Genomic DNA, 72,089 nt, shown 5'->3' with positions numbered 1-72,089 from the left:
TCTGAACCCAACACTATTTCTACTTCAGTTTGCTCCAGGTGCTTAGTGCGCGGCATGTTACGGCAGTTCAAGTTTTCGGTGACACTGTATGCGATTTCTAGTCTTATTAACATGCAATAGATTTAGATATGTACAGGTCAACTAGTAACTCGTCCGCCCCCGGTAGCTGACTGGTCAGCGCGAAAGAATGTCAACCCTAAGGGCCTGGGTTCGATTCCCGGCTGAGTCGGAGATTCTCTCCGCTCAGGGACTGGGTGTTGTGTAGTCCTAATCATCATCATTTCATCCCCATCGACGCGCAAATCAGGGAAGTGGCGTCAAATCGAAAGACTTGCAGCCGGCGAACGGTCTAGCCGACGGGATCCCCTAGTTACACGACATTTACATTTAAAAATTAACTCCATCACAGGTGTTCCTGCCTGCTTGCAGACAACTCCACCAACTACAAGTATTACACATCTAAAACAAAAGTGCAAAACAGTTCAAGCGGCTGTAGAGTACATGGTGGAGGCTACATGACACCATTGTTATCCATTACCCTTCTATCCCAATCTCATACTCCGACAGAATAAAATATTGTCTATTTACTTCCATATATACCCTAATCCACCCCAATATTTCTAGATGAAATACGTCGTGTTTCCAAGACAGTTTTTGCCACATACTCGAATGGAGTACACCAACAAATATGATCCTGGTAGCATCCACATGGTGCTTTTGCTTCGCAGATCAGTCGTAAAACACAAACAAATGTGGCCTCACAGGATTGGTAGACAGCAACTATGAGGTGTCGAGCTGTCGAATTGCTGTCACTATTCACCAGTACGTATCATTTAACCATGTGTAAATCTTTGCATGTCAACGTCGGGACAGCAGCTGACAGTGACCTCAAACTCATATTGGAAACTAGGACTGTATAGTGAGGTATGAACGTTGGGCTAGTTTGAATAGAGTGGGAGAAGCTATGCAGCAAACGGACATATATACGGAGGGGCAGTTGATAGATAAGTATGATGTGTTACAACGCAGATAGTCTTTCTTGGCACGTAGTGCTTCGTAAGTATGTCTTAATCATTTTTAACTCAGAGTAACTTCTCTCAGAAGAAGCTGTACTGATCGGAACTGTGAGTCTTATTCTGATTGTTACCTACAGATTTGGATATACTACTTCCAAATTACTTTCTAATATATACTGAATAAGTTGTTTTGCGTCTTTGATTGAGTCCTGTTGGTTGGATTTTAAAAGTTTGAGGTTTCTCATGACCTTCTCTGTTTTCGCCTTCTCGAAGTATTGTACCTAAATTATTAGAATGGTAGCGAAGGTCGTCCTTGCATAACGATTCCAAATAATTCATATCGTAAATAAAACCAAGTCGTTCAAAATATTCGTTGAGCGCTTTCAGTCGACATTCATTGTCGACTATTATAGTATCTACCATTGTGTTAAAAAAGCTAATTCTTCGCTGCATTTCAGCAGATTGTATAGGTTCATCAATTCGTTCATAACCGAACATTAGTTTTGTTATGCTATTCTTTTTTTAAACTGAGATTCAGTTTCGTAACTACTTTTTTCTACATACAATCGAGCGTCTGCAACGCTTGTTTCAAATCATATGTCACGGAATTCTTGAATCCAGTTACGAAATGAACGTAAAGAATCTATATTGACTTTGAAGTTCACTTGAACCGATTGCCATAGTTTACTTATATTGCTGACACGTAGTAAAATCTCATACCACAGGCGTATTGCAACAATAAACTCAAAAGTTAACGTTTGCTTCAAGTCTGTTTCATAGTCGCGAGTTGCGAAATCATCAGTTCTGTATTTCATGTCAGTCACACTTTCGATCACATCATCAAATTGTAAAAATATCGCTTTTGCAGCTCTGATTCTGCTTTCCGATCGTATTTCAGACAGAGATTTCAATGTCTATTTCAGTTTATTTTTTTATAAGATCCCAACGCTCGCTTCATTTTGTAAAAAATCACATAAAACTTTATTGATGAAGCCGAAAACCTTTTAGCTGTTGTAGAAGTGTTAGCGGCATCTAGCAAACGCAAATTCCAACAGTGGCATCCGCACGACTTCAACAAAGCTCATGGATTAATATAGAATATCCTTGTTCTAACATCTTTATCAGTGCCAAGCATACTTGCACCGTGATCATACCCTGTCATCGACAATTTTGGATGTCTAGGCCATTATTTTCTAGTTCCTCTAAAACGACTTATTTTAAATTTTCTCCCCTTGTTTCTGTGACAGCAATAAATCCAACGAAGTGTTCCTCTATCTCTCTAGTTGAAGAATCTTAGTATTATTGACATTTGTTCCACACAGCTCGAATTCCTGGTACAATCGAGCATGAAGGAATAATATTTTGCTTTTTTGACTCTGTTTATAATTTCGTTGATAAAAGATTTGGACATTAATGTAATTCATTCGTTTCGTATGTCGTGTCTTAGATAATGCTGACGATAAAATTTCCACTGTTTCCACTATCGTTCATATTGAGAGATTCTTGATGCCCTGTAAGTGCCGGAATGTGTGAAGCTAAGAATCTTTCAAACAAGTTATACCAATACTTTTGTGATTATCTAATCAGTCTCTCGTTTTCCTTGTCTATTGTTTTTCCGTATTCGATTCCTTTACAGAATTCCACCCATTTAATCAAGCAGTCGATGTGTCCTTGACTTTGTTCGTGCCTTTGCATTATCTTGCTCAGATCTTTCCACGTCACAACATCTTTGTTTTATCATCTGTGTCTCAAAATGTGAAAAAGACATGGAAAGCAATAAATTTTGTCTTGAGATATGGAGTATTCTTACGAGTTGCGATGTTGCTTTTCACCGTTACTCAGTTTCTTAGTAAAATTAAATTTAGAAAATTGTCTTTCATTTGCATCTTTAGGGTAACATTCATCCGGTTTTTTGGGGACCATTTCGAATTAAATCAAGATACTGCGAATCTGCTTCTGGAAATACGGACCTTCCCGGATCTAATTCTATAAATGACTGTCTTATATGAACGGCCTGCTCTTGATTATAGCTTTTGAAGTCTTTATTCGGCCCACAATCTCGGATCACAGCAGTTTCACCCAACTCTGATACTGCATCAGAAAGGATGATAGATTCATTCGACCCTTAAGATGGTTCTGTTTCAGAAACTAAAGACACTTGGGTAAGAGCTTCATCGGGCGCCTCTGGAGCAGTTACACCTGAAGTTGTCTTAAGAATTTTCATGATACTCGAACTCACTTGGTTGGAAATAACGTTCTCAGCCTTTCTTTTTCGTTTTGATGCACCGGATTCCCATTTTCTCTCTATGTCAAATGTCTCTATCTCTTGAGGGTCCTCCAGACATGATGTTCTAAAAAACATTATGTGCTAAGTGCGTTGATAAGTACAGTAGGGTATTTAAAGTACTCAACGTCATTGCATAGAGCGAATAGGCTGTGCGATTATTATGCATGGTAGAATATTGTCATGTATGAAGGCACCCAAATAAATACGCCAAGAAATGTATTTGTATACTAACTTCCCATAGTATGGGGTTCCTTTAGTACATATGGCTGAAACTGGTACAACCACACTTTGAGAGATAAAAGACTTGTCCACTTATACCAACTCAATGACTTGAAAAAAGAGTGACGTGTCACTTGATAGAAATGGTTTCAGAGAGCTGGCGTTACTGGCCAAGACAATACTCCTGCTTGTATTGTCTCTTCCACAGAGCATTGTGGCATTTGCTTGTTGCTGGATCGAAGGGTCAATTCGGAAAAACTGTGCGTAACGAGTGGGCTGTGAATTTGGTATAACTAAAAGTAAGTGTATTTTCCGTTTAACATGCATCTTTCTTTAATATGGCGATCAGCTTCCGCTCTGAGTATATAGTTTAAAATCTTGTTTTACCAAATTTTTTTAGTCTGTTTGAACGATTTTACAACAAAACAGTCTCCATCGATTTCCATTCAGTACTGCCATCTCGTGCGCATGCGCTGATTCGCTACAGGTATATCCCGCGCGAATCGTGTAATGTAATAGGCCTACCAGAAACAGTCTGCGCCCCCAGACTTGTACGCTTGGTTTAGATGCATTTTGTAATGGGGCTTAACTGTCATAATGTTGCCAAACGACCCTAGATAAATACTACTACAATCGTACGGAAATAGAGACGGGCAACTAAGTACCTAAAATTTAAACAGCTTCAACAACTTTTTTGCGACGCCCCACACATGCACGAGACCGTCAGCAGTCGACGCGGTCGCCGACGCTTAACGCCGCCACTGGTGGCAAGTCGCGGCAGCGGCATTCGATGCGCGCTTTGGGTGACTGAACAGCTAACAGCCTTCGCGCTGGTGTGTGCTGTGTGTATTCTCCAATTTTTAACTGGAAATTTGAGAAGATTGAACGTGGTGTCTGTTTGTGTTGGGCGATTATTGCCGCGAAGTCAATTGATCGTTTGATGACTGGGGGGTCACGACGATGGTGTCTCTGGCCTCTGAGCATCTTGTACGGCTGGAGAAGGTCGCGAAACTGCCAGCATGGTCGGCGCGGCCGTTGCTACCTGGCATAACTGGAGCCAGCGGACGGTGTGCGCTTCGCGATTGCGAGTGTGTGCGATCGGAAAGTATTTTCGCGATATTTGTACGATGTTATTACAGTGTGCCGTCTTCCTGTAGAACTAACTCTGCGATGAAGTCGTAGTGAAACATACTTGTAGCTATTGGTTTTTTTTTTTTTTTTTTTTTTTTTTTTAAAGAGTTGCTCCCTTATAAGAGGATTATGTCTCTGTGCTCCTCGTAAGGCACAATGGTGCTACCACAACAAAAACACATTTATCTATCCTGGAATGTTCTTTCTGTATTGGTTATCATATTATTATTTGGTCACTACATTAGTTCTGAAGTCTTCTACTCCAAACAGTCCGTGGAACTTGCTAGCTGAATGATGTTAAGTGCTTATTTTGTAGTTTATCCAACGCAAGTTTCAATGTTCTCGGGTGAATATTCATTGTAGAAAACGTAAGCTCATACGACGAGTGTGAGTTTACGCTTACACTATGTGATCAAAAGTATCCGAACAAACGTTTTTCATATTAGGTGCATTGCGCTGCCACCTACTGCCACGTACTCCACATCAGCGACCTCAGTGTCATTAGACATAGTGAGAGGGCAGAATGGGGAGCTCCGCGGAACTCAAGACTTCGAACGTGGTCAGGTGATTGGGTGTCACTTATGTCAATCGTCTGCAAGCGAGATTTCCACACTCCTAAACATCCCTAGGTACACTGTTTCTGATATGAGTGACGTGGAAACGTGAAGGGGCACGTACAGCACAAAAACGTACAGGCCGACGTCGTCTGTTGACTGACAGAGACCGCCGACATTTCAAGAATGTCGTAATGTGTAGCAGGCAGACATCTATCCAGACCATCACACAGGAATTCCAGACGGCATCAGAACCCACTGCAAGTACTATGACAACTAGGCGGGAGGTTAGAAATCTTGGGTTTCATGGTCGAGCGGCTGCTTATAAGCAACACATCACGTCGTTAAATGCCAAACGACGCCTCGCTTGGTGTAAGGGGTGTAAACATTGGACGACTGAGCAGTGGAAAAACGTTGCGTGGAGTCACGAATCACGATACACAATTTGGCGGTCCGATGGCAGGGTGTGGGTATGGCGAATACCCCGTGAACATCATCTACCAGCGTGTGTAGTGCCAAAGTAAAATTCGGAGGCGGTGGTGTTATGGTGTGGTCTTGTTTTTCATGGAGGGGGCTTGCACCCCTTGTTGTTTTGCGTAGCATTATCACAGCACAGGCCTACACTGATGTTTTAAGCACCTTCGTGCTTCCCACTGTGGAAGAGCAATTCTGTGATGGCGAATGCATCTTACAACACTATCGAGCACCTATTCACAACGCACGGCCTGTGGTGGAGTGGTTACGCAACAATAACATCCCTGTAATGGACTGGTCTGCACGGAGTCCTGACATAAATCCTATAGAACACCTTTGGGATGTTTTGGAACGCCGACTTCGTGCCAGGCCTCACCGACTGACAGCGATACCTCTCCTCAGTGCAGTACTCCGTGAAGAATGGGCTGCCATTCCCCTTGAAACCTTCCAGTACCTGATTAAACGTATGCCTGCGAGCGTGGAAGCAGTCATTAAGGTTACAGGTGGGCCAACACCACATTACAACATGGTGGGCATTACATATGATGGGCACCACGAACTTGTAAGTCATTTTCAGCCTTCGGATACTTTTGATGAGGTAGTGTATGTAGTTGGCGATTTCATTGATTTTAGTGCTACATCAGCTATCTGTACTGTTTACGTCACAGTAATCATTTTAAAAACGTACTACTGCACCCTTTACTTGATGTGACATGAGGTCTGTCCATACAATATTCGTTATACCATGCATAAGAACCACATCTGGAGAATGCATGATGGTAGTAATTCATGCAGAAAAAGATTGTTCGTGTTTATTCAGTGACATTTTTTTAAAATAAATGAACTGACATTGCAGCAATTGTGCTACTAAGAATGGCAATATTTTACGCAGACACGCAGTGCGTTACTCCTTGATGAGCAACAGATCTGTGTAAACATTCTTCCGCTGTCTGTACAGCCTGAATCTCATCCTTTCACATTATATGAGAACACGCACACACATGCACACACACACACACAAAAGTGTTATTTGGCAAAGTTGAGCATCTGAAACCTCTAAGAGACAGCTTTCCGACAGTTTATCTGAAGAAGTAGAATAAATGTGAATGATGGTGGATTATAACCACATGCAATGGCAGAAGCTAATGAGTGTGCGGAGTACTCTCCCCTCTCTCCACCTGTTGGGGAAGATTGGTGCACAGAGAGGTGAGTAATATAAAGGTCTGTATGCATCTCATTCGTGTGGAACGTATTATTTCAATGTTTTTCCTACAGGAGCCTGATTTTACTTAGCCGACAACCACGTTAAGAAGGACCTGGCACGTCCAGAACATCTGAAAACATGCCACTGTTGACCATTCAGTTCTTCATGTGTGACGGACAGGCAGGTATTTCGCCCTTGTTCCAGGGAGTCAGTCCTTCCGAGAAATACGTTTAACATCTAGCAGGAGTGGTTTTTGCCCATCTACAACTGATTTCTGCAGATTGGGAACAGTCACATTATGCCAGCAGATACATCTCTTTGCGTCCATCAGCCACAGGCTAGAACAGAGCTGGAAATCAGTATCCATACCTATGCTAGTAGGAGAGGGAAGGAGGAGGGAACGTACCAGTGGTTACAAAATTTGTTCTAAGATGGATAGTCTATATTCTCACATTAAGGTCAACGCACGTGAAGCAGCTGCCACTCTCTCCTAATGAGATATGTTGGGGTCTGTTTTTGGGTTGTTGAGTTATTAGAATGATTTTTCTGAATTCCCAATACCTATGTTGCGTTATGACCCATTCTTTACGAATGGTGTTTTTTTTTCACAACAGTTTCAATGCGTGATTAGAGAACTAAAACATTTTACATCAGTTGTGATAGCATGTATTGGTCACTTCAATGATAGTTTGCTGTCCTACACCTTCTTACATGCATGTACATGTGTTCCTCAGCAGCTATACTCTTGTAGATATGTAGGAGGCAATTCTTCTAGCATTAGCTATTGGACCTGTTTCAGGCGTCCTCAGTCCACAGCTCGTGGTCGTGCGGTAGCGTTCTCGCTTCCCACCCCCAGGTTCCTGGGTTCGATTCCCGGCGGGGTCAGGGATTTTCTCTGTCTCATGATGACTGGATGTTGTGTGATGTCCTTAGGTTAGTTAGGTTTAAGTAGTTCTAAGTTCTAGGGGACTGATGACCATAGATGTTAAGTCCCATAGTGCTCAGAGCCATTTGAACCAATCACACGTCCTCAGTTGAGCCACATACACCAAGGTGAGTACCACTGGTTCATTCAGTGTGTGACAGTGATAGTGGAAGTAATTTCAAAGGACACAAACACTTTCAGCACAGGAAGCAGTCTCTATAAGTTGTTATATGCATCCTCAGTCCATCCTGCAACATCATTGTTTGCTGGAAAGTATTCCTCCTACACTCACCCATTGTCGCCTCCTTCCATTCCTAATGAAGGACACTTTGGACTCAGTCCTCAGCTGTATGCTTACAGTAAACTCCTCTCTGTCCAATACCAACACCTTGTCTATTGAAAACATTTTCCGCCAAAAATGAAGATGGTACTTTCCACTCCAGCCTTTTTCCTTGCAGTTAACAAGTGGGGACAGGGGACAGCAGAAAGGTAGGGGAGGTTTCCGGACAGTTTGGATGTGGTATTGTGGACTGGAGCAGTCGTTCTTCAAACTTCAAGGTGAGCCTACATACGCACAATCAGAGAAAGTGGGAGCGGGGGCTGCTAGAAAGAAGGGTTGGGATGTGGTTGAGTGTGGAGGCAGAAAATAAAGGAAGAAATAAATACCGTGTGTCCTTCCTCTACAGCAGCTCGGCACAGTCTTTTCCCTGTCAATTTCCAGACAGGGGTGGGGAGGAAGGAAGTGGGAGAGCAGAAGGGAGGGCTGGGGGATTTCCCATAAGGTGTAAAAGTGGCTCAGAACTAAACTGGGGAGGAGGGGACAGAAAAAAGTTTCCCTTTCCTCACAGAGGTGAGGGACGGTGCAGTAGAGGCATGTCATTATTGTCACTGGATAGAATTTCTTTGTCCCATGGGAAACGGAATGTTCACAGTTCTTCATAATGTGATCACTCATGCTACGCTACCTTTCGCCACGGAAGATCCAGATAAGTTAAGCTAATTTTATGAACCACTTCTTTGCGTTTCCGCAAGGAAATGACAAAAAAAGGGGCATTAGGGCATTCCACTTGATCCCATTTACATTGTATGCAGCAGGACGGTTCATGGGAATACATCTACATCTACATCTACATTTATACTCCGCAAGCCACCCAACGGTGTGTGGCGGAGGGCACTTTATGTGCCACTGTCATTACCTCCCTTTCCTGTTCCAGTCGCGTATGGTTCGCGGGAAGAACGACTGCCTGAAAGCCTCCGTGCGCACTCTAATCTCTCTAATTTTACATTCGTGATCTCCTCGGGAGGTATAAGCAGGGGGAAACAATATATTCGATACCTCATCCAGAAACGCACCCTCTCGAAATCTGGACAGCAAGCTACACCGCGATGCAGAGCGCCTCTCTTGCAGAGTCTGCCACTTGAGTTTATTAAACATCTCCGTAACGCTATCACGGTTACCAAATAACCCTGTGACGAAACGCGCCGCTCTTCTTTGGATCTTCTCTATCTCCTCCATCAGACCGATCTGGTACAGATCCCACACTGATGAGCAATACTCAAGTATAGGTCGAACGAGTGTTTTGTAAGCCACCTCCTTTGTTGATGGACTACATTTTCTAAGCACTCTCCCAATGAATCTCAACCTGGTACCCGCCTTACCAACAATTAATTTTATATGATCATTCGACTTCAAATCGTTCTGCACGCATACTCCCAGATATTTTACAGAAGTAACTGCTACCAGATCATTCGACTTCAAATCGTTCTGCACGCATACTCCCAGATATTTTACAGAAGTAACTGCTACCAGTGTTTGTTCCACTATCATATAATCATACAATAAAGGGTCCTTCTTTCTATGTATTCACAGTACATTACATTTGTCTATGTTAAGGGTCAGTTGCCACTCCCTGCACCAAGTGCCTATCCGCTGCAGATCTTCCTGCACTTCGGTACAATTTTCTAATGCTGCAACTTCTCTGTATACTACAGCATCATCCGCGAAAAGCCGCATGGAACTTCCGACACTATCTACTAGGTCATTTATATATATTATGAAAAGCAATGGTCCCATAACACTCCCCTGTGGCACGCCAGAGGTTACTTTAACGTCTGTAGACGTCTCTCCATTGATAACAACATGCTGTGTTCTGTTTGCTAAAAACTCTTCAATCCAGCCACACAGCTGGTCTGATATTCCGTAGGCTCTTACTTTGTTTATCAGGCGACAGTGCGGAACTGTATCGAACGCCTTCCGGAAGTCAAGAAAAATAGCATCTACCTGGGAGGCTGTATCTAATATTTTCTGGGTCTCATGAACAAATAAAGCGAGTTGGGTCTCACACGATCGCTGTTTCCGGAATCCATGTTGATTCCTACATAGTAGATTCTGGGTTTCCAAAAACGACATGATAATCGAGCAAAAAACATGTTCTAAAATTCTACAACAGATCGACGTCAGAGATATAGGTCTATAGTTTTGCGCATCTGCTCGACGACCCTTCTTGAAGACTGGGACTATCTGTGCTCTTTTCCAATCATTTGGAACCCTCCGTTCCTCTAGAGACTAGCGGTACACGGCTGTTAGAAGGGGGGCAAGTTCTTTCGCGTACTCTGTGTAGAATCGAATTGGTATCCCGTCAGGTCCAGTGGACTTTCCTCTATTGAGTGATTCCAGTTGCTTTTCTATTCCTTGGACACTTATTTCGATGTCAGCCATTTTTTCGTTTGTGCGAGGATTTAGAGAAGGAACTGCAGTGCGGTCTTCCTCTGTGAAACAGCTTTGGAAAAAGGTGTTTAGTATTTCAGATTTACGCGTGTCATCCTCTGTTTCAATGCCATCATCATCCCGTAGTGTCTGGATATGCTGTTTCGAGCCACTTACTGATTTAACGTAAGACCAGAACTTCCTAGGATTTTCTGTCAAGTCGGTACATAGAATTTTACTTTCGAATTCACTGAACGTTTCACGCGTAGCCCTCCTTACGCTAACTTTGACATCGTTTAGCTTCTGTTTGTCTGAGAGGTTTTGGCTGCGTTTAAACTTGGAGTGGAGCTCTCTTTGCTTTCGCAGTAGTTTCCTAACTTTGTTGTTGTACCATGGTGGGTTTTTCCGTCCCTCACAGTTTTACTCGGCACGTACCTGTCTAAAACGCATTTTACGATTGCCTTGAACTTTTTCCATGAACACTCAACATTGTCAGTGTCGGAACAGAAATTTTCGTTTTGATCTGTTAGGCAGTCTGAAATCTGCCTTCTATAACTCTTGCTAAACAGATAAACCTTCCTCCCTTTTTTTATATTCCTATTGACTTCCATATTGAGGGATGCTGCAACGGCCTTATGATCACTGATTCCCTGTTCTGTACATACAGAGTCGAAAAGTTCGGGTCTGTTTGTTATCAGTAGGTCCACGAGTCGGTTCTCTGTTTAATTGCTCGAGGTAATTTTCGGATAGTGCACTCAGTATAATGTCACTCGATGCTCTGTCCCTACCACCCGTCCTAAACATCTGAGTGTCCCAGTCTATATCTGGTAAATTGAAATCTCCACCTAAGACTATAACATGCTGAGAAAATTTATGTGAAATGTATTCCAAATTTTCTCTCAGTTGTTCTGCCACTAATGCTGCTGAGTCGGGAGGTCGGTAAAAGGAGTCAATTATTAACCTAGTTCGGTTGTTGAGTGTAACCTCCACCCATAATAATTCACAGGAACTATCCACTTCTACTTCACTACAGGATAAACTACTACTAACAGCAACGAACACTCCACCACCGGTTGCATGCAATCTATCCTTTCTAAACACCGTCTGTACCTTTGTAAAAATTTCGGCAGAATTTATCTCTGGCTTAAGCCAGCTTTCTGTACCTATAACGATTTCAGCTTCGGTGCTTTCTATCAGCGCTTGAAGTTCTGGTACTTTACCAACGCAGCTTCGACAGTTGACAATTACAATACCGATTGCTGCTTGGTCCCCGCATATCCTGACTTTGCCCCGCATCCGTTGAGGCTGTTGCCCTACCTGTACTTGCCCAAGGCCATCTAACCTAAAAAACCGCCCAGCCCACGCCACACAACCCCTGCTACCCGTGTAGCCGCTTGTTGCGTGTAGTGGACTCCTGACCTATCCAGCGGAACCCGAAACCCCACCACCCTATGGCGCAAGTCGAGGAATCTGCAGCCCACACGGTCGCAGAACCGTCTCAGCCTCTGATTCAGACCCTCCACTCGGCTCTTTACCAAAGGTCCGCAGTCAGTCCTGTCGACGATGCTGCAGATGGTGAGCTCTGCTTTCATCCTGCTAACGAGACTGGCAGTCTTCACCAAATCAGATAGCCGCCGGAAGCCAGAGAGGATTCCCTCCGATCCATAGTGACACACATCATTGGTGCCGACATGAGCGACCACCTGCAGATGGGTGCACCCTGTACCCTTCATGGCATCCGGAAGGACCCTTTCCACATCTGGAATGACTCCCCCCGGTATGCACACGGAGTGCACATTGGTTTTCTTCCCCTCTCTTGCTGCCATTTCCCTAAGGGGCCCCATTACGCGCCTGACGTTGGAGCTCCCAACTACCAGTAAGCCCACCCTCTGCGACTGCCCGGATCTTGCAGACTGAGGAGCAACCTCTGGAACAGGACAAGCAGCCATGTCAGGTCGAAGATCAGTATCAGCCTGAGACAGAGCCTGAAACCGGTTCGTCAGACAAACTGGAGAGGCTTTCCGTTCAGCCCTCCGGAATGTCTTTCGCCGCCTGCCACACCTTGAGACGACCTCCCACTCTACCACAGGTGAGGGATCAGCCTCAATACGGGCAATATCCCGGGCAACCACAGTCGTAGTCTGATCAGGGGATGCGTGGGACGAGCTGGCCGTCCCCGACAAACCCCCATCCGGACCCCCACAGTGATGCCAATTGGCAACAGCCTCAAGCTGTGTGACCGAAGCCAACACTGCCTGAAGCTGGGAGCGAAGGGATGCCAACTCAGCCTGCATCCGAACACAGCAGTTGCAGTCCCTATCCATGCTAAAAACTGTTTTGCAAAGAAGGTCTGAACTAATCTACAGAGAGCGCAAACAAATCAACAAAATTTAAACGGTTATTAAAATACAAGATTGCCTAGTAAATGCAGTAATGCTGCTACTTGCGCACTGCTGACACTGCTCGGCGGCGGAAGGAGACTACGCGAATTTACACTATTCAGGTACTAAAACGCGATGCTACAACTCTCAAATACTATAATACGTCCGAGATTTATGAATTAAACAATGCAAGTACCAAAAACACGCAAAGAAATTAAGAATTAAACTATGTAACAAATGAGTGAGCTAGGAGTATAGAGACTTGCTGCTGCAGCTGCTTATCCAACGGCGGCAGGGAGCACACTGACTGTGACCAACCGACACTGGCCGTTCAAAACAAAAACAGAAGACAAACGACTACGCGAATTTACACTATTCAGGTACTAAAACGCGATGCTACAACTCTCAAATACTATAATACGCCCGAAATTTATGTATTAAACAATGCAAGTACCAAAAACACGCAAAGAAATTAAGAATTAAACTATGCAACAAATGAGTGAGCTAGGAGTATACGACTTGCTGCTGCAGCTGCTTATCCAACGGCGGCAGGGAGCACACTGACTGACCAACCGACACTGGCCGTTCAAAACAAAAACAGAAGACAAACGACTACGCGAATTTACACTATTCAGGTAGTAAAACGCGATGCTACAACTCTCAAATACTATAATACGCCCGAAATTTATGTATTAAACAATGCAAGTACCAAAAACACGCAAAGAAATTAAGAATTAAACTATGCAACAAATGAGTGAGCTAGGAGTATACGACTTGCTGCTGCAGCTGCTTATCCAACGGCGGCAGGGATTATTTCCGGTATTTGAAAAAGGATTAAAGGAGAGAGTTTCTGGGTTCCTTCTCCAACGTAATGTTACTAAATTGTTGCACTCTGCAGATTACTAAGGCAACCGGAGTTCTGTTTACAGTTTTGTATGAGGGGCATTTGAAAAGTCTGTGCAAAAATAAAAACTACTTACGTGTTTGGGGTGAGCCTTTTTTATTTTTCGACATAGTCTCCTTTTAGGTACACTTCATCCAACGCTGTTCTAATTTGTTGATCCCTTCTGAATAATAGGAATTGTCCTAGTCTGTAAAATAGCTATTAGTTGCTACAATCACCTCCTCATTTGAATAAAATCTTAGTCCTGCCAGGCCATTTCTTCAAATTGGGGAACAAACAGTAGTCTGAGGGAGCGAAGTCTGGAGAATAGGGAGGATCTGAAATGAGTTTGAATCCTATTTCCATTAATTTTGCGGCCACAACTGCTGAGGTGTGTGCTGGTGCATTGTCGTCACGGAAAAAGACTTTTTTGCAGTCCAATCACAAGCGTTTTCCCAGCAGCTCGAACGGTCCAATAACAATGAATAATATTCACCTGTTATAGTTTTACCCTTTTCCAGATAGTCGATGACAATTATCCCTATCGAATCCTAAAAGACAGTCACCATAACCTTTCTGGGTGAAGGAATGGTCTTCGCCTTTTTTTGGTGCAGATTCTCCCTTGGTGAGCCATTTTTTAGATTGTTGTTTGGTCTCAGGAGTATATAGGGTGACCATACGTCCCGATTAATCGGGATTGTCCCGTTTTTTGAGCCCAAAATTTGTCCCGACATTTTTTTAAAAAAAACAAGAAATTTGTCCCGATTTTCAGGGATTATTTTCAGATATTTACAAAATGGTTAAAATATTTTCTGAGTGTCGATTTTATAAACTATCAATTGAAACTGATATTCCGTACGTTGGTACCCCCCAATAATGCACAGCTTAAGCACTATAATTGTTGCGTACTCTTATTTTCTTTGCTTTTGCTTGCAATTGTTGTCAGCACTCAGTATCAGTTTCGTGAAGTGCTAGCACGTCGTGGCGATGCCGAAACGAAAATCAAAGTTTTCGGAAGAGCTTCAGAAGAAATTTCCGTGCTTCACTGCTACAGACAATGACTGTTCAGCAAACTGTTACGTATGTAACTGTGATGTATCCATGTCTCATGGTGGTGCTACAGATCTCAAGCATCATATGGAATCAGAGAAACATAGGAAGAATCTTCGATCGGCAGGTTCCTCGCAAAAAATGACGAGATATTTTGCAACTTCAAATACTCAGCAACAGAAAAAAGTAGCGGCAGCAGAAGCAACCCTGTCATTCCATGTTGTTAAACACCACCAAAGCTATCGTTCTAATGACTGCAGTGTTCAACAAAACAAAAAAATTTTTCCTGATTGTAAGACTTCAGAAAACGTTTCGTGTGGAAGAACAAAGTGTGAAGCAATTATAAACAATGTTATAGCTCCGCATTCCCAGAAACAAGTAACAGCTGCTGTAAACAGTGGAAAATACTTTTCAATATCTACTGATGCTAGCAACCATGGGCATCAGAAAATTTTTTCTGTGATAGTTCAATATTTTTCTGTAAGTGAGGGTAGACTGCAGACGAAATTGCTTGATCTTGATGAATTGCAGAACGAGAAGTCCGAAACAATTTCTAATTATATTTCTCATGTTATACAGTCATTCAGTATCATCTCAAAGTGTGTTGCATTTGGTGCAGACAATACTAACTGTAATTTTGGAGGGTTAATGAAGAAAGAGGGTAATAATGTTTTCACACATCTGAAAGAAAAATTAAGAAACTCTAACATTGTTGGCATAGCTTGTCCACCACATGTTGTTCATAACACACTTCAAAGTGCTTATGATGTTTTACCTGTTGACATTGATTGCATTGTCATGAAGTTGTACAACCATTTTCATATTTTTTCTATTCGTGTTGCAGAACTCACTGAATTCTGTGAATTTGTTGGTGACACTTACAAAAATTTACTTTTCCAAAACAAGGTGGCTTTAATTGTTTCCAGCCATAGAAAGGATTTTGAAAATGTATGACCCTTTGAAATCTTACTTTTTGTCACAGTTTAACTCAAAGTGCCCTGCGATCTTAAAGAGTTTTTTCAGTGATCCTATAATTGAATGTTATTTACTTTTTGTACATTCACAAAGGAGTGTTTTCCAACAATCCATTCTGAGCATTGAGAAACAGAATAATTCCATATGTGAAGTATTAGCAGTCTTAAACAAAGCTTTGACAAGTCTAAATTCAAGGAAACATGAACATTTTGTACCACTAAGTGTAAAAAAACTGTTGAATGATTGTGATGACCAGTCTGTTAAGAAATTTGACATAGCAGTTTCAACGTTTTATGATGCTTCAGTTGACTATTTATCCTCATGGTTACAGGGAATAGCTCAGTTTTCTGTATTCTCATGGATGATGCCCACAGAACCATCAGAATGGTCAGTAGTAGAAACTAATTTAATGTGGCTAAATGAAAAGGGCATTCTAGTAAATGACAGCCTCTTATTTGATGAAATAGTTCATATACAGTCATTTGTAAAACAACAAGTGGAAACAGACAGTGAACAATGGAACCAGTTGATGGCACATGAAAAATAGTGTAGGTTTATCGTATCTTCCCAGTGTAATGAACAGTTCAGAGAATCGCTTAATATAGCGCAGTACTTCTTTTCACACCCTGCCCACAATGCAAATGTTGAAAGAGTTTTCAGCTTACTATCGTCACAGAGGACAGATGAGAGGAATAGATTTACGGTGAGGAACGTTAAGTATATTTTACTGACCTGTTTAAACTTCAGTAAATACAGTTGCACTGACTTCTATTCATACCTATTAGGCAAGCATAAGTTGCTGAATGAAATTTCATCTTCGAATAAGTGTAATTGCAGTGTGGAATCTACAAAACCATAAATTCCTTGTGTTCACTAAGAACTTTTTTTTCTAGTGATTGTTACTGTATGTCTTTCTACATTCTGTGCTATAAATGTTACATTTCTTAATAAGTAAATTTCTGAAAACTTGAAATGTACTTCTTTCCAGTCTTTCCATTCTTTGTTTGGTTTTATACACACACACACACACACACACACACACACACACACACACACACACACACTCACACAAACACAAATATAAGTGAAGGCTATATTTGCAGAGGAAGAAGAAATGTTAGCATTAAAAGTGATATTTAACGAGAAATAAAAATTGTCCCACTTTTTGGCCAAGAAAATATATGAAAGTCCCACTTTTGTCCGAAGAAAATATGGTCACCCTAGGAGTATAGTCATGTATCCAAGTTTCATTCGCAGTGATGAAACTACACTTAAAGTCCTGCGGATTCTTCCTGAACAGCTGGAACATCCTTGCAACACTTCACGCTATTCCGATCCTGGCCAAGCGTGAGCAATCGCGGAACCCATCTTGCGAGTAGCTTTCTTACGTCCAAATGTTTATGCAAAATATTATGTACCCCTTCATTCGAGACGCCCACAGCACTAGCAATGTCACGCACCTTAGCTCTTCTGTCATCCATCACCATTTCATGGATTTTATCAATGATTTCTGGAGTCGTAACCTCCACAGGGCGTCCAGAACGTTCAGCATCACTTGTGCCCATATGGCCAGTCCGAAAATTTTGAAATCCCATATAAACTGTTCTAATCGAGGGTGCAAAGTCAGCGTAATGTTTATCAAGCTTCTCTTTAGTCTCCTGAGGCGGTTTTACTTTTATAAAGTAATGTTTAATCACCACACGAAATTGTTTTTCGTCTATTTTTTGACAGTCACTCGACTTCTTTGATTCACACAAATGCCAAACACAAAGAAATAGACCAACATTGCTGAAATTTGGTGTGCGTTCTTTTCAGAGATGCTACTAACTAAACGTGGCCTCTATACGCGCCGGTGGTGCCATCTCTCGGACTTCGCGCGGACTTTTCAAACGCCCCTCGTGGCTCCAGTCTTCTTGTGACAGGAGTGTTGATGATTTGTCTCACAAAGCTGCGCCGATTGCGACCTTTGAATTGAGCTGTAGGCAGCTGTGGTAATCTGCTATCTGCGTCAGACCCTTGGGGGCCTGGATCACTGCAGGAGGTAACCTGTAATCTGCCACGAGCCTGTCGCTACCTGCTGCGATGCGAGGGGAGGCCCTGCTGAGAGTACACGTTTCGCCAGCTGCGGCCTGCTTTTCGACGTCATCCTTCCTCTGTGTGCCGATTACCAGACAGGAGATTTGTTTGTGTCTCTCGTTTGTCTGCTCGCTCGTGCTCAGCATCTCTGTACAGGTCGACAAGAACTCTCTTACTAATCTGTAATACAACGTAACACACAAAGAGAAATACCCTGTGATATTCCTAGATAATAACGTTTTTTTTGTTTTTAGTTTTTTTTAACAGAGAAATATAAAACAAAAATCTGACAAGAAAAATTCAGAAACTTGTAATATACGGTACTTGATTACAACTCAAATAAATCTGAACAGAATCACATTACATAATATAAAGATGCAGGCTAAGTTATTTGTTTACTTTCAGTGAACATCCAGTGCCTGAATGTCATATTTAATTTAATATTTAGAGTCTGTAAAACATTTCGGTAAATTTTGTACTCACCGTTTGCATGTTCGTTGGGCTCTTTATCAGCTGGATATCCAACGATTCAGGATGCGTGCATATTTAAACTATACTACCGTCTACATGCTGCTGCACTAACCCATGCAACTGTCTACTTCCTCCATCAGTGTTATGACAGATACTTGAAATTTTTACCACCTCTGTTGGTTCATGCGGATGCAGATACCACCTGAATTTCGCCCCTTTCTCTTTCTTTACCTGAAAAACACATTTTCCGTGTCATTCAATCAGTTGCATCACCTCTTTTATTGTGTACCTTGGCACAAATACTTCTTTTCTACAACCATTCTTCTGCAACATATAAAACAAGCAAGAAATACAGCTTTGACTATACAAAACACATATCTTTCTCGAAGTTAAGATGGTAATGGAAATGATCATGAAAATCTAACATTCAGTCACTAGTTTGTTGTGACATACTCACAGACTGGAGCTACTTACAGCGTGGTTCAAAAATGGCTATGAGCACTATGGGACTTAACTTCTGTGGTCATCAGTCCCCTAGAACTTAGAACTACTTAAACCTAACTAACGTAAGGACATCACACACATCCATGCCCGAGGCAGGATTCGAACCTGCGACCGTAGCGGTCGCGCGGTTCCAGACTGAAGCGCCTAGAACCGCTCGGCCACGCTGGTCGGCTTACAGCGTGGTGAGCTAAACTTCACATTCATTTTTGTTACATACGTTTTTATGCTCAGCCCTCCTTGTGTATGGTGCCCTGTATTACTTGATAACTCTCAAAAAAAAAAAAAAAAGAAAAAAAAAAAAAAACACCTTTCTGTTTCTATGACAGTTCAAAGAGAAACATAGAAGTTTCATTGCCATATCTGCTTCGCGTAGTAGCTTGCCTGAAACATTGTTGATTGATGACATCCTAACATTATCCAGACTATGATCCCCTTTACGTCGAGTGATTTCCCAGCACTCCATATCTACCCACACATAACCGCTCTCCTATACACCAAGTGTCCTTCTTTTGCGCCTCATACAGCCTATCCATCAAGACTACTCCATGACCACATACACGTCGCACTGTCGGCGACTAAAATCATAAAATCCTCAAAACATCAGTACTGCACTCTCGTCGATCAAAGAATAAAAGTCCTCATACATTACTCCGTGTTCATAGTCCACATCAACTGGTGTGCGACCACAGATACAAAATATGTCCATCAGCGCATGTGTACACGGGCTCATCAAACGCGCATTCTCCACTTCCCACTATGGTTTCTCACTGACACAAACCGAACTAACTGCCCGAATCCTCTTTTTACGCGAACTTTCTGGCAAGATGTTTTGGCTCCGTACATATAACTGGCTCACCTCATCAGTTAACATAACTTCTTCATTAGGGTATGCTTAGATGCAAAAAATACCCTTCAATCAATACAACAGACCGTACGACTAGCTTTGTACTCTCAATATGAAACTTCGACTTCCTTCTTCTCGTACAGGCTGCTTGCCACGCGAAAGAAAACACAACACAAAAAAACACATTTGCATACGATCAGATGCTGTTCCTTCTGCTTTTTATTACCTGCAGGCAAAAGATAAAGTTCATAGACACACACAAAAGGATAGAAAATACCACAAGAGACCACCTCTTACATATTACCCACCTGAACACAACTTCTTCGTTGCATTTCCAGTCACTCATCTTTCGTCAGTCTCCATTATTCCAGAAAAGATTTAATGTGGGTAATGTGTTGTACCCCAACTGATTTTCAGTTTTTCAAAGTCTCGAGTTCAAAATCAATGGCGTGGGCCAATCTTTGAATCCTGAACGGACTATTATAGGTGTAAAATAATTTGTGGCAGAGAGAATTCTGCTTGTTAGAGAGGGGGAGTGATTTAACAAGCATTTTCTTGCTGACGTGGAAATGTCTCGGTTTGACTTTTCGATCTGCCCAAAGTTTCCTCTTTTCTACAGCTGCTTTAATGTTGGTCAAGGCCAAATTAACTATTGTTTCACGTTACATTCTACAGTGGGGCGGAAAGTCCACTAGTTCCTTAATCTTCTCCTTTGGCTGACGATTTCTCAACAGAGTAATTGGTGGAAACTTAGACGTGGCACATGGTAACTCGTTCAACAGTTCCTGGAAGCGTGACAGGAAGACATTCCAATTAGCGTGCTGTTTAGAACAAGAGACTCCGCATAGATTCTCCAGATGTTTTATGACATGTGCGACAGAACTCGAAGTAGGATAAAAGGGCTATGTAAAGACAGTTCTGATTCTTTTTTTGTGGTTAGAACCCATATTCGAGAATGCGATTGTGGATCATTGTTCGTGGTTAATTTATCCACGCTTTCTCCTTTTGCTAGTAAGTTCTTGCAGAATGTCTTGAAAACGGTTCCGGCTGTCACTATTCCACAATGAAGTTAGGGTTACAAATTTCGAAGTTAACTCATAACAGTAACCTATTCTTGTCCTAGGAATGGATGCCAGGAGATCCGCTGCGCCTGACTTTTCATTCGATGTGAAAAATCGAGACACAGTATGTTGCTTTACACTCTGGCAAGTTTTACAAGTGGACAAGACTGCCCTTTTGGTTTGAGAAAGCATTTTCGTAGACCGAAATGGGCATAGCTCTGATAAATGTACTCAATGATCTTATTAATCAGTTCCTCTGGGATACAGAGTACCCACAAAGAATTATCAGTATTTCTTCTGTAAAATGAGATTTTCTTTCTCACAAGTCGTACTGCCAGATCATATCTAGTTGCTTATCTTCCCACTTTTCTTTGACTCTTCGTAAGTCAGGATCTCTGCCCTGTTCTCCTGCAATATCGCGCATGGAGGCAGTGATGTGATTTTCGAAAGCAACCTTTCGTCAATAAAAGACACTAAGTGACTCTCCTGTAGGTCTGTGCAAAGCACAGGTTATTACTATAAGGAATCTGGACAACGCGTCTGCAGCGATGTATTTTGATCTTCAAGTTCTACTATAGTAGGTACAACAGCCATCTCCCTAGATTTCCTGGGGTAACGTTGACGCCAGGAGAAACTGAAGAGCTATATCGTCCGTATACACACCTTGCGTCCAAGAAAGAAATATCTAAATTTTTTGGAATGTCCAAAGTACCACGAGTGCCTCCACTTCCGTTACGGAGCAGGACCTCACAAATTTGCACAGAATCCGACTCCAGAATCCAATCGCCTTACGTTCCATGACATTCTCGGTTTCAAATTCCTGAAAAAGCACAACGCCTAGCCCCGTTTTTGCCGAGTGTGAGGCTATACAAAAGTATTTGCCCAGTTCGGGATGTGAAGGAACTGTCGCAAACACCAATGCTCTTTCCAATGCCTCAAACTCTCTCTCAGCGACCTCGGCGAATACCCACGGCGTTTCCTTGCCGGTAAGCGCAAAAAATGCTTCAAATGGCTCTGAGCACTATGGGACTTAACTTCTGAGGTCATCAGTCCCCTAAAACTTAGAACTACTTAAACCTAACTAACCTAAGGACATCGCACACACCCATGCCCGAGGCAGGATTCGAACCTGCGACCGTAGCAGTCGCGCGGTTCCAGACTTTAGCGCCTACAACCGCTCGGCTACCCCGGAAGGCCGGTAAGCGCACATAGACGTGGGGAGGCAAGACCGTCCATGTAAATAAAATGTTAGAAAAATTAATTAGACCTAGAGAAATCCTCTTAATTGCTTTCGTGTGGTTGGCGAAGCAAAATGTTTAATTAATCTAATAATTCCGGGTTAGGTGAGATTCCTTCTCTCCAGATTACATGCCACAGAAAATTCAAAAAGCGTATATTTGTAAAATTATCCAGTACTCCTTGAACGGACGTAATAAACCACTGAATACACTATTGTGCTCTTCCCCACTACCATCTGCGATTAAAGTGTCACCGGCATACGTCGTAACCCGTTTACGTAGATTTTTATCTGAAATGGCATCCAGACAGCAAATAAACGCTGCTATCGAGATATTTCACCCAAACGTAACCTATTATATTAATAACACTGGGCAAAGGCCAAGAATCCTGTGTAATGCCGACAGGAAGGCTGGAGTTCCACTTTCCAAAAAAACTACAGCGTTGATCTACTGAAAACTGACGCCCTAAGAAATTTCTGCAGGAGCTGTTCACGTTTTTCGGGTTGATCAGTTTCTGGCACAGTTATTGTATTGATTTGACATGAATCAAGAACAATCCTAATTGAACTGTTCTCTTTCGCTAGCAAATGGAGTGGATTGCTGTAAGATGACGAGGCATGTTCCCTTATGTCATAATGGCGCAAGAGGATACCTTGAATTTCCGATGTTCCTTCCCTTTAAATTCGTTCAGAATCATTCCGCAAAATTTTGGCTACGTCTTCCCTCTCTTGTCCTTATAAACACTACTGGCCATTAAAATTGCTTCACCAACAAGAAATGCAGATGATAAATGGGTATTCATTGGACAAATATATTGTACTAGAACTGACATGTGATTACATTTTCACACAAATTGGGTGCATAGATTCTGAGAAATCAGTACCCACAACAACCACCTCTGGCCGTAATAACGGCCTTGATACGCCTGGGCATTGAGTCAAACAGAGCTTGGATGGCGTGTACAGATACAGCTGCCCAAGCAGCTTCAACACCACAGTTCATCAAGAGTAGTGACTGGCGTATTGGGACGAGCCAGTTGCTCGGCCACCACTGACCAGACGTTTTCAATTGGTAAGAGATCTGGAGAATGTGCTGCCCAGGGCAGCAGTTGAACATTTCCTATATCCACAAAGGCCCGTATAGGACGTGCAACATGCGATCGTGCAATATCCTGCTGAAATGTAGGGTTTCGCAGGGATCGAATGAAGGGTAGAGCTACGGGTCGTAACACATCTGAAATGTAACGTCCACTGTTCAATGTGCCGTCAATGCGAACAAGAGGTGACCGAGACGTGTAACCAATGGCACCCCGTACCATCACGCCGGGTGATACGCTAGTATGGCGATGACGATTACACGCTTTCAATGTGCGTTTGCCGCGATGTCGCCAAACAAGGATGCGACCATCATGATGCTGTAAACAGAACCTGGATCCATCCGAAAAAATGACGTTTTGTCATTCGTGCACCCAGGTTCGTCGTTGAGTACACCATCGCCGGCGCTCCTGTTTGTGATGCAGCGTCAAGGATAACCGCAGCTATGGTCTCCGAGCTGATAGTTCATGCTGCTGCAAACGTCGTCGAACTGTTAGTACAGATGGTTGTTGTCTTGCAAACGTCCCCATCTGTTGACTCAGGGATAGAGACGTGGTTGCACAATCCGTTACAACGGTGCGGATAAGATGCCTGTCATCTCGACTGGCTAGTGATACGAGGCCGTTGGGATCCAGCACGGCGTTCCGTATTACCCTCCTGAACCCACCGATTCCATATTCTGCTAACAGTCATTGGATCTCGACCAACGCGAGCAGCAATGTTGCGATACGATAAACCGCAATTGTGATAGGCTACAATCTGACCTTCATCAAAGTCTGAAACGTGATGGTACGCATTTCTGCTCCTTACACGAGGCATCACAACAACGTTTCACCAGGCAACGCCGGTCAACTGGTGTTTGTGTATGAGAAATCGGTTGGAAACTTACCTCATGTCAGCACGTTGTAGGTGTCGCCACTGGCGCCAACCTTGTCTGAATGCTCTGAAAAGCTAATCATGTGCATATCACAGCATCTTCATCCTGTCGGTTGAATTTCGCGCCTGTAGCACGTCATCTTCATAGTGTAGCAATTTTAATGGCCAGTAGTGTATTTATACATGTCTTTACCTTTCTTCGAATTTCCTGTTCAGTTTCCATTCTTGCTGTCTATTCCTTATGTCTCCACCGATGTACTCTGTCTCTGTACTCATTTTCTTGAGGGGCTCTGCTTCCTTGTTCCTGTACCCACAGTTTCAAACAGTTTCTCGGAAGTTGGGCGGAGATCACTTCTTCCTCAAATCCTGTATGTGTCACGTGCCGCTTGTGTACGCGACATGACACCTCGGCCCATGTGCACGATTGGCTTATTCTCGTTTAGAATGTTCATTCCGATAACGATCTCGATTCCTAGATTGAGAGTATGTAAGAAGTTGCCTTAATCTGCGTTACATTGACAGACAAAATCTAAATGGGTTTGTTGCGACAGCTTCGCTCATTTGCCTCGAATGGCTACTCTTATTTTCAATTTTTTTCACCTTCAAAATGGGCTAGGTGTGATAATTTGTACATTTTGCATACAGTTCTTCGGCTGTAGCCAACAGCTTGCTGCCACTATGCACAATTCCTTTCAAAGTGACTTCCTCGACCGATACTTTAATAATTGATTGGATATCCTCAGTGGGCTTCTCTTCCTTTTTGTAAAGCAGGTCCTGTGTGACGCCGTCATAATTTGACAAGTTAATTTGGCTAGATCAGAATATTTGTGCTTGTATCTGAGGAGCTGTTCCGGCTCCAGTTTTCCGTCAATGATGAGAAGGACCGAACTTTAAGTATTGCAATCGCGGTTGTGGTGGCCGTAATTCGATCACTTGTGTTGGCTAGGCATCCGTTCCCCCATCTCGCCAAGAATTCTGTTCTTAATTTTGATAACGGGGATGGTTCTACTGTCTTTGGACTGGTGGACCCCAGTTACGCCTGATACCGTTATAACAGTTTTCACGATGTCTGCTGTACGGATGTGGTCTGTGATTTCCTATTCCCGGAGTCCTATTTTTGCACATGCCATTACCATTGTTATTACTATGACGTGACCGTCCCTGAAACTGATTATTATTGTTATTACACTGTCCTTCTCCTGCCTATGTTCCCTCGCATTGTATTCTTCAAACGCAAATGCTAATTCTCGTAATAAGGTTTTGAAGTCCTCCTTGTCACTACCGCACTTACCTATTAAGGATTGGATGCCGTAATGGTAACTTCGTATAACACAAGCGGATAATTTTAATAATTTTACTAGTGCTGAAAGGTGTATCCGGGAACTGATTTTCCTTAATCATCGCATCAAAAAGTTGGAAAACGGTCTTGTGACTGGATGATTCGAAATCTCTACACGTCATAATTTCTTGTTTTACCACATCCTGCGTAACCGTGTACCAGCAGGTATTCAAAAACTCATCTTTGAACTGTTTGTATGACTTACATTTGACAGGAATGCGACGCATCTTCTTGTGATACATTTCCTTAGAAGTACCCGTAAATGAAGAATAATTTAAATTGCAGAGGCCAATTTGTTAACAAAATTACTCCGAAATAAGAGATCCAAGTCTTGGAACGTAAGGAATTTCCAATGTCTTGATAGATCTGAAAATTCTTTGCTGAAATCAAGTGTTTGAAATGGAAACCTGCAGCCCCTTGCGTTGCTGTCTAACCACTCCGAACACTCGCGTCAGTTTGTGCTACGAGTTCGAAACTTCCTGCTACATTATATCCGCACCCGTGTCCATTCCGGTAACAGTTCTTCGCAGAGGTATCCAGCTGTTTGCCGAGGATTTACTAACATCGGTAACTCTCGTTTGTGTGGTTTTATCCCCTGCAAACCATCACTGTGCTTTTCCAAGCTCTTCATGTACTCTTCCTGCCACATACTGTACACTGCTGCCGCTTTCTGAAAGCTGGCGGCTCATGAATTTTTACTTCTAATGTTCCGTTTTCCACCTCTTCCACCTCTCTGTACAGGACAAGATTTGTCACTTTTACTGGCGATGGAGTTGTATGGTAGGGCATGCCCCAGTGCCATTTCTCCATCGTCGGCTCTCATATTGTCCATAATTTTTGCAGATGAGTCCTCTGTTGATTATACCGAACTCATGTCCAAGGAACAACTATTGCCGATGTTCCCTACTTCCCAGCAATTGGGACAGCATGGTTTCTGCTCTGATCAGTTGTATGTTCAGGATTTTAAAGTGTCTTCAGCACGTGTCATTTGTCAAATTTTGGTATGCCTCAACGCTACATGACACAGTGCAAACGAAGCTTTTATTTCCTGATATTGCAGGGCTAAACTCACAGATTTACGTAAAGAAGTCGGTGAGGCTTCTTTAAGCTCAATATCTTTTTCTGGGTTTATACCTCTTATAAAACACATAAATTACATGAATATCCGCTTCTTTTATCAACACATCATTGTCACATCTGTCCCTAACATATATATGCTATACGACACCATCATTACAAAAGAGAAGACTGAAACGATTGGCTGTTTTGAAAATTGGTGATGTGAAAAAATTCATTGCAACGGTGTGAAGGGAATATAAAATACTTTGTTTCAGCTGATGAACTTTATGATGTCATTGACGCAGCTCATGTAGCTGCGGGACATGGTGGTCGCGATAGGATGTTAGCCGAGACATCAAAAAAATTTGCCAATATCAAAAAGGAAATGATATGCCTCTATTTATCAATGTGTGACGTGTGTCAACAAATCAAGACAAAAAAGAAAAGAGGGCTAGTTTCAAAGCCAATTCTCCATTCGTAAATGAATAGCAGATGCCAAGTCGATTTTATTGATTTCCAAACACAATCAGACGCGAATTTAAAATTCATTCTAGTGTACCAAGACCGTCTCACAAAATTTGTTCTCTTTCGTGCGTTCAAAGAGGGATGACGAAGTGGCTTATCATTTGAATGACATATTCCTTCCTGTAGGGGCGCCGTGCATTCTTCAATCTGATAATGGCAGAGAATTCGTCTATAACGTTATAAATCAACTCGCAAATCTTTGGTCAGAACTGAAAATAGTGCATGGAAAACCAAGGCACAGCCAAAGTCAGGGTTCTGTTGAACGTGCCAACCAATACATTGAAAATATGATAAGTTCTTGGTTAAAGGACAACAATTAGACGACATGGTCGGAAGGATTAAGGTATGTCCCATTCATGAAAAATTGAGCTTACCACTCTGGTATAAAACAATCACTTTACAAAGCATTATCCGGAATCAAACCTAGAGTAGGACTCTCCACTTCCTCGTTGCCTCAAGACATCATAAATGGCATTCGGGATGAAGATGACCTAAAGAAGGCAATCGAAGATGTCAACAATACTAAACAGTATGAAGACAGTGATGATGATAACATTGTGAAAATTGACTCAAACAACATTAGAAAAATTGAGACAGAAAATTAAAAAAAAAGAAAACAAGATAAAAGAATGAAAGCTTCCTCTGACAAATCCTATCTACCAGCTGACGTTGGAGACAACGTAACCATACATATTCCAGATGTAGATGAAGGCAGAGGTGACCATCGAAACATAATTGTAGTAATACTTCAAAAGACTGATGAGGGCCTCTACAAGGATGGCACCAAACATGGCGTACTTCAAAAACATTATTGCAGGTATAATTTTGTTAAAATTTTCCATAATTTTTGTAATAAAATATTAAAAAATATTTGTTTTAACTTCCTTTTTATTTTTTTTAGATCTGATTTCGACGTTTCCATTCAGAAGTTTTAAATGTAGGAGATATTAATCAGGACATTGAAATATCTTTGACTGCAGCCACAAAACATTCTGTTGGATCAGGGCAAGGCATCGTGAAATGCAGTTACATAAAAAACTGTACAACAAACAAATGCAACTGTAAGAAAAACAAAGCTCTCTGCAATTCTAAGTGCCAACGAAGTAAACCTTGCAAAAATACGTAAATAAGCAAACTGCAGGTAAGGTGATTTTTGTGGATGGATGTATGTGAGTTGATCTAGTGACAGATATAAAATTACTGATTAGTTAATAAATAACTTTAATTATTCATATTGACTGTTTTATTTCTATTCCTTTATTCAGTTTACTTTGAAAAGCTTAGAGAAGGACAAACTATGTGAAATTAGTTCAGACTAGGACATACCAGCGACAGTGAATTGTACAGGGTGCGGGCACTGTTAGTGCAGTAGTTCAAGAAATCATCTTCTGGTCTTATGGTTCTGGTAGCTCTTTGGGTGTCAACTTCGAATAGTTCCTTCAACTTCGTCATCTTGTGAGCCTTAGCTCGGTGCCTTCTTCAGTGTAGGGATGTCGGGATGACTATTGGCATGTTTCCTGTGCAGTGTTGAAGTCCGAGCGGGTATGGCACTATTTTCGTTGTTGACTTAACAATGGTTTTGCTCATCTTGTGTGACTTAGGTTGGTCCCTTCCTGGTGCAGGGATGTCGGGTAGCCAGGGGGGGTGTTCCCTCTGCAGTGGAGGGTCCGAGCGAGTATTTCGCTTGCGACTCGGCCATTGTCTTGCTTTCATTGGGAGCTGCTAGCCATTTCACTTCGGCATCTGACCCCCTGGTTGGAGTTTGAGATGGGTAGGCTGAGCCGTACATGGCTCGTGTTCGTGCCATATCTCATTTGACATCCTGTTTTTACTGTACTACCTCCTCGTTATGTTAATTTCAATTACTGGTGTCACCGAGTTGCCGCCTTGCCTGCCCGTGAGCGGCAGCAGCGGCGCATATCGATATAAGCCCTGCCGTATTGTCTTTTCTAACAGCTGTTTCTTCCCGGTTGTCGTGTGTTCGGATCTGCCAGTGAGTTGGGAGGTGCTAGCAGTGCAGTTCGGACCTGGCAGTGTTTGACTTAGGACGCGGCAGAAGTTCAGTCGGGGCGCATGCTGCAGTGAGGTCCGGACCGTCATGACTCGCCTGACAGTTGCCAATACACATCACTTGAGTGCGGACCACCTTGGTTGGTCGTTGGTCGGTCGTCTTGTCGGACGACGTGTATGTTGGCCGGCGATCGCTTATGAGTTGCCTGCGTTTGCCCACTCGTGATTCGTTCTTGTTAAAATAAAAAAAGGCCCCTTTCCACAATTCCAACTACCTGTCCTGTCTTGCGGGTTCAGCAGGGCGTTTCATCTCGCCTTACGCTTTTATCCACTTTATATGTAGCAGTAGTTAATGATTTGTGCTCATAATTTCATTGCAATTGTGTTCAGTGGTACCAGTGTGCTGTGGAGAAGGGAAGGACAAACTGAGTTATTTTATTTTTAATGCACATCCCTCACTAATCCTCAAGTCTTGTCTTGTCTCAGTGATTGTATTCGGGTGATTCACCTTCGTTTTCTCTGGTGGTTGGTTTAACTGTTGAATCACACAGAATTTGTCGCCTGCTCAGGCGATAGAGAAACTTCTGTAAATGCTGCCTGTGCCGCAGTCCGAAGCCGTTGCCTACTTGAATTTCCTCCCATGAATAGCAAAGCAGGAATGACGAGTCAAAGATGTGTACAGTTCTGGCCCTTGATTGGTAGAACGTCCATTTCCTCACTACTTACTGGAAGCGGGACTGGTCGCTGGTGTCGGAAGATGGCACTGGAGATGGGCAGTTCATTTTAGAATGTGCTCTGCTGTCAACGAGGGCAATGCAAATGGAACACCTAGGTTGAATTACACAGTAATGCATTCCTCTTTAGGAAATATTGCGAGGAAATGAGAGAGTGATTTTTTAAAAGTTACTTTCATAGGAATATTGATATGAACGATTTAATCAACCAGTCCCTTGTCTTATACAAAGGGCATGCTTTGGAACTAGGCTTACTAATGATTTCTCCATTTGATAGTCCTAAATTAAGGTTGTATTCGAGTGAAGCGTAGAATTAAGTTGAGATTATTTGCGTGTGAATTCTTCCGTACGGACAAACACGAATATTTGACGAGTCTTTAGAAAATGCATTGGCTTCAGTGGATCTCGTAATCGATGGTGCAGAGACACTGTCGACAGAGCGTGCTTGACCTAAATTCAAATGAAGCTGACATGCAGAGATTGTAAGCTAAGATTATTTTAGTGTGGAGTGTAAAATTATGCTGGATTTACTCGCGTGTGAAATCAAAAAATGGTTCAAGTGGCTCTGAGCACTATAGGACTTAACGTCTGAGGTCATCAGTCTCCTAGAACTTAGAACTACTTAAACCTATCTAACCTAAAGACATCACACACATCCATGCCCGAGGTAGGATTCTAACCAGCGGCTGTAGCAGTCGCGCGGTTCCGGACAGAAGCATCTAGAACCACTCGGCCGGCTGCGTGTGAAATCATTTGTACAGGCGATCACGTATATGTGGTGAGTACAGTGAATTCTCATTGTCAGTGGCAGACCTCGTAACCGCTGCGTGCACAGACAATAATTATAGGGAGAGCGTGCTTGGTCCGTATCCAGTCGAGGTTGGTGAGTGCAATCTTGACTTGTACACACATCAAAAAAAGTTTTGCATCACCACGGTTCCGAGAGTTCCGGAACATGCACAGAACATTGGAATAGAGGCCAACATAAATATCATTTACGTCTTTTTTATTGCTCATGAAAACCACACATTGCATGTTGTACCACCATACAGCGAGACCTTCAGAAGTGGTGGCCCAGATTGCTGAACACAACGCTACCTCCAATACCCAGTAACACGTCCTCCTGCATTGATGCATGCCTGTATTCGTCATGGCATACGATCCACAAGTTCATCAAAGCACTGTTGGTCCAGATTGTCCCACTCCTCAACGGTGATTCGGCGTAGATCCCTCTGAGTGGTTGGTGGGTCACGTCGTCAATAAACAGCTCTTTTCAATCTATCCCAGACATGTTTGATAGGGTCCATGTCTGGAGAACATGTTGGCCACTCTAGTCGATCGATGTCGTTATGCTGAAGGAAGTCATTCCCAAGACGTACACGATGGGAGCGCGAATTGTCGTCCATGAAGTCGAATTCCTCGCCAATATGCTGCTGATATGATAGCACTATCAGTCGGACGTGGCATTCACGTATCGTACAACTGTTACGGCGCCTTCGATAACCACCAACCGTACGTCGGCACCACACAATGCCATCCCAAACAGCAGGGAACCTCCACCTTGCTCGACTCGCAGGGCCGTGAGTCTAAGGCGTTCAGCCTGACCGGGTTGCCTCCAAACACGTCTCCAATGATTGTCTGGTTGAAGGCATATGCATCACTCATCGGCGAAGAGAACGTGATGCCGATCCTGAGCGGTCCATTCGGCATGTTGGGCCCATCTGTACCGCTCTGCGTGGTGCCGTGGTTGCAAAGATGGGCCTCGACATGGATGCCGGGAGTGAAGTTGTGTATCATGTAGCCTATTGTACACAGTTTGAGTCTTAACACTACGTCCTGTGGTTGCACGAAAAGCATTATTCAACATGGTGGCGTTGCTGTCAGGGTTCCTCCGTATCGATCATCCAATGTAGTAGTAGCCCTGGGGGGGGGGGGGGGGGGGGGGAGGGGGGCTGAGCGAGGCATGTCATCGACAGTTCCTGCCTCTCTGTATCTCCTCCATGTCGGAACAACATCGCTTTGGTTCACTCCGAGATGCCTGGACATTTCCCTTGTTGAGAGCTCTTCCTGGCACAAAGTAACAATGTGGACGCGAAAGAACCGCGGTATTGACCGTCTAGGCATGGTTGAACTACAGATAACACGAGCTATGTACCTCCTTTCTGGTGGAATGATGAACTGATGGACTGTCAGGCACCCTCAGCCGTCAGGCGTTGCTCATGCATGGTTGTTTACATCTTTGGGCAGGTTTAGTAACATAACTGAAGAGTCAAAGTGACTGTGTCTGTGATACAATATCCACAATCTTCAGGAGTTTTGGGAGCCAGGGTGATGCTAAACTTTCTTGGTGTGTGTATTACTCAGCCTGTGGCTTGATTAACCAGTCTATGGATTTCTATTTTGGAGGGGGTATACGTTACTGAAGACTTGTTTAATTTTAATTGGAATAGAACTGGGTATGTGCATGCGAAACAAACTGTCCTGTTGTGGATTGTGACAAAATAGCGACATTGTCACAATTTGAGCAATGGCCTGAATAAATCGCCAAATTTTTGTGATATCGTGCTTCAATATTCCGAGTGGCCACATTCCCGATCTGCTATTCCTCTCCGCCTTAAACTCTTGGGGATTTAGAAGACCATTTTGGTTTTTAGTTTTCAATCTTCTGACTGATTCGAAGCAGCCCATCCCAGATTCCTATCCTGAGCCAACCTCTTCATTTCAGAGCATCACTTGCAACCTACATCCTCAATTATTTGCTGGATGTATTCCAATGGCTGTTTTCCTATACAGGTTTTACACTCAACAGCTCCCTCTAGTACCATAGGAGCTGTCCTGCCATTTTGTCCCTTCTTCTAGTCAGAGTGTTCCACTTTCACAACAGAAAAATTGCAAGAATGTTTAAATGCTGTAAGGTACGGAGAAATGACTCAATGAGTCGCTTCAGCACACTTCAAAATAAGCAGGTCTACAATGAAAAGGAGACTGAAGAATGACCGTATGAATAAACCAGGACATCCGACCATTTTTAATTATGAAGAAGAGCAGGCTTTCGCAAGCCACATAGATTAAATTTGTGATTTCGGATGTCCCGTGGATGAAATGGACCTAAGTTTTATTGTCAAGTCGTACCTCGCAATGCATGGAAGAACAGTACAATGTTTCCGAAACAACCTCCCTGCCACTGAGTGGGTAAAATTGTTTTTGAAGAGGTTTCCCCAGTTATCTGTCAGATTTGCAAACAACATAAAAAGAGCTCGTGCTGCCATCGATGAAGCAGTAATTGCCGAGTATTTTGAAAACCTGAGTGCTTTGACTAAAGACGTTCCACCAGATAACATTTACAATTACCATGAAACCAGCATGTCTGATGATTCTGGTAGGAAGAAGATAATATGTCGCTGAGGTAGCAAATATCCAGAGAGGATAATAACGTGACTGTCATGTTTTGTGGCAATGCTGCAGGATCATCTCTCCCTCCATACGTAATATATAAAGCAGAACACCTTTGGACAACATGGACAGAAAATGGACCAGTGGGTGCTAGGTACAACCGAAGTAAGCATGGTTGGATTGACCATGCAATATCTGAAGATTGGTTTATCGTCCACCTCCTGCCTGTGCTGAAGAAACAAGAAGGCAATAAGATTGTAACTGGAGATAATTTGTCATCTCATATCAGCTTAAATGTTGTTAAGCTGTGTGAAGAGCACAATACAAAATTTGTGTGCCTCCCACTGAACTCCTCACATATGACACAGCCCCTCGATGTAGCCTACTTTAAGCCTCTGAAAGCAAAATGGAGAGAGATTTTAACCAAATGGAAACAGTCTGAAGATCAATTCCCCATGTTACTAAAAACTGTATTAAACGAGATGGACCCTAAGTTGCCAAGCAATTTGGAAGCAGGTTTTAAGAAAACTGGAATTGTCCCCACAAATAAGGATGAGCTTTTATCTCGTTTTCCGAAACAAGATAGATCAGTAAACTTAGACCTTGTTGGAGACGTGTTCTTAGCTCACCTTCAAGAAAAGAGGTGTGAGTTTGTAAAGCCCCAGGCTAGGAAAAGAAAAATCCAAGTTTCACCAGGGAAAAGCATTCGTGTCTCTGATATTCAGCCTGAAGAAGCAGAAACTTCATCCTCTAAAAGGTGAAGAGAAAATGAACGTACAATAAAAACAGCTGCAGAGAAAAAGTGTCTTCGAAGAAAAAACGAAACTCTACAAAAAAATCATGTAATGACTCAAGATCTGAGGACGAGGAAGTTTATAGTCTCAGGGACTCCGGAGAAAGCGACTTACTTCTGAAGATGAAATTTGTATGCCACCCCTTCGCAGTAACCTTCCAGTCAAGGAAAATAAAGAAGACGAAGAAATGCTAAAAGGTTCCTTACAGGAGCAGGATTTTGTTCTTGTGGCTTGGAATAATGTTTTATTTCCAGGTCAAGTAATGACCGTCTGCAACAACGGTGGTATTGTTGACTGCATGACACCGATAAGGAAAGCCTGGGCATGGACTTCAGAAAAGGACATTTTATTCTACAAGTGGCGTGACATTAAAAGCAAAATTAACCCACCCATTTTCATTAGAAGGAGTTTGTTTTCAGTGACCATAAACTAACTTTATTGTGCACCATAATTTATTATTATGAATATTTACAACAGTTTAAACCAGTGAATACAGTTTATTATGTATATTTTGGATATTTTTCAATTAAATGTCAAATTAAATGAACATTCTTCACACCAAAATATCTGTAAATGTCTTTATTTCCAGAGCCCAGGTCCTACTTGGACCGGATGCACCTTTAAACTGCTTTTCACAAGGAAAATTATGCGTGGGTCATGTTAGCCAAACCCTGGAGTTACTTGAACCCAAATTTCAATAATTTTTTACTCACATAGAAAAAATAAAATTTGGCCTGAAACAGATGTAAACTGCTAGAAAAATATCACAAATATAAAAGAATTTAGGATATCGGCATAATTAATGGTACTAAATATGCAAAAATTTTCAGTTTTTGGGTCCAAGTAACCTTAGTTTACGGTGCTGAGACAGTCCTTCTGACAATCATATCTTTTTCTATTTCTTCACATATTTCTTGCAGCCATTTCGCCTTAACTTCCCAGCACTTCCATCTGTTTCATCCCTAAGTACCTTGTACATCTGTTTTCCACATTTCGTGAACATTTTTATACTACCTGATTCATTGGTCAGGTCAAGTATTTCCTCTTTTACCCATTGTTTCTTCCCACTTACCGTCATGTATGTATGGTTTTCTTTCCTACATCTGTGTTTGCCCTTTTTAAAACTTCCCACTAAGCTATTCCTTATCACAATGTCCATAGCTTTAGAGAACTTCAAGCATATATCTTTCATATCCTATTTATTTGTGCATTGATTCTTTTCTTAAAGTCTCCTTAACTTCAACCTTACTTACAAGGTGTCACACAAATAACACACCTTACATTAGATTCATGAAACAATTCCGGTAAATCGACATGTCACATGACATAGTTACGAGAAAACTGGTGAAGTTTGTTGATATGCAAAGCGAATGAACAAGCCGACATTTCGTGAATATAAACCATTGCCACTCTCACTAGTAATTGCATGCAAATAATTTCCCAGTCCCGAGCTACGAAACGCAGTTCTGAGGAGAAGAGAATTTCACGACGGCACCTCCTGTCCCACGTTCAGCTGAAACCTTCACAGCGTCTCATCCAGCAGACACAATGAGAGTCAGTGCCACTCTGGAGGCCACCTGGAAAAACCGCCCTTGTCCCTGCTTTTAACGACGACCCTTCGGAAAGCCTTTCTGCAGGAACATGGCTTGAGATGGCAGATAAACGTCTGGAGAAATCCAACTCCAAACATTGGCGACTCACTGTGGCCAGCTGCGTAAAAACACGCATAGAAAAAATCTGTCTCAGTATCATGTAACAGAAGTTAAACTCTGCCCTACGAGAGGCCGGCCAAGGTGACCCAGCGGTTCTAGGCGCTTCAGTCCGGAACCGCGCGACTGCTGCGGCCGCAGGTTCGAATCCTGCCCCGGGCATGGATTTATGTGATGTCTTTAGGTTAGTTAGGCTCAAGTAATTCCACGTTTTAGGGGACTGGTGACCTGAGATGTTAAGTCCCCAAGTGCTCAGAGCCATTTGAACCTTTTGAACCCCACGAAAGAAATGGCGCCTTTGATAGGCTACAGAAACTCTAGTGGGTGGAGTTAGAAGAAGTAAAAACGCTCTGATTGGCCAGAAAGAAAAAGCGTTGCCACCAGCTTTGATATAGGCAAATTGCAAACAGAAAACTTCGCCTCTTCTCTTGCAGCAAATCGTCGCGTGTTTGAGCAAGGCGACTCGCACCGTGCTGAGACTAGTGCGAGAGTAATTACTCGAACACTTGTCAGAGGCTCTTCTTAGCTCTTAGGGAGTTAAACTGCGAAGTATCCTAGTACAGAGAATTGCATCGAGCACTGAAAGTTAACGCTTGTCAGCTATTTGAGGGCAACAACATACCCGCTATTCCAGCCAAATAGCGTGTACCATGTCAATTAAGATAGCTAGGAAATTACCGAACTATCAGTTTAATAAGTCACAGCTGCAAAATACTAACGCGAATTCTTTACAAACGAATGGAAAAACTGGTGGAAGCGGACCACGGAGAAGATGAGTTTGGATTCCGTAGAAATGTTGGAACACGTGAGGCAATACTAACCTTACGACTTATCTTAGAAGAAAGATTAAGAAAAGGCAAACCTACGTTTCTAGCATTTGTAGACTTAGAGAAGGCTTTTGACAATGTTAACTGGAATACTCTCTTTCAAATTCTGAAGGTGGCAGGGGTACAATACAGGGAGCGAAAGGCTATTTACAATTTGTACACAAACCAGATGGCAGTTATAAGAGTTGAGGAACATGAAAGGGAAGCAGTGGTTGGGAAGGGAGTAAGACAGGGTTGTAGCCTCTCCCCGATGTTGTTCAATCTGTATATTGAGCAAGCAGTAAAGGAAACAAAAGAAAAATTCGGAGTAAGTATTAAAATTCATGGAGAAGAAATAAAAACTTTGAGGTTCGCCGATGACATTATATTTCTGTCAGAGACAGCAAAGCACTTGGAAGAACAGTTGAACGGAATGGACAGTGTCTTGAAAGGAGAATATAAGATGAACATCAACAAAAGCAAAACGAAGATTATGGAATGTAGTCAAATTAAATCGGGTGATGCTGAGGGAATTAGATTAGGAAATGAGACACTTAAAGTAGTAAAGGAGTTTTGCTATTTGGGGAGTAAAATAACTGATGATGGTCGAAGTAGAGAGGATACGAAATGTAGACTGGCAATGGCAAGGAAATCGTTTCTGAAGAAGAGAAATTTGTTAACATCGAGTATAGATTTAAGTGTCAGGAAGTCGTTTCTGAAAGTATTTGTATGGAGTGTAGCCATGTAGGGAAGTGAAACATGGACGATAACTAGTTTGGACAAGAAGAGAATAGAATCTTTCGAAATGTGGTGCTACAGAAGAATGCTGAAGATAAGGTGGGTAGATCAGGTAACTAATGAGGAGGTATTGAATAGGATTGGGGAGAAGAGAAGTTTGTGGTACAACTTGACTAGAAGAAGGGATCGGTTGGTAGGACATGTTTTGAGGCACCAAGGGATCACCAATTTAGTATTGGAGGGCAGCGTGGAGGGTAAAAATCGTAGAGGGAGACCAAGAGATGAATACACTAAGCAGATTCAGAAGGATGTAGGTTGCAGTAGGTACTGGGAGATGAAGAAGCTTGCACAGGATAGAGTAACATGGAGAGCTGCATCAGACCAGTCTCAGGACTGAAAACCACAACAACAACAACAACAGGGAAGAACTAAGAGTCCTGGCTTCACCGAAGATGTAGGAATGTATCAGACTGGTGTTTAACAGTGGAGAGGGATTTAAAATTGATTCTCAGGTTCACAGCTCACACCGACAGCAGTCACTGCCACCACCGACGAAAGGTAAACATGCGCACTCACGCTACACCAGCAAATGATATTCAGTTGACATTCAGTACTGCGGACCTCTACGTCTCTTATTTTTTCTTACAGTCAGCCATGACCTGTAGTTGTTGAGCTTAATTGAAGCCGAAATGCGAGATATCCAATTTAAAGAAAAGAGCTGCTCAGCCACTGCAGAGTGCCTTGTATTCTGAAGTTACTGAACGGTTTTAATTGTGCAGTTATATTTGCAGTGATACTCACGTACCCCACACAGACTCCTAATTTTTGGGTATTTTCATTGTGCATTTAGCTTAATTTATATTTCTGGCCCCAACTGTATTTAATTTGTTTGTATTTTATCGACCGCCAGACATGGTCATCAACCATCTTACTATTAAAGAACCTTAGAATATTTAGGAATAATGCTTCACAGTTGTGAAAACCCAATATCAATATTTTACCATCTTGTACATATTACAATTATGATTGATAAGTCATAAAGTCATACTTACAGTAAAATTTAAACATTATTAACGAAAATCTACGATTTTCATTGTTTGCTAACATACAGTTATGCCTGAACCCATACACTGATTTCTGTTAGCGATAACGTTTCCTTTAGAAGGAGTGTAGTGGACCCGACATTGAGACCACTGTATGATTACATCACTATCTGTGCTGTTGCACTCTTCTGAACTCAGCATAGTGAGCTGGTGTCTTCCTACCTTGCAGTCTGTAGGTTCAACACAAATTCCTAAAACACTCACATGCAGCTGTGGTAGGAAGACAGATCTGAACCAGTCTCACACATCTTATGTACTGCTGAATTGCGATGTGAATCCACTTATGCTCCTGGGTACGTCTTATAATTCAGTATATGCTTTAGCAATCTCGCCTGATCGTGATGGAATCCAACTGAAATCTTCCCAGCGTTTTCCAGTATACCTCACCCTCATGAGATTCTTGAACAGAGTATTCGCTATTACCATCTGAAATTTATTGCAGAACTCCAACTGCCAAGACCATATTCTCCTGTAAGCCGTTCCCCTGAAATCGCATTCCAGTCCCCGTTGACTATTAGATTTTCATCTCCCTTTATGTACTGAATCGCCAGATAAATACCCTCATGCGCCTTCTATTTTTCTATATCTTCGGCTTGCGAGGTCGTCATGTATACCTGAACTATTGTTGCCACTGTTGGTTTGCAGTCTAGTCTGATAAGAAATTGTTGACAGTAACCCGCTCTCTGCCCTACGTCCCTATTTATAACGAGTCCTCCTCCAGTTATATCAGTTTTTGGTGCTTTTGGTATTATCCTATATTCATCTGACCATAAGTCCTTTCTCCTTTCCAAATGGTTCAAATGGCTCTGAGCACTATGGGACTTAACATCTGTGGTCATCAGTCCCCTAGAACTTAGAGCTACTTAAACCTAACTAACCTAAGGACATCACAAACATCCATGCCCGAGGCAGTATTCGAACCTGCGACTGTAGCAGTCGCGCGGTTCCAGACTGAGCGCCTAGAACCGCTAGACCACCGCGGCCGTCTTTCTCCTTTCCATGTCACTTCACTAACCCCCCCTATATCTAGATTGAGCATTAGCATTCTCCTTTCAGATATTGTAGATTCCAAACCGCGTTAAAACTTCTGACAGCCCATGCACTGAAACGTAGAACGCTATTCTTCCTTTGATTATTCAGTCTCTTTTCATGGTCACCTCCCCCTTGGAAGTCCCCTCCCGGAGATCCGAATGGGGGACTAGTTTGGAACCTTTTTTCCAAAGAGGAAATCATCATGAAACTTTATCAGTTACAGGCCCCATGTCCTGTGGATACATCTTATGTGTCTTTAATGCAGTGGTTTCCATTGTCTTCTGCATCTTGATGTCGCTGATCATTCTTGATCCTTTCCGTCTTTAGGAGCAATTTCCCACCCATAGGGCAAGAAAGTGCCCTGACTCCATGTCAGCTCCTCTGCCCTAACTGACAAGGCAGACTGAGGGCGACTAATAAGCCAGGATGTTCTCGACCGCCATTGCTGATCATTTTTATTAGATATTAAGCGGTGGTCGGGTTCGACCAAGGACCGACGACGTTTTGAGTACTAATGAAAGACGCTACCTCTAGACGACTGGTCACCTAGGTGAGGCAATATTTGAGTACTTGTGAATGTTTAATAACAGGCACATCTTTACCCCTTTCCTAGAATAGAAAAAACAGTGCGTTAGAAAGTGAATAAACGTATCTTTTCCTTCCAAGAGTGGGATTTGGTAAAATAATTGTATTCAAACATTATGAATCACCTCGAAGGGAACTATCTATTGATACGTAATCAGCACAGCTTCAGAAAACATCGTTCTTGTGCAACGCAGCTAGCTCTTTATTCGCACGAAGTAATGGCCGCTATCGACAGGGGATCTCAAGTTGATTCCGTATTTCTAGATTTCCGGAAAGCTTCCGACACCGTTCCTCGCAAGCGACTTCTAATCAAGCTGCGGGCCTATGGGGTATCGTTTCAGTTGTGCGACTGGATTCGTGATTTCCTGTCAGGAAGGTCGCAGTTCGTATTAATAGACGGCAAATCATCGAGTAAAACTGAAGTGAAATCAGGTGTTCCCAAGGGAAGCGTCTTGGGACCTCTGCTGTTCCTGATCTGTATAAATGACCTGGGAGACAATTTGAGCAGTTCTCTTAAGTTGTTCGCAGATGATGCTGTAATTTACCGTCTAGTAACGTCATCCGAAGACCAGTATCAGTTGCAAAGCGATTTAGAAAAGATTGCTGAATGGTGTGGCAGGTGGTAGTTGAGCTAAATAACGAAAAGTGTGAGGTGATCCACATGAGTTCCAAAAGAAATCCGTTGGAATTCGATTACTCGATAAATAGTACAATTCTCAAGGCTGTCAATTCAACTAAGTACCTGGGTGTTAAAATTACGAACAACTTCAGTTGGAAAGACCACATAGATAATATTGTGGGGAAGGCGAGCCAAAGGTTGCGTTTCATTGGCAGTACACTTAGAAGATGCAACAAGTCCACTAAAGAGACAGCTTACATTACACTCGTTCGTCCTCTGTTAGAATATTGCTGCGCGGTGTGGGATCCTTACCAGGTGGGATTGACGGAGGACATCGAAAGGGTGCAAAAAAGGGCAGCTAGTTTTGTACTATCATGTAATAGGGGAGAGAGTGTGGCAGATATGATACGTGAGTAGGGATGGAAGTCATTAAAGCAAAGACGTTTTTCGTCGCGGCGAGATCTATTTACGAAATTTCAGTCACCAACTTTCTCTTCCGAATGCGAAAATATTTTGTTGAGCCCAACCAACATAGGTAAGAATGATCATCAAAATAAAGAATAGAAATCAGAGCTCTAACAGAAAGGTTTAGGTGTTCGTTTTTCCCGCGCGCTGTTCGGGAGTGGAATGGTAGAGAGATGGTATGATTGTGGTTCGATGAACCCTCTGCCAAGCACTTAAATGTGAATTGCAGAGTAATCATGTAGATGTAGGTGTAGATGTAGATGTAGAAGTTTGCGATGTACGTGGGAGGTCAGTGTTTTAGTAGACGATAAAAGGTAGAATTAACGGTTTGCCTAAAGTGGTGTCTTCCATGATCAGATAAACGTTGGAAGTGTATGAAGAACGTGCAGGGACGTTCATTTTGATTAGCAAACGGTACCTTGCACCCAGTCACGTCATTTTTTACCACTACGATCGCCGTTATCGACATGTAAAGGCTATTACACGACATGATTGCGCCATAATGGGGACGTAAACACTCCGATAATACACTAAGTCGCTTTCTTTGCGTAATTTTCATTGATGTGAATTCACTTACGCGTTATTCGTTGCACGATTCAGCCTTTGTACATCAGTAGTATGTGGTACTGAAATCATCCAGGGCCGGTATTCGTCGGATCCATACTTATTTCAGATTCCATGAAGGGTACGTGGTGGTGAGCGGGACTCAGTACACGATGTGGTCCCTGACTAGGCTGCAAGAAACGACGCACTTGTCCACATCTCCTATCTAAAGCGTGCCTTAGATACACAAAGAGAAGGAGATCGTTTCTGATGGTAGTAATAAAACTCTGTCTAGTTTTTTTTCCCAATATAAGTAAAAACTTTTCACGACTTGCGCTCAAACAGGTGCTATGTAGTTCGATTACGCTAATGAACGATTAGTCAATTGAAACAAAAAGAATCATAAATATCTATGAATATCCTCCGGAGCGAGAGTAAGTGGAACGGCTACATATAACTGGCTGTAAAAAAATCAAGCTCCAACCGGATATTTGTTGCATGATTTCAAGGAAATGTGATGCATTAATTAAATAAGTAGATTGGGAAGCCCTCGTTGGAACTGTTATTATTGGCTGGCACCCTTACCAGATAATATTTCATCATAGCTCTGTTGAATAACGTAAGAACGTCACAGGGGCGTTAAAAACACACTCTGACATGCTACAGAAATCGGATATGCGTGATGAAGTGATTTGCTTTATAAGTTCTAAGAGCAGAGGAGTCAGGCGCTCTATTAATTTTTTCGGTATGCGCTCTTTATTTCCCAACTTTTGTTGTCAAGAGGTGTCTTATCCAACTGCTGTACCAGTGGCTGTGCTATAGGACAATATCGCATAGCAACTGTTGCAAAGGTTTATAGTATTTTATGAAATATTAAGTAACCTTCTTACACATACATGTTCAGGTTCACATACACTACTCGCCTTTAAAACTGCTACACCACGCAGATGACGTGCTACAGACGCGAAATTTAACCGACAGGAAGAAGATGCTGTGATATGCAAATGATTAGCTTTTCAGAGCATTCACACAAGGTTGGCGCCGGTGGCGACACCTACAACGTGCTGACTTGAGGAAAGTTTCCAACCGATTTCTCACACACGAACAGCAGTTGTCCGGCGGTGACTGGTGAAACGTTGTTGTGATGCCTCGTGTAAGGAGGAGAAATGCGTACCATCACGTTTCCGACTTTGATAAAGGTCGGATTGGAGCCTATCGCGTTTGCGGTTTATCGTATCGCGACATTGCTGCTCGCGTTGGTCGAGATCCAAAGACGGATAGCAGAATATGGAATCGGTGGGTTCAGAAGGGTAATACGGAACGCCGAGATGGATCCCAACGGCCTCGTATCACCAGCAGTCGATATACCGGCCGGCGACAGGCATCTTGTCCGCATGGCTGTAACGGATCGTGCAGCCACGTCTGGATCCCTGAGTCAACAGATGGGGACGTTTGCAAGACAACAAGCATCTGCACGAACATTTCGACGACGTTTGCAGAAGCATGGACTATCAGCTCGGAGACCATGGCTGTGGTTACCCTTGACGCTGCATCACAGACAGGAGCGCCTGCGATGGTGTACTCAACGATGAACCTGGGAGCACGAATGACAAAATGTCATTTTTTCGGATGAATCCAGGTTCTGTTTACAGCATCATGATGGTCGCATCCTTGTTTGGAGACATCGCGGTGAACGCACATTGAAAGGGTGTATTCGTCATCGCCATACTGGCGTATCACCCGGCGTGATGGTGTGGGGTGCCATTGGTTACACGTCTCGGTCACCTCTTATTCACATTGACGGCACATTGAACAGTGGACGTTACATTTCAGAAGTGTTACGACCCGTGGCTCTACCCTTCATTCGCCGGCCGAAGTGGCCGTGCGGTTAAAGGCGCTGCAGTCTGGAACCGCAAGAGCGCTACGGTCGCAGGTTCGAATCCTGCCTCGGGCATGGATGTTTGTGATGTCCTTAGGTTAGTTAGGTTTAACTAGTTCTAAGTTCTAGGGGACTAATGACCTCAGCAGTTGAGTTCCATAGTGCTCAGAGCCATTTGAACCATCTACCCTTCATTCGATTCCTGCGAAACCCTACATTTAAGCAGGATAATGCACGACCGCATGTTGCAGGTCCTGTACGGGCCTTTCTGGATACAGAAAATGTTCGACTGCTGCCCTGGTAATCACATTCTCGAGATCTCTCACCAATTGAAAACGTCTGGTCAATGGTGGCCGAGCATCTGGCTCGTCACAATACGTCACTCACTACTCCCGATGAACTGTGGTATCGTGTTGAAGCTGCATGTGCAGCTGTACCTGTACACGCCATCCAAGCTCTGTTTGACTCAATGCCCAGGCGTATCAAGGCCGTTATTGCGGCCAGAGGTGGTTGTTCTGTGTACTGATTTCTCATGATCTATGCATCCAGATTGCGTGAAAATGTAATCATATGTCAGTTCTAGTATAATATACTTGTCCAATGAATACCCGTTTATCATCTGCATTTCTTCTTGGTGTAGCAATTTTAATGACCTGTAGTGTATTTTGTCTTTTACAGTGTTTTCCGAGGTAGTGAATAGGAGATGCAATAACTTGTGAAATCTGTCTCTTAGTTCAGGAGGTTAACGTTAGTGTAACTGTATGAATATTGCATTTGTGACGCGCATGTAATTCATCTTTGTTTTTATTGATATCAAAGTACGGTACATAGAGTTCTATAGACCATGATCATTAACAAGTGATACAACCTGTATTCAAAATTTTCGAAAATTGTCTGCACATACGCACCTATAAAAAGATTATGCTATCTGTACAGTTTTTCACTACGGTCACACAGTACTCGGAAATAGAAATCGGTCAACAAACGCGCCTCAGAGGAAGAATATTCTCATACAAAGACTGTGAACGCTTACACAGATGAGAGCAATGCTGACTTGGAGCCCACTGAGTCGATTTAGTTCCAACCGAGTGTTTGAAATTGGCCAAAACCGTCGCATTTCTTCCCTGTCCGGGCAAACAAGACATTAAGTGTATAGAGGGGGGGGGGGGGGGGGGGGGCATACGACGACTTCCTTGTAATGTTTGAATCCAAAGATGGATGAGTTCTGCTCTCCTTCAATCTTCTCATTTCCTCTATTGCTATTGATAGGGATACCAGACTGAGGTGAAATACTGAAGTATCGGCGGAACGAGCGGTTTGGAAACTACCTTCTTCGCAGGTTCACTACACATTCTGATGATGTTTGCAGTTAACCTCCGTCATCTGCTTTTCCTACGGTTAATTTTACTTGGTTTAAGTCGGACCGTACGCCTTCTCCCAGGTATTTGATGGACGTGTCTCAAGTGACTGTTCAGACGTCATATAATCAATAATAGCCCTGTATGTTACCGCCTTTTCATACGCCTTCCTTTTGTTCCACAGACACTATTCATCACGATACTTGACTGGAGGGAGGTGACCATTGACAGTAGTCTCTTTAAACTGACAGGAAATTAATTCCGCCAGTTGTCGTACGTCTGGGGAACGTAGGCGCTGCGCCAAGTACTGTGACAGCTTGTCCGGCACAGCTACGGTGAAAACAGTCTGGTAGCTGCTAATGTCATCACACGTCACTCCAACTGCTGGACGACATATTCTGGCCGAGAGTCTGACTGGTTGGTTGTTGATCGATTTGACGATATTGCTGGCTCCAGAGTAAATGAAGTGCTACTGTGTTTACCAAAAGACCGCATTCGGTCTTTTTATTCCGGCGTCACCTTCTGAATCAGTCAAGGGTTAATTTCAAGTACATGACGTAAAGGGAAGGTGTTACATAATGAACTCCTTGATCGAGTGCTACTTAACTATTTTCCATGCCTGTGGGATATTCTGATTACAATTTCATGCTTTTGCGGGCTGGTTTCCATTAGTTTCACTTTAAAATAGCCGACCGCACAGATAAAGAGTTGTAAGGACGCGTATTTGGTGTTGAAGTGTTTAATGTAATTCGAACCTTTCAGGTGGAGATTAGAACACGGAAAGTCCAGAGGACGTTCACGCACAATATAGAGCCACCTTTCTGACTTCAAGAAATGCCGTATCATTGGTGTGTGGAATACGGTAGAATCATAGTATCAGGTCGTATAGACGTTTGGCTGTAGTGCCCTGACTGCTGAGCGAGTGGTGATGAGATGGAGCCGGCCGAAGTGGCCGTGCGGTTAAAGGCGCTGCAGTCTGGAACCGCAAGACCGCTACGGTCGCAGGTTCGAATCCTGCCTCGGGCATGGATGTTTGTGATGTCCTTAGGTTAGTTAGGTTTAACTAGTTCTAAGTTCTAGGGGACTAATGACCTCAGCATTTGAGTCCCATAGTGCTCAGAGCCATTTGAACCATTTGAACCATTGATGAGATGGACTCAGGGCAACTGTGTGGCACCAAGGACAGGCGCGAGTCGTCCCCGAAGGACTACATCACTTCTCTACTATCTTAGACGATCTTTTTTAATCGCTGATTACGAAATCGACACCGGGAGTTCATGCGATCGTCAGAGTCGATCGCATTGCTCGAAGGCGTATCCCAATAATTTATGATGTGCAGGTTCGGTAGCGTTGTGATATAAAAAAAGCATCCATAATGGATGACCGATGGAATGAGGCTTTTGCACATGATCAAGAGAATGTAGCGGTCAGCACCCGCTCAAGTTCCAGCTCTTGAACTACAGATGCCACTGCCTTAATGCTGTTTTCTGTTTTCCTGATTACATGAGCCCATCGGCCCATATTAAGCGCATGTCAAATACCGAACCTAAAAATTTCGCTTATAATCAGCGGGAAGAGACCTCATGATAACATTCATGACTGATCGATCTTATCCTTCTGTGGCTGAAGTAAATTAAGAAAATTTCCGCCTTGAAACAGCCAAGCCGTTGGCATCCAGCCAGCTGGTTTAAGCGTTAAAGGCTCTGTCTAAAGTTAGGCAAATAAATTCAAGATTTTGATGTGTAGAGAAAATGCACAAATCATCCGCATACTGGAGATTTTTAAAGACCAATGAAATGATATTGGTCGTACCTCGTGTTTATATTAATAATAAAAGAGAGCTTAGAATTGAGCATAGAGGCAGTCCTCTTGACTCGAGGATCGAGTACCTTGTTCTGCAATCCTACATATACAGGGTGGTCCACTAATCGTGACCGGGCTAAATATCTCACGAAATAAAGCGCCAAACGAAAAAACTACAAAGAACGAAACTTGTCTAGCTTGAAGGGGGAAACCAGATGGCGCTATGGTTGGCCCTCCAGTTGGCGCTGCCATAGGTCAAACGGATTTCAACTGCGTTTTTTAAAATAGGGACCCCCATTTTTTATTACATATTCGTGTAGTACGTAAAGAAATATGAATGTTTTAGGTGGACCACTATTTTCGCTTTGTGATAGATGGCGCTGTAATAGTCATAAACATATGGCTCACAATTTTAGACGAACAGTTGGTAACAGGTAAGTTTTTTAAATTAAAATTCAGAACGTAGGTTTAAACATTTTATTTCGGTTGTTCCAATGTGATACATGTACCTTTGTGAACTCATCAATTCGGAGAACGAATGCTGTTAGAGCCTGATGACCTGTAAATACCACATTAATGAAATAAATTCTCAAAATGATGTCCGTCAACCTCAATGCATTTGGCAATACGTGTAACGACATTCCTCTCAACAGTGAGTAGTTTGCCTTCCGTAATGTTCGCACATGCATTGACAATGCGCTGACCCATGTTGTCAGGCGTTGTCGGTGGATCACGATGGCAAATATCCTTCAACTTTCCCCACAGAAAGAAATCCGGGGACGTCAGATCCGGTGAACGTGCGGGCCAAGGTACGGTACTTCGACGACCAATCCACCTGTCATGTAATATGCTATTCAAAACCACTTCAATCGCACGCAAGCTATGTGCCGAACATCCATCATGTTGGAAGTACATCGCCATTCTGTCAAACAGTGAAACATTTTGTAGTAACATCGGTAGAACATTACGTAGGAAATCAGCATACATTGCACCATTTAGATGCCATCGATAAAATGGGGGCCAATTATCCTTCCTCCCATAATGCAGCACCATACATTAACCCGCCAAGATCGCTTATGTTCCACTTGTCGCAGCCATCGTGGATTTTCCATTGCCCAGTCGTGCATATTATGCCGGTTTACGTTACCGCTGTTGGTGAATGACGCTTCGTCGCTAAATATAACGTGTGCAGAAAATCTCTCATCATCCCATAATTTCTCTTGTGCCCAGTGGCAGAACTGTACACGATGTTCAAAGTCGTCGTCACGCAATTCCTGGTGCATAGAAATATGGTACGGGTCCAATCGATGATGATGTAGCATTCTCAACACCGACGTTTTTGAGATTCCCGATTCTCGCGCAGTTTGTCTGCTACTGATGTGCGGATTAGCCGCGACAGCAACTAAAACACCTACTTGGGGATCATCATTTGTTGCAGGTCGTGGCTGACGTTTCACATGTCGGTGAACACTTCCTGTTTCCTTAAATAACGTAACTATCCGGCGAACGGTCCGGACACTTGGATGATGTCGTGCAGAATACCGAGTAGCATACATAGCACACGCCCGTTGGGCATTTTGATCACAATATGCATACATCAACACGATATCGACCTTTTCCGCAATTGGTAAACGGTTCATTTTAACACGGGTAATGTATCACGAAGCAAATACCGTCCGCACTGGCGGAATGTTACGTGATACCACGTACTTAATACGTTTTGTGACTATCACAGCGCCATCTATCACAAAGCGAAAAAAAAGGTCCAACCAAAACATTCATATTTCTTTACATACTACACGAATATGTAATAAAAATGGTGGTTCCTATTTAAAAAAACGCAGTTGATATCCGTTTCACCTATGGCAGCGCCACCTAGCGGGCCAAACATAGCGCCATCTTGTTTCCCGCTTCAAGCTAGACGAGTTTCGTTCTTTGAATTTTTTTCGTTTTATGCTTATTGCGAGAGATATTTGGCCCGTTCACTATCAACGGACCCTGTATACATGTACGGAAAAAAATATCGCGGTGCCAAGAAGAACGGAAAAAGAATTGTAAAACCAAGAAGAAGTTGTGCGACGTAAACGAAACTGGATAGTATTGTTTCTACATCTCGAAAAGGGATGTCCATTCAAATTTCGCGCCAGTTGACTGGCGCTAGTAGCGCCACTGTGAGGATGTTGATCATGTTTGCTTTAAATACACACTGTAACGGTCGTGATAGTGGACATGGTAAGGTGATTAGTCAAGAATGCCTTTAACGATACAAATGCAGCATTATCAACACATCACTGAGTTTGATCGACGTTGTGTAATATAACTACGAGAAGCTGGATTTTCCGTCTGCGATATTGCAGGAAGGCTTCGCAGGAATGTAGCAACGATACATGATTGCTGGCAGCGGTGGTCATGTGACTGTGCGGTCGCAAGAAGACCGGGCTCCAGACGGGCACGTGGTACTGTCGAGGCGGAAGACCACCGTGTTCATCGTATGGTTCTGGTGCATCGTACTGCATCTGCAGCAGCAGTTTGAGCAGCAGTTGGTACTAAATTGATACAACGAACTGTTACGAAGCGGTTAATTCAAGGAAAGCTGCGAGACAGATGCCCTGTAGCATGCGTTCCATCGATTCCAACCCACTGCCATTCGGGAGTTCAGTGGTGTCAAGCCTGAGCTCATTGCAGGGCAGGATAGACGTACGAGGGTCACTACAAAAGAAATGCACACTATGTTTGTAAAAATACAGTTTTCATTCTGCATGTGTGAGAGTTTTACAGTGTGTAGATGCATCCTTCCCGCATGTTTTCAAACTTAGTTCATCCTGTAGCCTTGAGTGGCGCCGTCACAGCATGTCTTCAAGATGGCTGCTACACTTTACGTTCGTCAGAAGCTACGTGCTGTCACAGAATTCCCATGCTGTGAAAACGAGACAGTGAGAAACATCCACAAGATGTTGAAAAGGGTGTATGGAGATGCTGTTGTCGATCGCAGTGCAGTTAGTTCGTGGGAAAGCAGGTTACGTGATGAAAGCGGGCATGGCAATATTGAGGATTGTCCTCACAGCGGCAGGCCTCGTACTGCACACACACCAGACAATGTGCAGAGAGTTAACGACATGGTGACTGCTGACGGACGCATCACAGTGAACGAACTGTCACACTACGTTGGGATGGGGGAAGGAAGTGTTTGCAGAATACTGAAAGTGTTGGCGTTAAAAAAGGTTTGTGCCAGGTGAGTTCCCAAGATGTTGACAGTGGCTCACAAAGAAACAAAAAAAAAACGGTATGCAGCGAACTTTTGGAACAGTACGAGAATGGTGGAGGTGAAATTCTTGGAAGAATTGTGACAGGTGATGAAACATGGCTCCATCATTTTTCACCAGAGACGAAGAGGCAATCAATGGAGTGGCATCATTCAAATTCACCCAAGCAAAAAAAAAATTCAAAACCACACCTTCTGATGGAAAAGTTATGGCTACGGTGTTTTTCGATTCCGAAGGATTCATGCTTGTGGACATGATGCCAAGTGGAACCGCCATAAATTCTTATGCATATATGACGACACTGAAGAAACCTCAAGCTCGACTGAGTCCTGTTCGACCACATCGGCAAAAGTTGCTGTTGCACGACAGTGCACGGCCACATGTCAGTCAAGAAACCATGGAAGCGATCACAAAACTCGGATGGACAACACTGAAACACCCGCCTTACAGTCCTGACCTGGCTCAATGTGGCTGTCATCTCTTTGGGAAACTGAAAGACTCTCTTCGTGGAACAAGGTTTGGGCACGCTGCCAAACAGTGGCTCCAACAGGTTGGTCCAGAATTTTACCGTGCGGGTATACAGGCGCTGGTTCCAAGATGGCGTAAGGCAGTTGAGAGGGATGGAAATTATGTGGAGAAATGAAATTATTGTTCCTAAAGGATGTATCTACACACTGTAAAACTCTCAAACATGCAGAGTAAAAGATGGATTTAAAAAAATAGGGCGAATTTCTTTTGGAGTGACCCTCGTATGTTGTCTTTTTCAATGAAATCTGGTTCTGCCTCGGTGGCAATTATGGCCGTATGTTGGTTAGTAGGAGGCCAGTTGAGGACCTGCAACGAACTTACCTGCGGTCTAGACACAGTGGACATACACCTGGAGTTGTGGTCTGTGGAGTGATTCCGTATTACAGCCGGAGCACTCTCGTGGGTACCCACGAACCGTGAATGCTAATCTGTACGTCAATCTGGTGATTCGATGTGTTGTGCTGCCATTGATAAAGATCATTCCAGGAGGTATTTTGAGGAAAATGCTCAACCACATGCCGCTGTTGTAACCCAACATGTAGTAAAGAGTATCGATATGTTGCGTTGGCCTGCTCGATCACCAGATTTGTCTCCAATCACATGTGAGACATCATTGGACTACAGCTTCAGTGCCATTCACAAGCAGCTCTAACCGTCGCTGTATTGAGTAACTAGAAGCAATGAGTATGGGACTCCATCCGAAAAGCTGATATCCGACACCTGTACGACACAATGCTGGCACGTTGTCACGCTTCCAACCAACATTCTGGCGGTTACATCGGTTATTAGTGTATAGTATTTACATTTAAAAAGCCTTATCTCGTGCTTACATTAAACTGTGATCTTTCAATGTTAATCACTTACATAATTTACCAACAAAATTGTAACCCAGAAATTTCATTACTCTAAAATAATTAATTTTTGGTGTTGCAATTTTTCCCGTCAGTGTAGTTCTGTGCTCTAGGAAGGTTTTAGTACCAAACACAAAATCTCTTTGAATTCCCATACCGCTTAAATTTCAAAGTATGGTAGGTGTTTGAAAATTATCATACACTCCCTTAAAGTACACTACTAGCCATTAAAATTGCTACACCACGAAGATGACGTGCTACAGACGCGAAATTTAAGACAGGAAGAAGATGCTGTGATATGCAAATGATTAGCTTTTCAGACCATTCACACAAGGTTGTGGCGACACATACAACATACTGACATGAGGAAAGTTTCCAACCGATTTCTCATACAAAAACAGCAGTTGACCGGCGTAGCCTGATGGAACGTTGTTGCGATGCCTCGTGCAAGGAGGAGAAATGCGTACCGTCACGTTTCCGACTTTGATAATGGTCGGAATGTAGCCTATCGCGATTGCTGTTTACCGTATCGCGACAAAGCTCCTCGCGTTGGTCGAGATCAAATGACTGTTAGCAGAATATGGAATCGGTGGGTTCAGGAGGGTAATACGAAACGCCGTGCTGGATCCCAACGGCCTCGTATCACTAGCAGTCGGGATGACAGGCATCTTATCCGCATGGCTGTAATGGATCGTGCAGCCACGTTTCGATCCCTGAGTCAACAGATGGGGACGTTTGCAAAACAACAACCATCTGCACGAACAGTTCGACGACATTTGCAGCAGCATGGACTATCAGCTCGGAGACCATGGCTGCGGTTAACCTTGACGCTGCATCGCAGAGAGGAGCGCCTGTGATGAAGTAAACCACGAATCCGGGTGTACGAATAGCAAAACGTCATTTTTTAGGATGAATCGAGGTTCTGTTTACAGCATCATGATGGTCGCATCCGTGTTTGGCGACATCGCGGTGAACATACATTGGAAGCGTGTATTCATTATCGCCATACTGGCGTATCACCCAGCGTGATGGTATGGGGTGCCATTAGTTACACGTCTCGGTCACCTCTTGTTCACACTGACGGTACTTTGAACAGTGGACGTTTCATTTCAGATGTGTTACGACCTGTGGCTCTACCCTTCATTCGATCCTTGCGAAACCCTACTTTTCAGCAGGATAATGCACGACCGCATGTTGCAGGTCCTGTACGGGCCTTTCTGGATACAGAAAATGTTCGTCTGCTGCCCTGGCCAGCACATTCTCTAGATCTCTCACCAATTTAAAACGTCTGATCAATGGTGGCCGAGCAACTGGCTCGTCACAATACGCCAGTCACTACTCTTGATGAAATGTGGTATCGTGTTGAAGCTGCATGGGCAGCTGTACCTGTACAAGCCTTCCAAGCTCTGTTTGACTCAGTGCCCAGGCGTATCAAGGCGATTATTACGGCCAGAGGTGGTTGTTCTGGGTACTAATTTCTCAGGATCTATGGACCCAAACTACGTGAAAATGTAATCATATGTCAGTTCTAATATAATATACTTGTCCAATGAATACCCGTTTATCATCTGCATTTCTTCTTGGTGTAGCAATTTTAATGGCCACTAGTGTAAATAAGTGTTGAAGCATTGCCCAAAGAATTTCAGAATGCAGAATATAATGACTGTAAACTATTCCTTAACCTTTCTAAAGCCAAATTTTTTTTTCTGAACATAAATTCTCGCTTCCAACCACTATTCTAAAACACCCATAATAAGCTTTGCAAGCGTTTTGCGACATACGAAGACAGCACGATGGGGTTATATGATGTTGAACTTCCACAAGTTGCTTTAGGTGTGGGAACTGGAACAATTATAGCAGTTTTTTCCAGTGAGAAACAAGAATACTGGGTAGTGAACGCAACCCATTCCATGATTCGATGAGAACTACAGTAGTTTCTTTTAGTCTTTCAGCCTATACGGGGAGCACAGCTAATTGACGGATACTGTGCCTACTGGGGGAACAGCGGGATTATCGATGTAAGTCAAGTTGTCAAGCAATTCTTCCAACAAGTTTTCATCCTGGTCCGGGTTCCAGTTATCGTTTCTTAGTTTCCTTATCGTATTCCACACGTCAGACATCTTGGTATCTCTAGTATGCAAAAAAAGCGCTCTGGTTAAAATACGAGGGTTGACCGAAAAGTAATGCATCCACCTTCGTAACTCTTCAACAGTTGGCAGCATTGGTATGCAGCAGGTACTGTCCTGCTCCGTTGTCTCTTGTCTTCAGCTCCAGTTGGCGGGAAGCCTTAGCATTGAACAGTTGTATTGTTACAGTGTAAGTAATGGAACCATTAGCAGACGCTCGGTCAGTAGGATTTAAGCAACGTGCATTCATTGAATTCTTGATAGCAGAAGGTGTCACCCCAAAGAAGATTATGGTGATTGTGTTGACGTGAGTACTAGCATCGTTGGGCGAGTAAGTTTAAAGATGTTGAGGCTGGAACATCTGACCTGCTTGACAAACAAATAGTTGGACGTCCTGTGACAGCAACCACCGAGTTTCACAAGCAAAATGCTGACATATTGACTCAGGACGATCGTCTTATCACTCAGAGAGAAATTGCAAGCACAATCGGCATTTCACAAGAACGTCTGGGTCACATTATTGCTTTGCTTGGCTACAGGAAGATCTGTGCATGATGAGTATCTCGGATGCTGACTCCTGAAATGAAAGTGCAGTGACTTGAAATTTACCAGGAACTCCTCTCGCGTTACAAGTTCTGTTACCGATAATGAAAGACAATCTGCGGGGCCGTCATTATGCTTCTAATGAAGACACGAGAGGGCTGTGAAACTGTGTTTGGGGAAACAGTGTTGACTTCTTCTGTAGCGGCTTCAGAAAATTTGTTCATCACTGGGAGAAATGTATCCAATTGGCTGGTGATTATATGGAAAAGTGAATATTGGTAATTAAAGATCACATTCTAAGGATCATTTCTGTGTTTGATTTATTAAAATATTCCCATCCAAACCCAATTAACGAAGGTAGAGGCATTACCTTTGATTAAACACTCACACTTAAAAATGGATTAGAAACAGTTTTGACCACAATATAATATTTATTTGCAATGGTTGCCACTTTCTGCCAGAAATGCTCAAGCGGATGACGTCCGTGAAAGAAGAACACCTGTTCTGTCATAGCCACTGCCTACAACTGAGGTATAAATGGGCTGAGGATGGTCACATTCTGAGCAAAACCAGTAACCTTTGCATTGATTCTGTTGGAAAGACAGCCAAGCCACTAGGAGGTGAAGCCGAAAGGCACGCGTTTAAGCTCACGCAGGCTGGCGTGAGGTCTGGAACAGTTAAAGGATTTGAGTCTAGCAAATAAAGTACGTAGCTGTTGGAACACTTAACTTTAATCCATAATTGGTGAACATCAGTCTGACGGTACATACATCACAAGATAAACAGCGCCTTGCTAGGTCGTAGCAAATGACGTAGCTGAAGGCTATGCTAACTATCGTCTCGGCAAATGAGAGCGTAATTTGTCAGTGAACCATCGCTAGCAAAGTCGGCTGTACAACTGGGGCGAGTGCTAGGAAGTCTCTCTAGACCTGCCGTGTGGTGGCGCTCGGTCTGCAATCACTGATAGTGGCGACACGCGGGTCCGAGGTATACTACCGGACCGCGGCCGATTTAAAGGCTACCACCTAGCAAGGTTGGTGTCTGGCGGTGACACCACAGATTCGACTGCCAAATAATTTCTGTGAGTGTATATGAGGGGAGAGGTCTTTAACTACCGATGACAGAACGGAAACCTTCTTGTGATTAACATGTTGACGAAGAGGAGAGAATGAGATGTAATACCCTACATAAAAAATATCATACTGAGCCTAAGAACTAACTACATATGTACATTTATTGCCCATCAGCAAGTCTCCTGTGGCACCTGTACATGTACTTTCACTATTGTAATAGCAGCTTTTGACACCGAATGTTAGAGCAACACCAAAAGTAGGGGGAAGAGGTCGAATGCACCATATTATGACACATCTGAGCTTTCCAAGTGATTTACTGTTTCCAACGACAGTGACATCTTCCCTCTGTCTGCGTCACCAGGTCCTGCAATGCTGAGGACGCCACGTCAGCAACCTGTCCAACACTCTGCTAATTTGTCGGCCTTGTATGGCCGTGGTGATATGTGAACGACAGGGCTGGGCCAGCAGCTGACTCATCAGCCTTCATCCTGCGCTACCTAAGAGCCACCTGCTGACAATTGCAAGGTGGCCCGCACAGTGCTCCCTCGCCGGCGTGGCCTGGGTCACAGCGACAACAAGCGCTCACAATCCGGCAGCTGAACCTGCGGCCCTCGCCCTGGATGTCTCCGGTGCGTGTTTGGAGCCAAGACGACTGCCTGTGGTAGTGAGACATGGAGTGGCTCGCAGCTGGTTCGCTACGGACGCCGCGTCAGCCTCAGAGGGTCGAACCAGCGCCTTGCAGTCGAGTGGAACGCTGGCGCCCCATCTGCTGCTGTGTGTAGCTGATGGTGAGACACGCCCCGCCATCCAGGAGAGCTTGATTGCTTTGCGTGTGAACCGGCACCTATTTATATGCAGCTGCGTGCCTCTGTTTTGCTAAACGCGCCGTTCCGTGTCATGAACTCATAACACTTAGATTGGCCAGTGGTCCTCTTCTGCCTGTGACTTGCGCCATGCAATTCGCTGCGTGTACTTTTTACAGCTGTTCTACGCCCCTGTGGCCTCTATTTCACTTCGCAAATACTGGTGAGAGGAACTCACTTAAACAGGCCTGTGCCTGGCTGTAACTTTGCGCTCAGAAATATTGCACCAAAACTGACTTTTCATATCCCAAACGGCAGTGCCACTACATTATTCCCCCCTTCAGAAAGACCCAGACCCTGTGTCGACCTTCAACTAACTCTTACCTTGTTTGGGTTGGCACCTATGATATATTTCCTTACTTTTAGAAAACTTAAATGTGGTCTAGTGCCCCTTAAAACACATGACATGAAACAAAACGTAAGAATTCCTTACTGGACGACTACTGCTCGATCAACCCATTACCTACTCGTCTCACGCCCTCGATATACAATCCACTGGGACTTGGACTACCCTTGGTTCCCTCTTGGAAATGGCTCTCTGCCTGATGAGAATGAAAACAACACAACGAAGTTAAGGCTGCGAAGACACTTGCAACTGAGGTGCTCAAAACGATCGTTATTTGCCGTTGCCTTTCCCTATGCTGAGCGACATGTTGCACAAGCTGTTCAGCTGATATGTGACCATCTTGCTCTAAAGTGAACTGGTTTATGGATCTCAACATACCTGGCTCCAGAGTTTGATTTAAAAAGGTTAGATTCTGCCTTGGCAAAAACTCTAAAGTGGCTTCTGGCCATACAGCTGTGGCTGCGTAACATTCAATTGCGTGACTCCTGGAATTGACGCTGGCAGGTGGAAGGTTGGTCCTATTGTGTTACACGCAGTTTCACTGATTAAAATTCCGCTCCCCTCGAGCTCTATACGTTTCGCTTCTGCAAATACCAACTGCTCAAAACAACTTGCTACTATTACCAAATTCTCATAGGTGGAGAAGATACAATACATCCCGACCCATTGCGGGCTCAATTTTGGCTCCATGATGTCCCTTGGACAGTCTATTCCCTTCCCCCTATCTAAAAATAACTGCACTGTGCACGTGTCTGGATTGGTGCTTGCCACCCTGGCTGGACACACAATCACCTTCCCTCTACAGCAGCTTCATAATTCCTCCCTTGTCATCTCAGCATACTGGCTGTTAACTGCCGAGATCAGCAATACTTCCTCATCTTTTACTTCTACAAACCACTATCCTTCCTCCCCCTTCAAAGAGACTGCTGTCCCAGGCATGCTCACAATACTCGAAACGACATATAACACATAAAAATACAATGGTTAATTAATCTACACAAACCCAATGATACATGACAAGATACCAAAAAAAAGCTACAAATACTCCACTACTTTCTGGATCACAAAACATACGGTACTTCATGCTGTACTCTTATCTTCCTGGTTTTCTCTGTGCTTAGCACCTGTCTTCACCCTTTCTTTCTTCCTCTTTCCTTCCTGTGACACACCTGGAATCACATTCGGAAACCCTTAAATGGCCGCAACCGCCCAATGTGTACTAATGTTGTTCTAGTTGAGAACTGAAGCTTAAAATTAATGGGGGATGTGGTTTCTACAACTTGGTATGGCCCTTGATACCTCGTGAGGAACTTCTACGTTTTCCCTTTTTGCTTATAAGGGCTGGACAACATTACACATTGTCCCACTCTATACTGTGGTAAACTTCCTCTATGCTTCACTGCGTATTCCTGCCTTTCCAAAGCCTTCATATTCGCCTTTTATACCCGTTTCCTAACATCCTGAATTGTCCTTGCGAATTGACATACAGATTGTCCTGTCCTTCCTTTCTGTAGCCTCACCAAATCAAATGGTGATGGTATTAGTCGCCCATACACTACCTCATATGGAGACAAACCGGTATCTGTATGGACTTTCGAATTGTATGCACATAGAATATACTTCAAATACTTGTCCCACTGTTGGTGATGAGAATTCACATAAAAACTCAGCATTTTCCCGTTTGTTCTGTGTACCAGTTCTGTCCTTCAGTTCGCCTGCGGATGCAACGCACTTGTCCTCAACTTCTTTAAATTCAAAAATATACACAGTTCCTTCATTAAATCTGACAAGAAGTTGGTCCCTTGGTCAGTAATTATGGTCTCTGGTACACCAAACTTCAAAATCCAGTTGTTTACTAACGCTTGCGCGACGATTGCTGCCTGTTGATTTGGCATAGCCACCATCTCCACATACCTCGAAAAATGGTCTATTATTGTGAGAACGAATCTCTTCCCTGATGGTGTTCACCTGAAAGGTCCTAAGACATCAGTCCCCTTCACAAAGAATGGACATGTCACTTCCGGCAATTGTTGTAGCTGTATCTGTTTCCTATTCAAATCTGCTCTCTGTGTACATGGTATACAATTCTTGACATACTGATCCACATACGCTTTCCTACTTCTCCACCAATTCCTCTCCGCCACTCCTATTCGTCGCTCTTCCCCTCCATGAGCAGATAACACGTGATCACGTGCTTCCTTTAAAACCTCATCCCTCAGCTTCGCTGGCACTACTACCCTCGGTCCTAACTTCGTTTCCCTGGGCAGAAGACCTTCGTACATATTAAATTGTGGCTCTGTCAGATACAATTTACAGTCGTTGTTCATGTCCTGTAATTCTTGCCGTAGCACTAGCATAACCTATGACTCCTACTCTTGCCACCTTCCTACATAGTGCATCGGCATTACCGTACTTCTTCCAAGGCTTGTGCACTACTGTGCCAGACTCGAAGTTAACACTTCTTTCAGTCTCTCAAACGCTTTCTGACACTCTTCTGTCCACTCAAATTTCACACCCTTCCCGGACGCATTCGGGAGGACGACGGTTCAAACCCGTCTCCAGCCATCCTGATTTAGGTTTTCCGTGATTTCCCTAAATCGCTTCAGGCAAATGCGGGGGTGGTTCCTTTGAAAGGGCGCGGCCGATTTCCTTCCCAATCCTTCCCTAACCCGAGCATGAACTCCGTCTCTAATGACCTCATTGTCGACGGGACGTTGAACACTAACCACCACCACCACCCACACCCTTGCGTTAGAATCGCGTCAACGGCTGTGTTAAATCTGCAGAACCCTTCACGAACTTTCGATAGAAATTTCACTGATGAATGACTGCACTTCGGTCCCCGAAAATCCCTTACACCCTGTACCAACCTTGGATCTGTTCGCTCTGCGTCCTTACTGATTATATGAGCCAAATATGTTACTTCTTCTAATGCAAAATGACGCTTCTCCGGGCTCAACATCAAATGAGCTGCTCTTAACTTTATAAATACTTCCCTTAATCGCAGTCTATGTTGCTCCATACTACTTGAAAACACTATAATGTCATCCAAATAGACAAGACACTGCCGTGGTTTCAAACCCCTCAAGACAATGTCTAGGAACCTCTGAAACGTTGCTGGAGCGTTTTACAAACCGAATGGCATTCTGATGTACTGATAATGGCTTCCAGGAGTAGAGAAAGCAGGTTTTGAACGATCCTCTGGAGCCACCTCTAACTGATGATAACCACTTGTCAAATCCATTGTAGAAAAGTACTGGCACTGTCCCAAGTGATCCAAAGTCTCCGATATGTTTGGAATGGGGTATGCTTCCATCACTGGCTTATTATTGAGGTATCGGTAGTCACCACAGAACCTGTGTTTCTTAGTTCCATCCATGGATTTTTTAGGCGTTATTATGCTGTATAATTCCGTCTGCAAGCTGTTGGTCAATGATATCCTCTACAATAGGCTACAAATACCTCGGTAGTCTGTATGGTTTACAGTGAACAGGTGCTTCATTCACTGTTGGTATCCTATGCTGAACTAATGGAGTCGCTGGTAACGGCCTGTGCGGAAAAAACAGACCCTTAAATTCCCACGATAACTCTTCCATATGCTCTCTTTGTCCTCCTTTCAAATGCTTAATTTTGTCAGTTCTATCGGCAGTTAGTGGCTGATCGCTTCGCCTACCTCTCGAACACCATTCTTCGTGATCTGGCACATCTAAATTTGTTACTAAAACTCCTTTGTCAAATTCGCGTCTACAGCGCTAAAGTTAGCTACGTTCGTGGGAACTACTCGCCTGTCGTACTCCTCCTCTACGCGTACAATACTATGTTTCACAATACAACTCAATGGACCCAAAACTTCATTATCGTCCAATAGTTCAATAACACATACTGTACCCACAGGTAGATTCGACTCCACACTTACCCAAAGCGACTTCCCGGTGCTACCAGACACACACTCATGTGAATTAAGCCTTAACGCTAATGTACACGGTTCAGTTGGTTTGTTCATTACGTGGAATGCCCCTCGTGACAACTTTGGACTGACAACAATTTCCCCTAGCTGAAATAACATTCCACCAAGTTCCACAGTTCGTTGTCGAAGGTCAATTTTGGCATGATGTTGATGCAAGAAATCTACTCCTAGGATCATCTCGTAGCCCTTGCATACCCATGGTACTACCTCCATGCATGCATCAAATCGGACTTTCCCTATGCAAAAGTCAACTGACCCCATATCCCCCACTCCACGCAACCTATAACGTAGTGGGTCCACCTTCTTTCATCCCATCAAACTCTTAGTAGCTACTGACACTTGCACCCTGCGTCCAACAAAATCTTAAACTTTTTAATTTTTATGGATGCTACCGTTCCATACTTATTTATAGCACTGAAATTAAATGGGAGCTCCCTTAGGTGGGTCTTGGGCCCCCTCTGCCGTTTAACTATTGTCCACCTCTACTAATTCCACTTCTCCATCCTCCACGCTGCTGCTTTCCACCCCTTCCTCTATTCCTCGGTGACTGGGTACATTGTCTCTGCACATGTCCTGTACGACCACATTTATGACATTTTGTACTCGCTGTAAACACTGTTTGTTTATAACGTACCGCTGTTGCCATGTCTATTTCCTAACATTGTATTCCCAGCTTAATGGCTGGTTACAAATCTTTCTGAGTCCCTTCACGCACTTTGCGCGATATATGCTCCAGTGAAATACATCACGTTTCCTTTGCTCGGCCTCGTGCAAAAGAATACTATTCACTTCATCGCTCTGACCCAACTCGTAAGTGTACTCTTTAATTTCTCTTATTCTGTCCGAAAATTTCTCTACGTCTCCCCCTGTCCCTTCATCATTGTACTCAACCTCTCCCTAAAGTACTGAGCGCTATCTGTTCCTTGTAGCTTTGTAAAAGCCCTTTCTTTAACTGCTTAAATTGTCCTGCCTTCCTTAAGGCCTCAGGTCACCTTACATATGCCTTCACTTCACCCGTTAATCTAATCTTGGCTACCCGTAACAACTGTTCATCAGACCAATCATTCATCACAGCTGAAGTTTCGAAGTCCTCCACAAACGAACGCACATCCTCAGATGCCTTGCCAGAAAACAGTGAATCAAACTCACAGCAGCTGGATCAATCTCCTGCTGCAGCATCCTAAGCAACAACGACTGATCAAATGCGGTTTCCCACCCACTTCTAGATGTTAATTCAGTCCTCATCTGCATATAGTCTGCTGTCAACTGTGCTACCTTTTCCAACAAAATCCGTACCGCTTTTGGTTCTGACACATCTCGCATTCCTGACCCTGCCACTGTGTTGCTTTGTTCCTTTTTAATACCAAAACAAAACAATTAAATACAAAAATAACCTGACTCCCGACACCTCAGTATCATCATACTCAATAACATCATACTCAATAACATCATACTCAAACCAATACAAAAGTAATTAAATCCCATGAAAAAAAATACATCTTACTGCCCCAAATACATTAACACTTACTCTGACAACAAAAAATACTATGCCCATGCAAAACATCTACAATGGCCTGCCATGAGTCATACTCAAAAACACAAAAAAGAAAGAAAACATCCAACACTCAAAAGAAAATGGTCAAAACTCACCACATCTTGTGACTGTAATGGAGGCAGTGAGCTTGACCGTTGTACTGTACAAATGACATCTGCTATTCTGACACCAAATGTGGTAACAACTTCTGACACCAAATGTAACAGCAACACCAAATGTAGTAGGAAGAGGTAGAAGGCACCATATTAAGACTCGTCCAAGCTTTCCAAATGATTTTTTGTTTCCAACTACAGTGCTGTATTCCCCTCGGTCTGCATCACCAGGTCCCGCAATGCTGAGGACACCACCTCAGCAACCCATCCAACACTCTGATAATGTGTCGGATTTGTATGGCTGCAATGATATAACAACTCCAGTGCAGCGCCAAAAGCTGACTCAGCAGTCTTTGTCCTGCGGTGCCTCAGTGCGGCCCGCTGACAACTGCAAGTTGGCCAGTGCTGTGCTCCCTTGCCGGCATGGCTTGCATCATGGTGACAACAAGCGCCCACAATCTGGCAGCCGAATCTGCGGCCCTTGCCCTGGAAGTCTCCAGCGATGTTGGGAGCCAAGACGACTTCTCATGGTAGGGAGCCATGGAGTGGCCTGACGCTGGCTGGCTACGGACCCTGTGTCGGCCTCAGAAGGTCGAACCAGCGCCCGCTGTCTAGTGGAATGCCGGCGCTCCATCTGCAGCTGTGTGTAGCTGGTAGTGTGAGACGCCCCGCCATCTGGGGAGAACTGCCATACTTGAATGCTTTGCTAGTGAACCGGCACCTATTTATATGTGGCTGTGCACCTGTGTCATTTACTCCCTCCTGCCTGTGACTTGCGCTATGCAAACAGCTGCATGTACTTTTTCCTGTGGTTCTACGCCCCTGTCGCCTCTATTTTACTTCATAACTGCTGGTGAGCATATCTCACTGTAAACAGTCCCAAGCCTGGCTGTAACTTGTGTGCTCAGAAATATTGCACCAAAACTGACTTTTCCTATCCCAAACGATAGTGTTGCTACACTGTGTCTGACCTCAGCATCACTGAACAATTTGTGTTTGAGTGTAGCAAACTATTTCTCCTTACTTTGCCTGGGATAGATGTGACAGGTCGCTTCCATAGCGAAGGTTTCTCCTCCCCACTGTGAGCACTGTACATTTATAGCCATGTGGTTGGCTGACTGGTGCCCTCCACCACATTTACTACAATGTTCGAAGCTGTGGATTCGGTTGCTTATATGGCCGAACTTGAGGCATTTGTTACACTGATAGACAGTGGCAAAAATGGATGCATGTCACATCTAGTCCCATGCAAATAGCTGTACTTGAGAAGAATCTATGAACCAAGAGCTAGGCTACAGGTTTGCTGTTTAAATATTCCCTTCACCAAGGATATCTGTATGTAAATCTAAAAGTTGGATTGATTTTGGGAAAGATTTCCTGTTCATCAAATTCTAAGCTAATCCTCGAATAAAACCTTGCTTACACACCATGTAACTAGGTATGAATGCCACTAAACGGTGCTTTACAAATAAATCTGATTCTATTGTGGCTGGTTGTTTGTACATCCATGACTCTCACTTTGATCCTGTTTGTACCGAGAGACGTACTATTAATAATTTTGACTTTAGTTTCTGGAGGAACAAAGTGTCTCAAAGCGCGAACTAAAGTCCCAACAGACGTTGTATGCAATTTTTCTAACACTATTTTGCTTTCGATGCAAACACAGTAAGAAGCGCAGTCATTTGGTTTACACGTGTTGCTTATAACTAGAGTATATCTTTTATTAGCGTTTGTACCAGTAGCAGCACTGTTATTCTTCCTGTCAGACTGTACGGAGTTCCGAGAGGAAACACGTTTTGTTGGATGCTTGGGAAACTACTGTCTACAGCAACCTTTTTGTCAATAACGCTCTATTTATCCTAGTGATTCATTTCCTACATTCGTCTACTTGCTTGACTTTTATATTGACTACATTCTCTCCGTGATTGACAGTGTAAAGCGCACTGACAACTGCCGCACGAACAGTTTCTTGGTCAATATCCCTTCTCTGTCCGACTGATTGATGGCCTCCTCTGTATAAACCACTACTCATAACGTATCATAGAGAGCAGCTGTAAAATGATAATAAGTCACCGAAAAGCCGGCCGGAAGCACAACTGCACTCAAACATTACTTAACCCTAGAACACTAAGGGCGGAAGGTGTTGGGTGGAGGGGGATGGGGGATTTTTATATTTTTACTAAAACACAATAAATTTTACTACTTCAAAGTATGACATGGTTTATAGTTAATTCAGTAGTTAATTACGAGGTCTCCAGTGGTAAGTCCAATACAAAATAAGTACAAAGTGTCCTGTTTTACAACCTATACTGAGAAACCATATTGGCAGGAACAGCGAATTGGTATCAACCGCAGTCATAAATTTTATTAGGGGTTAGTAATTTGGGGGCAGAGCAAACAGCGCGACTGACTGCGCTACTCCACTACAAGGAAGTGCTTTCAACGAGAGCTCGCCTCAAACTGATGCGGCGCAGTAGGAAAATAAACAGATTAATTGACACAGTGGTAGGCAACTTTGTCCGCGCAGTTGGTAAAACGTTTATGGAGAGTGCATCGAAATTAAATATCACACTGGTGCAAAGTATTCGAACTCGCGTCATGTGGCATTTGAATGTTGTGCGAGAGGCTATCATTAACGGAATAAGGAATGAGTACACTTACTCAATTCATTTTTGTAACTGTTGTTATCAGTTAAGGAACGTGTTTGAAATTATTTAACACGTGTTTCTTCTTTTTCTCCTAATATCTTTTCATTTGTTCCCTGTTTCCTCTCTTCGTTCTTCTGTCCCTTCTGAGTTTTGCCAGATTGGCTTGTCCTCAAATTTGTATTAGCGAATTATGGTGCTAAATTCGATCCATCTTGAATGCTCCCTTCATGAATACCAATTGCTTTTAGGTCTTCCTTAACTTTTATCAACTAGTTTGGTTTCCGCTTCATTAATAGTAATCTTATATTTTTCTTTTTTAGCTTGATCATTCTAATTGGATAACTGCAAAACTTTAATCACTTTTTCCTCATCGAATGTGTGATTTTTTTCTTCACTTCATAGACGTTCTGTGACCCCTTTTTCATTGAAATACGTTTTTCACCTTTTGGTCTTTAGATTTTTAAATGAAATGTCAATTTTTCCTTTTCTTTAATTTTTATTAGAGATTTGGCAACAGTTATTACAGTTTAAGATGCTCAAAGCCACCTGTTTTAACAACCGTGGTATAATTTCATAATTTTCCCTTTTGTGATATATACAGGATGAGTCAGGAGGAAAGGTACGTGTTTTGACGAGTAATAGCATTAGTGATTCTGAACATAAAACTTTATGTGGATGTATGCCCTATTCCGAATGGTTTCCGAGATAGAACACTTTTAATGTATATTCTTATTTATTTTCTGTATTATTCATTGTCATTGTTTACAACGTACCACAGCAATATAGAGGAAGTCGAGACGAACATTTTGATAAGGACGCTTGTGGTCTATCAAGTGGGAAAACTACCTCAAACTGGCCTACAAAAAGCACTTAAGCTACGGCGCACGCGCGTCGCGCGAGGTTTCCAATTTTCTCGCGATCTCTCCGCGCAAACTGTTAGTCCTAGACCCTAAATAGGACCTTTTTTTATAGCAGACTTTAGTTTAATTGTATGCTGAGACACGTTTTCGTTGGAGTGTGCGGTTTTCGAGTTATTAAAGAAAAACGTACAAAATTGATATTAAACGTGTTCTATCTCGGAAACCATTCGGAATAGGACATATGTCGACATTAAGTTATACTATCGCATCTCAAAGCATGTACTTTTCCTCCTGACTCATCCTGTGTTTTTCGTTGTTTCTATTCAAGATTCTGTATTCTGTCTATTTCTGCAATTTTTCCTTTCCTGTCCTCACGATTTAGCTGTGCCGGGACAACAACTTCTTCTAAAGTTTTAAGTTTGTTTACTTGGGAGATTTTACTCAATTTTGTGAGTAAAGATTTAATGTAGAATTTTAGTCTGGTTCGTCTTCTCTTGTGAAATGTGGAACCAAGCTTTTGCTGCTATTTCTTGAAGTTTCTGTACGGATAGATTGTTTCCTGTTATTGGAGACGATTGCGTCACCGTTATCAAATGGTATGCCTAGGGAATAAATATGAAATCTGTTTTAAAAGCTTGTGTCATTATTTACTCAAATTATTACTGATCATCTAATAAAAGGTATGTAATCATTTTATCCGGTGTAACAACGGCTGTATTTTCTGAATTGAAGTTCCAACCATTTGAAGGAAGCGTACGAACTTAATAAGATAATGCATATTACATCTTTGTTACACACCACATCTTTAGTTGCCCCAAACACTTATTTTACACACATAAAAGAAAGTTACATTAAATTAATGTGCTGGATGCATGAAGGTGAAAAACTGTCTCCTTCTGCTGTCTTTATTGTCGTGAGACGTTAGGTTCTCTTTCAGGCAGAATTTGTAAATATTTCGAGTTCTACACATTTAAGTTCTGTGTAGTATATTGAAGTTATTGGAGGACAATGCTAATTCTTCAGTTACAAGGTCTTACGGTAAGGAAAACTACGTATATTTGTAAAACTAATTGCATAATACCCCGACTGTTAAGCCACAGTTCATCGCTCGTGCACCATCTTGTACCTTGAAACGGAAAACGATTTTCTACGTGGAATACATAATACTTGCAAATTGAACTGACTTTCATTACTGTGTTAAAAACTGAAATTTGTGTACGTTGAGATTAAGTTCTGTTTCAAAATGTTTTAATCTTTCAACCGTTTTTTTTCAACACTTCTTAATTTGATTTCATTTACTGATTATCAGTGGTGTGGAGTCGAGTAGTTATGTAGCACGAGATTACGAAATATAGGACAGTTTCCAATCTCAGTGGAATTTTATTCTGTGGTACATGCCCGTACAGCACTTTGGAACGATTTCCCACGTTTTGAAAAACCTTACTTTTCCGAGAAGTTTTTGTATTTTCAGAAAACGCATATAAATTGGAAATCCAGAGTCTGGATCCCAAACCCCCAATAGAGGAAAATAATAAGATCATTTAAAATAACAGAGCACCTTGAGAAGATGGACTGATTCCGGAAATTAGACCAAGAAAGTATTACACCCAGTACCGTTACACAGAATTATCGTAAAAGTTTGAGAAAGAGAAAAAAATACCAGAAGAATGAAAATCAGCCCCAATACACTCTCTCTACAAGAGACGAGAGAAAACATAGGATTTACATTACTATGCGTCGCATACAAAATTCTATCCAATGTCTCATTAAACCTTTTAAGCTTCAGATACATTCACATACAGGAGAATATCAAGGTGGTTTCGGCAAGGAATGACCATGCAGTGAACAGATATGGCGTATGAAAAAACTCAGTTTTAGAGAAAACAGTCAGGACAAGGGGCAAAAGAGTCAATGGCGTAAAGATCGGGAGACTCGAGGAAAGAGCCGTCAACGTAAAACGTGTGCCATTAGCTTCATAACGAACAACAGGGAAGAAGCCAAAGAAGCTCTAAAGACACTACACGAAATTTCAGAAAACACATAACTAAACATCCCATGAAGTGAAACATGAACGTAGAACCCACAACCAGGCGCCCACTGATTAACAAGTACAGAAAGATAACACAAGTAGATGTTTCAGTTATCCGGGAGAGATTATCCCGGAAATAAGACTGAAGTCGAAATAATATCAAGAAATAGTCACAAAACTACAAAAAGCATTCGGTCTTTCATGGAACCAGTACAACAAAAGAAGTATCTTCATTTATACAAAACTGTGGCCTTATAACACCATAGTGTTACCAGGAGCCTTGTACGTCTCAGAAACAACAAAATAAAGGGTAGAACGAAAATCAACGAGCCAGAAAAACAAGACAGGAAAATACTGAGACAGATCTCTGCGCCAGTTCAGAAAGAGGAGATATGGATAAGGAGACCAACTAAACAAGTGTATGAACAGACAGAGACGATTACAAACAGCTTCAAAAAAGCAGGCAAAGTCCTATGGACTCATACATGTGACGAATGAAGACAGACGATCAAGAAAATTTTTGATGTAGTGAGACGTAAAACTCTGAAAATCAACATGTTGAAAGATACCATGTAAGAGCTCAAGAAACTGGACACTTCCACAAATGATATGGCATACTGGAAACAGCGCAGAGAAAACTCAGGAAACAGGAATTTGAGCAAACACAGAAAGAAAAAAAAAAAACACAGGAGAAAAGTAAACAGAAGAAGGAGAAACACAGTAAATATTGAGAGGTTTTTGGCAAGAGAAAGACATAAAAAAGGCCATGAATATAAGTTATTTTTTGGAATTCTCCTTATGAGGAAATTATCGGTGTGTCATTTAATTCTTTACAGAACAATACCTCGAAAAATATGGATCCAACGAGAGAAGTGTTTCAGATAAAATGTGTTAAAAAGAAAGGGTTATAGGTAATAGTGTTACCTGCATCCAAGATTACGTGGCTGACTTAATTTTCGTGCACAATGCAGTTCTGTTCCATCTACGAGGAAATATTATGTGGTTAAAGCTGTAGTAATATCAGGCTTAAAGCTGTAGTAATATCAGGCGGATTCAGACATAAAATAAACTTCATGTAATTCCTGCCAGCTAACAATTAGTAAGACAAAGCGTCCGCTTAATGAGTCTTCAGTTAACAAATCGTACAAACAGCTGGTAATGACGAGGTGTGAAGGCGTCAGATATAGTGATCACATGAAACATTTGTAGTTAAAGTAAATGAAAAGCTTCGAAGTACTGATGGGGCAAAGAAAACCGCTGGTGAGTGCTAAAGAAATAACGCACAAAACCCTTGCTTGACCTTTAAAAAAATACTGCTAAAATATGAGTAATACTCACTACAACTGGAAAGCAGTAGACACCAAGGGAATACAAAGGAAGCTGGCGCAAATATTTCCAGTCTTGTAGATGGCGAAAGAGTGAAACAGAAATGCTGTAAAATTTAATTGGCAAACACTTACTTAAAAACTCACCATATCTCTCATAAACCTACTTCTAAATCCCAAGAATCGGTTATATGGAGAAAAATTTATAAATATTTTGCACCACAGTGCATACAGATCCTGTAGCAACAGCGAAGACAAAATTGGGCGAACGAAAGGAATCTCTGAAAGCAGACATTCTAACCACGCTTCATGCGCGAATGAAAGAAACATCTTCCGTATTTTCGTAATCATCAGCGGTATATCATACTCTGCTGGATATAGGTCTCTTCCGGACCTATTTCTATTGCCATGTTCAGCTATTTGCATCCATGTTTACGTCGTTATTCGATCTTCGATTAGGTACTTCTCTAGGAGTTTTCTTATCGCGAAAATCCAATACAGAATCTTCGTAGCTCATTTTCCATCATTTTAGCACTGTATGGCCAACCCATCTCTATTTCAGTTTCGTAAAAAATCACTACAGTAAACTGCATTCGAATTTTCCCCCCTTGCGCGTTTGTTTGTTTTTCCCATCCATTTTTGTTAAGTCTAACACGTATCTTATCTTTATACGTTGGACGACCCTTTCTTTTATAAATGTTTGCGTATTTGAAAGAAAAACTGACGGAAGGTTACGTAGTGCAGAAGGTCTGCCATACGCCTTCTGATGACTCGCAGATTACAGACGTAGATGTGCGTAGACCATGACTTGATCCACACCCATCGTCCCTATTGTTGTTAGCTCTGCACTACAACTGATGGCTCTCCACGCTGGTATGTCTGACGCTTGTTAGTAAAGTTACTGAAATATAATTTTTAAAACTACACACCGCCGTCTGTTGCGTGTTAAATCCTCTTCTATCTTACGAAATTCGCCGTCAGCTTCATGTCAGTGTATCGGTTGTAGAAGGCATTCGCCAATTACACCTCTGCGGCAGCAACTGTGTTCCCTTGGCTGGCGCCCAAAGGCGCGGAACTGGTTGCTGGCACGTCCCCACCAGAGATCGTTAGTCTTGCGTCACACGCAACGTAACACAACACAGTACAGCGTGCTCTGCCAATGTGAGCTTCGAAATCCGCCATTGGCTGCCTGCTCTTACCTCCACATCGAACGTACATTCTTTTTTTCCGTACCTTCTTTTTCTGTCCTTTTTCTTCGCAGTTTTGCCGGAAGTTACTTTCCCTTCTAGTACCTGATTACGCAGCTGCGGATTGGCCGACAAGTCTGCGGTGGGCGCGGTTTCTGCCGTGTAAGAAGCCGGTCCAGACGAGTAGGTTTGTGTCGCGCAAAGCGAGGGACATAAATTATGCGATTGCGCGATGTGGAGGCGCCGTCGTCTCGCTGTAAGGTAACGCCTGTAGTGGACGGAATGCATCTTTCCGGTGAAAAAAATGCAGCAATAGCAAATCATCTCTAGTTAGTACATGATTAATACTTGTTCCATATCCGGAGCATTTCGCTATACACTAGTCTCGTTTCGCGAACGAATTACGTTCTATTGTCTTTTACGATATTCAGAAAATCAGAAACTAAAGGAAGACGTAGCCATAATTTCTTCTATACAAATTTGGATAGTACTTGAATCGGTCCATACCAAAAGGGCTTAGGTCCAGTTCAGTAACTTTCGAATAAAGTGAAAAACAGATTAATTGTCCTATAAAGTCCAATAAATTAAAAAAGAAAGTCTGTTGCTGTAGTTAACAGTATGCTTAACATTATTTCATAATATTTAGTTGATGCTGAAACGTTAGCATAGTTCGAGTGATGAAATGAAGACGGCGGTCGGAGACGACTAAAACTGACTGTGATCGACTTATTTAACTCTTCTTGATTTAGGTCGTAAGGTTCTCATATGTTCTCTGCTTTTGGAAGTAATTCACATTTACTTATCTGGTGCAAAGATGAATGAGCGCACTGCATGAGTAGTGAACAAGATCCTTGACTCTGTATTTAGTTTTATCTATGGTTGACTTGTTAGGCAGTCTGTTGTGCAGCGCTGAGACATTCTCATTTGGAGGATAGTAACAGTTGAGTTTTCAATGAATGAAATTTCCGTAAATTTGGGGGAAACTTTCTAGAATACCATATTATTATAATGAAAACTCATTTACAATACGTTCTTGTTCTTTATATTGATGGATAAGATTTTGGAGAAATTTTAATTAAATGTCTGTAGTTTCTTTGTAATGAGAAAATTTTGTAATTGTTTGTTCAAATGGTTCTGAGCACTATGCAACTTAACTTCTGAGGTCATCAGTCCCCTAGAACTTAGAACTACTTAAACCTAACTAGCCTAAGGACATCACACACATCCATGCCCGAGGCAGGATTCGAACCTGCGACCGTAGCGGTCGCGCGGTTCCAGACTGTAGCGCCTAGAACCGCTCGGCCACCCCGGCCGGCGTAATTGTTTGTCTTTTTGCCAGTAATCAGATTTTGTTTTCTAAGTAAAACCCACCTCCCTGATTCATACTAATGCTTTAAATTTTTGTCAAAAATGTGCGTATTGCATCTTATGCCATACGACGTCACAGACTGTTTCTACAAGCAAATTTTAATTATTTATACCTGCTGCATCTGCTAATTTGTATTTGCTTTCGAGAACGTCAGTAGTCTAGGCACAAAACTAAAAGGCATATTGAGCGAGAAGTAAGTCATTCTTATTTCAGCTCAGGTCTCACCATGCATTCCTGTGCAAGCAGCGTTTAGTCTGGATTGTCAGGTGTCGTGCTAGCGAACAGATTTATTTCAAGTGAACAGTGTCGGTAATTTCAAACAGTTACTTTCCTCTGCGTAATGCAGTAATTTATTTTTGTGAATATTCCGAGTTTAACGTTTTACCTCACATCACTCAATGTTTGTAATGTACTTCGGTACTGTTTTATTTATATGGTTTCTATTGAGCACACAATTAATTTCTTTTGGCTGTAAATTGGATTTGTTTTCTTTATTTCGAAATTTGCATTTCATGGAGTTCAAAGTTTTTTTTTACGACGCTGTTCACATGTGCAACATAGGGCCAACCAACAGTCATTTTACCTCAGCAACTGTATACGATATCTAAAATAAACCTTAGTAGAGGAGCATTTGAAATCAGTACATTCAGTTTTCTCACACACAGACAAATATTTTATAGTAAGCTTTGCCTAAGATAGATCTCTGATTTTTCTGTAATAACTTTGTTAGATTGCAACAAAGGCTCTCGAAAGCAAATCAACGCTACTAACGTTTATATCTTTTCTTTCAGCTATTTTCATGTTATCGTTAATATTTGGGTGTGGTTTCGTGTGAAAAGTTTTTCTTCTACTTTTGCAAAAATTTTGAGTTCGAAGATCTCTGTCGGTTAGCAAACAATAGTACACACTGCGGGAGTTATTGCAGTGTTACCCAGATTTTTCGCAGATATTTCAGTTGCGTAAAAGAGTTTAATACTTTCCATTATTTAACTTCGAACAG

General features: G+C 42.7%; 1 long non-coding RNA gene across 1 annotated transcript; it reads right to left on the bottom strand.

Annotated features, from left to right (window-relative positions):
- Positions 1-17,616: 17,616 nt before the first annotated feature.
- On the bottom strand, positions 17,617-69,578 carry LOC124805384. Its single transcript, XR_007017453.1, has 3 exons — positions 69,463-69,578; positions 18,366-18,584; positions 17,617-18,030 (listed from the first exon to the last, which is right to left on the bottom strand). It is a non-coding gene; the product is annotated as an uncharacterized LOC124805384 (long non-coding RNA).
- Positions 69,579-72,089: the final 2,511 nt, after the last annotated feature.

The sequence above is a fragment of the Schistocerca piceifrons genome, chromosome 7 (genome assembly GCF_021461385.2).
Source record: "Schistocerca piceifrons isolate TAMUIC-IGC-003096 chromosome 7, iqSchPice1.1, whole genome shotgun sequence".
Lineage (NCBI taxonomy): Eukaryota > Metazoa > Arthropoda > Insecta > Orthoptera > Acrididae > Schistocerca > Schistocerca piceifrons.
Note: the sequence above shows the minus strand (reverse complement) of the source record. Positions and strands in the feature narration are given on the sequence as shown.